This window comes from Anabas testudineus, chromosome 6 (assembly GCF_900324465.2).
Source record: "Anabas testudineus chromosome 6, fAnaTes1.2, whole genome shotgun sequence".
In the NCBI taxonomy this organism is placed as follows: domain Eukaryota; kingdom Metazoa; phylum Chordata; class Actinopteri; order Anabantiformes; family Anabantidae; genus Anabas; species Anabas testudineus.
Window position 1 is genome coordinate 15,583,100 of NC_046615.1, and position 64,943 is coordinate 15,648,042.

Sequence of the window (64,943 nt, forward strand, 5' to 3'; positions counted from 1 at the left end):
ATTCTACCCTCACTACCTACAGCCTGACACACAAAGGTAGACCAATAAGCAATTGTCTTCTTCTACGGTTAGCTGTATGCAAGATAAAAGATAACTTTAATAATTAACCATATCATTAACACCACACCTAATAATAAATAAAACAGGGAATACACAAATTAAAGCAAAACAAGTTAAAAGTAGTAGGTACATTTTTATAGAAATCAAAGAGGTACACATTAATATAAATCAGCATATTATTAAAATAAACTTGCAAGAAATAGATTCTGTGTAAAACAGTTAATAGATTTAGGAAAAGCATAGCCACAGTCCAGTCTGGTCAACATTTATTTACTGAGACAAGCTTTCAAAAAGATCAGAGACATTCAAGCATCAACATCAGCAAGAGGATATGATCACAACAGTGGACAGATACTAACAAAGGTCTCAGACTGAAAGCCTCAGCAGATCCAGATGCTTCTCTTATGTTGTTTTTTAACATACGACTAATTTCTCCATCATATACAACATTATTCATTCTGACACCATTTATTTGTTGATCTCAAACAGTAAAATAACATTAAAACAGGTTGCTATAAACCTGGCTTGTTCCATCCTTGTTATGTAATTAGTCAAATGAAATTAAACAAATGATAGAAATTTGCAAAAAGAAAGAAAAACACACAAAACCCACACAATCTATGTACAGCACATAAAATGGTGTTTACACACTGACAAATGCAGAATTGATTTATAAGACAAATCTTTAATGGGACCTGTTGCTGATCACAAAAGCATTGAGGCAAAGATGTTGATGCGTAAAGTCTCAGTAAATGAATATTGTACACATTTGCGGATGTGTTTCTTATATAATTTATAAGAGTCTCTGGTCCAGCACTTCCAACAAGTCTTACGGTGTAAATCTTTATTACAAACAGTGATCTATAAATGAGAGAGAGATTACAGAAACAAATGGTCCAAAGTGATACAGCACAGGTATTTTTCAAAAACACTAAAATTCCCACATTTTCCAAATAATAATACAATGTTTGTTTCATAAATTTTAAGCCTTTCCATGTGTTAAATCAGAGTTGTAGGCGAATCAATTTATTCTCTGGATAAGATCTCAGCAAAGATGACAAAAAAAAAAAAAAACAAGCCAAAGATCTCACGTCACAGTAGACAGACAGTAAACAGGGGTCTATTTTATTTTGAACAAGTCTTTTAATTAATGCATTTCAAGTACTCCAAAAATTACATCTCTTTGCACAATACAATTTGAAATTTTTTTTTAGTAAAAATGTTCAAAGTGAACAAAAATTTCCGATACTGTATAAAACACAGTGAACATTAAAATCAGACAGTAGTATTACTTTTTAATCTTGTGTTCTTTCGGCCTACGTCACCTACAACATTTCAACTCAATTTGGACATTTTCAGTGCACATTTATCTAAAAACTTTACCAAGACTATGAAATTAAAAAGAAATTAAATTTACAGGCATTATTCTTCGGCTCATCTACCCAAACCATGCCACAGCAAAACGATGACAAAAATGAAAATGTAACATTAACTCCATCACACTGAATTGTTTTTACCATTGATGATGATGGAGAGAAATACCAAGCAAAGCAAACTCCAGTTCAACTAGCACATATAAGAACATAAATAACTTAGAAGAGAGGAAACTTTGTCACATATGAACATCTTTGAACAACTTACTCTCAGATTAGGATACAAAAAAGTGAAACGGATGTATCAAAATGTAATTTTCATTTTCAAATGAAATGTAAATTTTCGAAGTACTGTACAAGTTTACATGTAAATTCTTCAGGCCTAACAGGCGCGATCGGGCCTAGAAGATGAAATTTAAAAACAGCTCCATTTTGTACAGACATGAGTTACAGAAACCATTGACCTCCCTTATTCATCTGCCACGAGAAACAAACCGTTACCTGTGACACACATTACATTTATGTCCCCTCAAGAGCACACATGTGATTATGACAACCAGGACAGTGTTGTAATATTAGCTGTGATCATGCATTCAAACTACTATAATGCCAGGATTAAGGAATGTCTTAAAAACAAACAAACAAACAAAAAAAAAAAACGCACTGCACCGAATATGTAAACGCAAAATCCTGAGAGTTTTTAGTCTGTACCAAAGTTTGCACCCACAAACCAAATAATTTTGTTGAGAGAAATATTTGCACAGTACATACATCAGGGGATTTTGCCTATTGTGGTGACATCATCGAATCCTCTCACTTAGTGTTACCATTCTCCAAAAGAAGGAATAAAACGCCTGAGGTCAAACTCACATCTCCTTCATTTCTCCCATTTAAAGTGGCTCCAGAAACCTCACAGGTGCTTACTGTGGTTTATGAAACCTGTGCACATAGATCAGCTTTATAAAGTTATATGGCACGCTGATGTAAACTCACACTGTGGCCTGCACTCATGAGCTCTTAAGGGGATTCGGTCTATGATGAGAGCTGATCAGGAGAAAACCGCAGGTGAATAAAAAAAAAAAAAAAAATTAAATAAAGAATCTGAAACGGCTTGTTTTCCTGTGAAATCAGTGAAACACACTGACAAATGTGTTAGTGAATAGTGTGACAATACTGCTGCCTTACAGGGCTCCTTCCCGCTGTTTTAAGACATTAATAACTGTCAACGTAAATAGTGTTGAGTGACACACAAATATTACAGACCTTTGTCAATTAATAGTCACATTGAATAAATGTGTCTGCATGCCCACATTGAAAAGTTCTTAGATTTTCTATCTTGAAGAATAATAGAATGATTAAATCTTACATTTTATTTGTACATCCGCTCTGGAATTTCTTTTTTAAAATTTATTCCCACGCTCATGTAAACTAACTCTGTAACATGACACACTCACACTTCTAAACTAAGCCACAGCAGCCTTCACTTTCGCTTGTCTTCATATCTGAACAGGTAGAATCATCGTCATCATCATCATCAGCTTGAGTTAGTGGTTATTCATTCTTCATTATCAAAAACAAATAGGTAGAGACAATAAAAGAGGTACCAAACTAGGTGACCTACTCCTTCTGTACCCACAACTAGTTTGTTACACAACATGAACAAAACATGACGTTAGTAAGACAATAAAAAAAAACAAAGATGAAAAATAAAGTACCTTGAACAAAGAAGGCCTAAAACGTTGGATATCATGAACTTCAAATTTGAAACCTAGCGATCTAACGAAAGTGAAAGAGATCCACCTGACTGGACGACTGCGACGAGAACTCGATGGCCTCGAATCCTCAACTGCAACGTCCAAGGATCACAACCATCATTCCTTCATTTATGTGTTAAGAGTCCTGAGAGCACTAACCGAAAAATAAAAGAAAAAAGTGAAGAATTACACATTTACAGTAGAAGAAAGAGTTCTTTTTTCACTTATGATACACTAAATATGTACAGTCACATGCAGAAGACTTGTCTGCACGAGAGACCGGAGCCTGTGTCTTTTGCCATTTGACATGTGTAAATCACAAAAGTGCCGCAAATCCCCACTGAGTGTCTCTCATTCCTGGCTGGAATGGCGAAAGAAAAGCACGCAACGATTCACCAGTAGCCACGGACATGTCAGTCAAAAGAAAAAGAAAAAGAAAAAAGAAAAAGAAAAGAAAGAAAGAATAAAAACACAAGGAAAGAAAAAAACACATCACAGACCGTACTAAAGCTACAGATGATTCCTTAACTCCTTGGCACTCCTTCAAAAAAATAAAATAAAATAAAAAAAAAAATAGGTGGAATAGGATGCTAGATCGCACTGCATTGGAAATGGCTGATGGTCAAGTCCACTCCACAAAGAGCCAGTCAAGTCGCTAGATCGTGTTTTCTCTTTTTCAAGTGTCTGTTTTGTCTGCAGATGGAGGATATGATGATGACTAACAACCATGTCAGGCTTTTCTTTGGATGGAGTGACGCTTTTGTTTCCCACTGTAGGCACAAGGAGGAGCCAAGGCATTGGGGGAAGGAGGGGCGGACTGTAGGGTCTCAGCGTCTCATTTGGCCCATCTGATAGTTCTCTCTGGGCTGACGGTGGTGCCTCTGGGGCTGCGCTTGCCGCTGAGGCTGCCTCTGGGGCTGCCGCTGGCCGCCGTGCCCACCGTGTCCTCCATGGCCACCGTGGCCGTGCTGGTGGGAGTGCGGATGCTGAGACTGTTGCACCTGAGAGCTAGCATGCTGCTGCGCTCGTCGCCTCTTCAGAGTACCTGTCAAGAGAGGGGACGTTACCTCAGCTTGTGAAAAGACAGACTAAAATATCAATTTACTAAGCACTAAATGTGTTTTATTTATACTGTCTTATAAATAGATAGAATTTCTGCTGAGAGAGACCGCAAATCACAAGACACCGAAAAAAGGCACCTAATTTTGGTTGCAGGAAAAAATCATCTTCCATTCCATTTAAGAAATGAGAAACTATTCACTGCATCAGTTAGGGTTAAATAACTTGTTGTCAGCTGAAACATCACTATCAATGCAGTAATTATCCAGTGGGAGGTTCTTACCTATTTGTTTAGTTAAATCGGGGTGTTGACTTTTTTTGAATAGGCACCAAATCAACACATTGCAAACAAAAACCACTCAAACATAATGAACATAATTTACAATACAAAGTTCATTACTGTCAGTAGGTGGTGTTGCTGTGCACGTATGTGTTCAGCTTAATCTAATAAACTCCAGAGGAAAAACTCTGGTCTGACAAAACCCTCTGTGTAAACCTCTGAACTCACCTGGAAGCGGTTTGGGAGGGGGAAGTTTGGGGTTACTGCTCGGTGTATGCACACTACAGATCTTAATAAAGCCAGCCATGAGCATGATGAGAGCGATACCCATCAATAGCACTGCCCACCAATGACCCTAGAGAAAAGAATGACGCACAAATCAAACACAACAATTCAAAAACAGCTCATGATCAATCAATCATCCAATCAGAATCAAGAAGTTAGCACATACCACAATCCACTCTGCAATGTTTTCATAGAGCTCTGGGTTGAAAATGGCCTTCTTTAGCCTGGCAAGCGGTCCGTCTGCATCCACCAGGCGGCATTTCATGAACACGTCACAGTAGCCCTTAAAGTCGTTGCAAGGTGAGCCGGCTGGCAGTGTGGTGACTTTCTTATTAAAAAACCGAGCCAGGCGCTCTGATCCGGTGCTGCTGCATGTGTTGGGATTCACTGTGGAGATGAACCACAGTCAACACAATTCAAATGAAAAAAGTCTTTAAGCGCACTTTATTAAAAGAACAATTCAATTATCCAGGGAGGAACGGTAAATGACTCACTCTTCTCCATGCAGCACACGTGGCAAAGCTCAGTCTCGTCTTTACCATCTTGGCTGGCACAGGTGCATGCCTCAAGACCGTACTTCTCACAGATGGAGCCGGAGCAGCCCTGCGGGGGAGGAGCATGAGGAGAGGCGAGATCAGACGCTGCTTGGTACTAATTTGAAGTTGCTATAACGACCAGTTTTTCCAGGTCTAAAGTCTTCAGCCACTCACCCCGTTGAGGCAGACTTGGGTTTCTCCATGGCAAGCAGTGAAGTTGGCCTTAGGCTCCGAGGTAGGACACTGGGCGCTGACTCCGTTACACATGCCCTGGTGAGCACACTCCGACTCCTCTCTGCACTTCTCATTGCGACCCTTGTAAGTGCACTCGAAAGTACAACAAGGACCCTGGCTTGGACTAGTAGTAAAGAGACAAGTGCTATAATTATCAGCACTGGGATGACAGATCTTATGCTGATCAGGTAAAAAGTATAGTGAAAAATGACATCCATATCTACCTGCACACTTTATTGGGCTTTAATTTGCACTTTTTATTGTCAGCCTGGTTGGCGTCATAGCAGCACTGGTCCCTGCACTGATCGCTGTAACCACAGTCACACTCCTCTCCTGGCTCCACCAGGCCGTTACCACAGATGGGCTGGCCAGACTCTGTATGAGGGAAGGAAAAATAAACATTCAATCAGGTAGCCAAAAGCTAGAACATTTTCTTTCATACTTTAACTTCTTGTACAGAGTGCTAAAAGTGTAAGTGAGGAAAACAGACATTTACGAAGAAAACTGTCAAATAGAAGCAGTGTTCAAGTGTTCTGTTCAAATGCTTGAGTTTCTATGTGTAAACCAGACAAAGTTCTTGATGTGTCAATCTTGTCGACAACTGGAAAACTTTTATTTTAACTTGGCGTTAACCGAGTGTTAGAAAAGTTTTATTATGTTGCTGATCTGACAAGACAAGACAAAAATAGATCATAAATAGTATGATTCCACCATCTGCCAATATTGTAAAAATAATACTGGACTAATGCCAGTACTGATTTTCCAATCCAATACCAGCCAGAGTTGTGGTGTATTTTTAGTTACCCTGCTGCCTCTCCAACCACAATACTCAGGTTAAAAAGCTCCCTCACTTGTCAACGGTTAAGAATCTGAATAGTATTGTGATTTCTATTAACAGGGCCAAAACAAAGCCATGCATGGACTGTAAAAGTCTAAGGTCCAACAAAGTGGCCAAAAAACAAAAACAAAAAAAAAACGTACCAACAAAGCAGTTGCTCCTCTTCTTTTCCAGCACTTGGCTGATGTTGCGAATGCTACAGATGGAGAACTTATTGTTGTTGAGCTTGTCTCCTGATGTGGCTCTTGCATACATGATATAATTGCCCTTCTCCTTCTTGTCCTGGCTCTTGGATTCTCCGGGAGTGCATTCAGATCCAGAGTCATGCTGAGAGCGAGAAAGAAATAAAAAATAATCACAGGTTAAAAGAGGAGGGACAAAGCGTATGCACCTCCCTAATACATTCCTTTTCACTGTGCAGAAATGGATTACGTCTAAGTAACTCACCGGGGAGCCAAAGTTGTGTCCTACTTCATGTGCAAAAGTGATATGGGAGACTTTTGGAGGTACGTGGGAGGCATAGTTCTGTACGGTGATTATACCAGTATTGAGAGACTTCTTTTTTCCATCTGAGTACAGCTTGCTTTTTTCACAGATGCCTCCAGAGCTCCCTGAAGAAGAAAAAAAACCAAATTAAACAAATTAAACAAGTAGGAACAAATGTTCTTCCAACACACAGCAAAACATGAAGGATTTTGCTCATTAAGGAAGGAAGGAAATGTAATGAACATGCTGACAATTATTCAATTAACACTGATGACAAGTGTGATTTATCAGTTTATGGTTCATGTAAAATTAAAAATTTTCATTGCCATCATAAGGAGAAGATAAATAACCTTTGCACTATAAATGATGTGTCATAACTTCCAATAAACTATGCAGCGCACAAAATACTGGTTACTATTTCACTGTAACACATTAGCAACAGAGTGAAACAAATGAATGGGAGTAGAACCGTAGTGAAGACCTCTGCAAATTGTCTGAGATTATATTTGAAGTTGCAGCTGGTTTTCAGAACGCAGAATTTCAAGGGGAAATTTCCATTTTTCTCGTACATGCAAGTATGTCACAATTAATTTATACATTAAATCATAGATACTTTCCTAGAATAATCTCCTATTCAAACAATGTTGGGTGTCTCTCATGTCCCTGAACAATGTGCCAAGTACAGTGTTGTATAATGGTTTAAAAATTGTCCGCATTCTTCTGCTATGTTTATTCATATCTTGCTTTAAAAATAGTGCCAACTGTTAGCAGTTGATGATTGTTGATGATACATATTCACTATGTTTAAGTACCTGATGGGGCTCCCACCCATGCCAGACCCAACACCCCATCATCAAAATCTCTATCGGTGAAAACATAAGCCAAGCAGTAGTCATCGTGGTTCTGCTCCGAGTTCAGCTCCAGGAACTTCTCCACACCAATGTTGGCAAAGCGGAATGGGTTGGACCTATCCCTCTCATCGCTGGTAGTGTTTATCTGCAGAGGAGCATTGTGATTAGAGGAAGAGGAGGATTCAGAAGGAAAACTGAGCAAATCCAAAATATAATCCTAAAATGAACACAGCACTCACTCTGATCCTTTTCACCATGAAGCTGATGTTGCGAATACCCATGAAGTCTGTACCCTGATAAATGGCATCAATGGCCTTCACGTGACTGGAAATCTGAAAGAGAAAGACGTTATGATAAAGTGTCTCACAGCACGAGTCAATTCATAATGTGCACATGATGTAGACAATACTGTAATATACATAAATAATACATTTTCTAACTTAGTAGACCCCTTGTATAACTGTAACCTCGCATAATAGTACACCCTGCACATTACACTAACAGTCTAAAAGAAATATCTCCCTTTCACTGTTGATGTAAGTCTAACTAATGTTAGACTAATACTCGTTAGTACTACTACTAATACTCCCACCCGGAATTAGACATGGTCATTTGTTTCATGTTGAGTTTGAGGAGATATTTTTGTCTAAATTTAAAAGTGCCATTCAGTATTTTGATAAATATGCTTATTGGTTTTCTTGCTGAGAGAAGATCGATAATGTTCTTGTGTCTGTACTATAAATAAGAAGTTACTGCAAGCAGCTAGAGGAAACAGCTAGCCCTGTTCTGTTCAAAGGTAACAAAATCCGCCTACTGGCATTTACAAAGCTCCTGATTTAGGTTATATTTATGCGCCATGTATGTCACATCTCATCTGACAGAGGGGTCTCCTTAGTTTCACATAACCCTCAACAAGAAAGTGAATGTGTGCATTTCCAAAAATGTTGAACTCCTACTTAAACATGCCAGATTTCCATAGGAATTATGCTTTCATGGAAGTATCATGGCCAATATTTGTTGTGCGTTACCAGGAAACTAGGCATTTGTGTGTTTTATTTCCATATATCGAATGATAAATCCTTTCTTTTAAGTGTGATTCATCCCTTGCACTGAATAAGAAGTGTTATTACTGTAATACTAATTAGCCTTTAAACCGTTACTGCTGCTTAAAAATTCGCTTCGGCACCAACAGACACAAATCCTCCACACTGATTGTATGAATCACATTTAGACAGCACCACAGTAGCAGGTGTCAAGTAAGTGGCAGCGCCCGTGCATTACCTGAGCAATGACAGCCTCTCTGGTCTTGTAGTACTTGTAGAAGAGGTGGTCAGTCTGAATAAAAAGCTGGCAGGTGTTTTTCTCAGCTTGGGCCATCCTCCTCTTCCTCAGCAACACAGGGCCATTGAAGTCTGCCTCAGTGTGAAGCTCCTTGTGTGAACAGCATGAGAGACAGGTAATAGGAAAAAGTTAAATAAAGCACACAGTACATATACTATTGCATTTTCAGCCGAACAGTGGTTAAATAAATAATGCTAGTGTTTTTAGGCTGTGGTTTTTCAGCTGCAGTATATTCTCTACTCTTCTACTCTGAGACACGCACTGAGTACAGTATGTCACAAGAAGACTGAGGAAAGGAGGAAGGAATAATAAGAAGAGAATAATAAACGATTAAACATCAAATGCCCTTATGCACTACAATTTCATCTGAGTCACAGAACAAAGCGTCTCACTAAAAACTGTAGCAATATTTAACAAACCCAAACCAATTCTCGAACACACATAAAACCTAAACAGTTCGGAGGACATTTCCCAGAATATTTCTGTAATAGAAATACTTTACCTGCTTTGTGTTTATGTCGTACAAACAGAGCAAGGAAATATGTCATTTCTGGTTAATGTTCTTGTTTGGATTAAAAAAATAAGGACAGAATAAGAAACGAGTGAAAATATTAATGGTTGGAGGATACTTTTCTCTGTTACTTGAATGTCATTATAATACACAGGAGGGATAAACTGTGACTAGCTTTGGGTTGAACTTGGCTGTGAGATTAACAAAGCTTTAGTCAATTAATGAAGGACTATGAGATGAGTGACAGCTTGTCTAAAATGAAAATAAATATAATATGAAACTTTTGTCAAGATATCTGGCTGGTCTAACTAAAGTGGATACAATAATAGATATATTATATCCACAGTTTGTAATCTCCTAATTAAAAAAAGACATATTATATATTACATCAAACCACTGATCCATTGTCATTAACATATACTAGTATGTATACAGTACATGTAATAATGATATTTGTTGAGAATAGAAGCTAACAAGTGACTGATTATTACAGTTACTGCTTTACATGCATTTAAACAAAGAGGTTAGATCTTGAGAGAAGTTAACTCTCAATTCTCATGTAAACAGATTTCTTAACCGTCATGTATAGGAAAAATCGGGTTACGGGGTAGGAGATTAGAGAAAGTAACATTTCCCCAGGTAGATTTCTACTGGAGAATGACATTTTCTCTGTTCTGCATTCACATAACCAGGGTTCTGAAGTTTGCATATACACAACAATGAACGGCGACAGAGAATATGTGAGTGGGTGGATGAAAGGAGAGATCATTACATGGAGCTATGCCTTCGCGTATTTGTCTTTGTATAAGTCTTTCCAAAGTCCAACTAAAACTGAAACTAACACAAAGCGGCCTGCAAGTCTAAATCTAAGTCAGTTTCCCACTGTCAATTTATGAAATTCAAAGAGCTTGTGTTGCGAAAGGGGCTCTGTTTTGTCTGTTTCTTCTTTCGTTTCTCTTTTTCTCTTGCTCTAGTGCCAGTCAGCTCAAAAAAAAAAAGTCAGGAAGCAGAATCGTCTGTCACTATAAAGTTTAAGTCTATGAGCTGTGATTCCAAATGTCTGAGACATAGGAAATATATTAATCTGCTGCACGTATGTCTGAATGTAGAGTTACTGCAGTGCACTTAAATGCATGTATTCATATTGTTTTAGTCAATTGGTTAACTAATGTTTGATAAGTTAATCATACAGTATCTAAGCTTAACTGGACAAGTTGTTGTTTACTTGTTTTATATTGTGTGTTGATTTTTTTTTATTTACACTAATTAGACTTCTACTAATAAGACGGTAGACATTCATTAAATGAGCAGAGACGGGCTACGACTTCAAACTGCACACAGAGATTGAAATGGGCACCTGGGTATCTCTGAAGCTGACTAAGTAGAATAAATTTTCTCGGAAACCAAACTCTCTCTTTATTAAAGACTGTGAGGCTTTATTGTGGTGTGTGGTGTAGTTCACCTTGGGTTGCTCCTCTACGGCAGAGCCTTGGTACTTCTTCATCCTTTCAAACACTGAGCTATCAGCGCAACCTCCCTCTGGGCCGTACTTGTGCGGGTAGTCTGAGTGAGAGAGACAGACACAACACTGTTAGGATTATGGGAGACAATGTTAGCTACTTAACCCCCTGAGTCACTCTATTTCTGGTGCTATTCATGATCAGCTAATGGATGTACTTACACGCCACTTGAGCCTAGCTTGGCTGTGTGAGCTGTTACTTTCCTGTCGCCCTCATTAGCAATTCCTCTCACATTCCTGTTTAATTTGCCCCTCAGCTACATACTATATGTACACAGATGATTTGCAATTACAGGGTGCCAGTGTAGTGAAGTGTACTTGGTGTTCACTATCAGTACCAACATTGTAAAGACTGCTTAAATGAGCCTGTAGCCCCAGAGAAGGATCATGTTACTCAGCTAATGAGCACCCCGGGTATCTCTGTTCCCTGGGGGATGATCACACTAGTCTGCCTCCATCAGCTTGGCTGCCCCAACCTTGCACTTTCTTAATCACACATTTACATACAGTATGTGTGTGCATTCAATTACACAAACTAAATGATGACAAGGAAATACGCTATCATTTGTGTTTCAGAAGTTTCTGAGAACTCACGTATGTCGTCTTCGTGGTAGATGACAGAGTGGAAGGGGACGTCTTTCCCCTTAAGGTATCTCTCAGCAGGCTCCACGTAGTAGGTACCATGATAGCTCTGAATGAAGCCCTCAAACTTACCATCCACAATGGAGCCATGAGTCAAAGTACCTTTCTCACCTGAAAATCAGAATTGCAAAAGTATGGGTGTCAGACAATTCACACAAATAAAAAACAAACAAACAAGGTAATAAACAAAATACACAGGGCTGCATTATTGCTTTCATAATTGAGACATGCACTGAAACAAATTAATTGAAATTAGAAGGGCAGTCTCACCATAGATTTCCCCTGTGTAGATATGAGAGGTATCAAATGGAATCTCTTCTCCTGAAACGTCCACCTTCAGATCTTCGGCAAACAAGGTGGTATCCCTTTTCATTCGTAAATTAAAATGCCTGAAATCACAGAAATAAATCTTAGGGTAACACATTAATTAAACACATTAGTGTGATTATAACTGTGTTATCTATATTGCTAGATGTTTTTTTCTTTTATCCCTTAACATTCTTGAGGCCACAGAGCATGTGCCTATGGATTTGGGTGTGTATTGGACTTTGGTCTCACTTTGAGAGGTAAGCAATATTCACCCAAGCTTTCAGAATAAGGAAAATGCAAATCAAAGGGGGGTAAATGGGGAAAAGCAAAGCTAGAGCTTGGCAGAAAGAAGACATTTAAGCTGTGTTGTGCTGAAAAAGGGGGAAATTCCAGTCTTAATCTTAATCTTGTAATAGTGAGAACATAAAATTAAATGTGTTTTTTGCTGATGGACTACTGGAAAACATGGAATTTACAGAAATGAAATTTGCCTGTATTGTTCAACAACAACAACAACAATCAGGGGATTTTTATTAAATTTATATCTGACATGTATGGTAAAATCTAACATGATGACACACAAATCTTGTCCTGCATGTGTATGTATCTATTCAATCATAGCTGTTTTCTGCTATAACTTTGTCTGAGGGGGAAAACATAAGGTCTACATTGGCTATTTCAGACATATTCAGACATTTCACAACAGGCAAGGGGAAGGTGCACAGTGTGTTGCAAAAAAAGAATCTGTGTCTACAGCTTTGTCGTGAATTCAAAAAAGAAAAGAAGCTGACACAGCTTTTCAAGTGAACAGACATCTTCCTTCTGTGTTGTTACAGCTCTTATAGTTCTCTTCCTTATTAAGCAGCATCAGAGCTTGGAAACAGGAGGCCCTGCTACAGGCAGGACGATGAACAGTCTTTGCCAAGCTTCTAGCCAGATGGTCTTGACTTTGTCACCGAGTCTGTTGACATTTTCTACCAAACAAAACCACCTCTTCAAAATACTGGATGAATAACTATCACAAGGACTAACTGTAGCTATACATGCATCTAGAATCACCTTAGAAATACCCAAATGCATCACAGGACTAACCAACATTTCAGCAATTCCAATTCACCTGGTCTCAATGTATTTTAACTGTGGCAAGAAAACCTGATCAAAACCACAATAGTGCTGCAACTAATAATTATTTTCTTTACTGACTAATCTAATACATTTTTCATAAAATGGAAAATTATTAATTACACTTCTATAAAGGCCAAGCTCATGTCTTTAAATAGCTTGTTTTGTTGGGCCTAAAGTATCAAGCCCAAAAATAAGTATATGTGGCCCTAATGACCATTTACATTTCTTATGTAAGATAAACAAAAAGCAAAAAATCCTCATAATTGAGAAGCTGGATCTAGAGAACCTGGTATTATATCCATTGTCAAAATAATAGCCAATCAATTGTTTTAGTTTTAACAGATGCCACAGAAACTGCCTAGCAACAAAATACAAGTCTGAGATTAAAAATCTGTTCTTACCAACGGAGCTAATATGATCCACACAACCAGGAGATTTCATAAAACAGGATTCAATGTAAAGAACTGTCAATCACAGTGCAAATTCCTGCTTTATCCACCTTTAATCATAAACGATGTGTAGATGTAGGATAAGCTTTGCAAATAAACACAAAGGTAAATAAAGAGATGGATGATGGATGAAACAGATACTAACAAAATTTCTCTTGAGCTTAATATCTGGTAAAAATTGACAAACCTTCCATGGGCATGAAACTCTAAATGCAGAAACTTGTCTTCATGGGACAACGCCCTCTTGGCCCTCTGATGTTTGCTGTGCACAAGCTCCGTGTCATAGGAGAGGCCTTCATAGTGATGGATGTACTTGTCCAGACGATTTCTGTAGTGTCCTGTACAGAACAGAGGAACCATGTTGTGTTGTTATCAACAGAAACAAAGAAAATAATGAAATGTCAAATAAATTTATATCATTATGGAATCTAAGAGAATGAATGGATACAATCACTCATTCAAGTACAGTCACAAAAAAAAAAAAAAAAAAAAAAAAAAAAAGTAATAGCACTGTTTTCAATTTCCTGGTTTTCTGCACAACTTGGTGAAGAAATGTGATCTGTTCTTCACCAGAATCACAAACATCAACAAACATAATATTTCTAAGCTGATAAAACACAGTCTTGGTCTTTTGCGTCTTTACATGAATACAGAGTGACGGTGGAAAAAGTAATTGAAATGTTTTAAATAACGGGTTAAACCTTTGGTAGCTATAACCTCCACAGCTACAGGAAGTGTTGATATTTATTGTCATTGTTCTGCTGCAGCACCAAACTTATTTTGACCTTCAGCTTGCAGACATTAACCCTGACATTATCCTGTAGGATACCTAAAACTCATTTCCCCTCCACACCAGCAAGCTGTCCAGGTACACAGGCATCAAGGCAGCCCCAAATCATGATGCTCCCTCCACCATGCATCACTCTTGGGATGATGTTTGCAGAGTATGTGGTGCAAACTATTCTACTTTTGTTTCCTTTTCACAGTATTGTAGCGGAACGTTATGGTGGCTTTTGGCAAACATTCAAATTCATTAACAAAGATGCTAAATAGCTCCAATGAATGACAGTGTTTTTTCTGGACACTAGGGGTGGGCAATACTGCCTTAAAACAAAACCATGATATTTTACAATATATTTGTGATAATGATTTAATTGTTGATACGACAACATTAACTTCAGTAATATTTCTTTAGCACACCACCCTTCATTTCATCCCAGTTGACGTTTTATGAGCTTAACAGAGATGCTGTAGAAGGACCTCATGAGACCCGTTCACACCAGACGTCCTAAAAATATTCCTTCCGGACATTGTTCACAGCTACAGGAAATTCTTACTTTGGGTTATTGCTGTAACACCAAAGAAAAATAATGAATGCATACACACGTATGAACACATTACACAGAAATTAAAGAACATAAAAGGGTGAGATAAAATATGTATATTAGAAGAACGTGTACAGAATAAACATCCAAGTTCACAAGTTTCTAACATCCTTGGCACCACAGTGTATATATAACATTGACTATTCTTAGCAGATGGCTGACTTGTTGTGTGTGGTATGTGTTAGGATAAATTAGATTCCCAAAAATGCATGATCAGGCAACATTTGACAGGCAGGATTAAAATGATGGAAACTGACAGCAAACCAGTGTGGTCTGTGTTTTCAAATTCAGCTAAATCTATTTAAGTCAAATGGATGCCAGTTTTGGAGCTGTGCTCAACAACAGCCCCCAGCGTCACAGCATAATTATTTCGCCACCAGAAGAGTGGGTGGTGGGCTTGAAGGAAAGAGATTCTCAAGCACCTCCAACCATTTCACCAACTGTTTCACACTGAAAAGCAGTCTGACAAACTACATTTCAAGACAAAGCACTCGTTCTGTTCAGGCCATTTAAACCCTTCTGAAAGCTACTTCTATTCAAATCTCTGCCCCATCACCTATAAACCAAAATAATGTATTTTCTGTGGAAACAGAATATGTAATTAGTATTCTCTGACAGGTAATTACGCCTGACTAGCGAGCCATAAATTACAGGATTCAGAGTAACTATACAACAAAGATGGGTAAGTAGACCAAGCTTCAGCTAGTTCTCCGTTCACATGTATTATAAAATATTTAGGTGTTAACATTAAATTTTTCATTGAGGTGACTATGAGAAGTGAAGGCCAAGGTATTCTGAAATACCTTAATTTGTCCAGGCCTACAACACACAGACAAACTCAGAACCAGCACAGGAATTCCTACTTTTATGTAATCACAGAAAAACCTTCACAAACCACATAGGATTGATAAAATTATGAGTCACAGTCAAATCCATCTTTAGCTATTAATTTACCAAACGAAATAACAGGGTTATGTGAGATAGCTGCAATTGGTCCTAACAGTTTGATCCAGTTTCAGATTAAACATAATGAAATTCAAATGATAAAGAGGGACAATGAAAATGACAGAGGTTTATTTTTAAAACAGCTAATCCAAAGTTGTAGCGGCTAATGCTATATTAACTTTAAATACTGAGAACATTTAAAGACCAGTGACAACACAGAAAAAATATTATGGCAGCAAATCTAACCACTTGTGTCATGTAACAAGCTATATAGTAAACGCTGGCCTGATCCAGATAACATAATATCAGCGTCTAAACACCGTATTTCTGACTAAATCTGTAACGTTAGCGGCTAAACCGTTAGCTAGCACAAAGCTAACGGTCCGTTGTCGGAATCACCATCTTCTCATAACAATGGCTGTCGCCGCTATTCGCACCATAACAACAAAACCGACCCGAACCTGTCAACAGAACAAGCGACAACACACGGAGATAACTCAGCCACGTCGCTTTATTTTAATCCACTGCGCGAATCCGAGTTGGCTCCGACGCTATGTAGCATTTGTTAGCTGGAAGTAAAACGGTACAAAAGGGTGCAGTCCTCTTCATAACAAGCAGGCCCTGCTGATCCCTCCTGTTAGCTCCCTGGCTATCTGCCTTTCTGCTGCTCTCAGCCGCTGCTCCGTGGATTCAACACAACTTGCAAGGTTTTCCCTGAAAATGCCTCACTCACCTTGGGTGTGCTTTAGCAAATACGCGAAGAGGAAAAGTGTAAGAAGCATATCGGACAAATCCATTGTTAGAGCATTGATACCGTTTTCACTTTATTGTCCTACTTAGAGAGGCGCAGACGCCCTGTGTGTTTATTGCAGCTTCCTCTCATCGCCTCCTCTCTCCAGCGCCCTGACGTCAGACGCACGACAGCTTGGCACCCCTTCCCCCAAGCGCGTCCATGATCCCGGTCGTGCACACATTACTGCGCCTGGGTGCAATTTATCTCCACCATTACAGACACTTGAATATTTCAGGAACCATACGATTAGTGTAGTAATAGTGGTCGAGAGTGCAGGTATTCAGATAATGCACTTAATGCATGAGGGGATTTTCCATATTTCTGTTATTGTCAACAAATCCCATAAAAAGAATAAAAACCATCTATAAATTGCTTGTGTGGTTGATTCATCTGAACCTCGTTATACTATGAGAACTGCACTGTTGACATCAGTGAGTCACACTGGGTGAAATGTCTCCTCACAAAACAATGACTATAAATCACAGCATTTTTTTTGTTTGTTTCAAACAAAAACCCCCAAAGGCAAAGAATGACCATCACTTTTTTTAGTCTCTGAAACTGACTTCTGCAAGAAAGACTTAAGTGGTGCTGTGGCAGTGCGGCTCACTGAGGTGTTCATAATAGATTTAAGCAATAAATCAGCAGATTAAGATTAAGAAGATAAAATAAGGTTCTGCAGTGAGTAATGGTTGGTTTTAGTCTTTCTGTTGAAGTTCTTGACATGCAATAAATATTGAAATAAAACATGTAACAACATGTGACTTCACCAGAAAAGCAAAGCAGAACTGATCGCCTTTGCCTTACACATTTTGGTTTTGGTACCCATAAGTACGACCTGGACTTTGTTAAAGCAATGATTGGCAAATCTCAGAAACCCACATTTCATTAACAATTTAGGAAATATATATCACATTTAAACCAAACAATTTAGCATTTAAAGAAATTTCAAAACGCCTTCTTAAAAAGGTTCATTTTCTCAGTTCATGTTTTATTGTCCTATTGTGAATAAAATATGGGTTTATGAAATTTGCAAATCACTGCGTTCTGTTTTTAGACGAATTTTACACAGCATTCCAACATTTTAAAATTGAGGCTGTACTTAAATGTCAAATTTAATCATTTTTTTTATTCATCACTATAGATAAGAGGGAAATACAGTAGCTTTTACTACAAATTTATTAAAAAGTTAATTTGATTTGATAAATTATTAACCTGTAAAATAATTCTCTTGTGAAATAAAGGCCCTGCAGACCCAAACAGGGGCTTTCAGTTGTGTGGTCAATCAACCTGCTCAGATTGTCAAGGCCTAGTTATGATTTACTGTCCATGCACTAATACCAGTGATGAAACTGTCAAAAAAATTTATAAGAGAAGCATCCTCAAAATTCAATTTTATTTTGTTATAAGATTATAACTTTATTATAAATTAAGAAAAATTATTTACAAGACACTGAAGGCTCCATAGGTTGACATTATGATATGGATGATTCTGCATGAGTACTTTGCTGGCAATACCTTGCTGGCAATACTGTATATGTATGTAATACTTTTGCTTATTCGAATTTCGAAGGCAGAACTCTGGGAAATTGTGACTGAGCATTTGTAGAGCAACCAGTAATCAACTAACATAAAAACAAAATAGTTTAATCAACAATAAAAACAACCATTAAGCCCCATTTATTTCTTGGTCACAACTGAGGTAGTGACTACTGACAGTAGTGTCAACATTTATATTTATAGGTATATAACCACAGTAATTACTTGCATGACAAACTCGTAGAGCTGTCATACAATTCATAAGCAGCCAAATAAATGTGAGTTGTTGTTGCTTGGCAACTGAAGATCATGAGAACACAGTGTTGCCAAAGAAAAGGAAACACCAGCTTTGTGAGGTTGTTGGATCCATTTCCTGTTACGCCTTAGCTCTGTTCTGCTATTCCTGAATCCTGGCGGTTCTCACGGATGATCATCACATGATGTACCTCTTCCTGACAAATGCAGACGTTTCCTTGATGATAATACCACATGTCATGTGGCATGCTTTATGTTACAATGTTTAAGCTGTTTTTAGAAATAAACACTGTCTCATCTAATGACCAGAATCAGATAAGGCACACAGAGATTTTTTGTAAAACCAGCTGCTGATGTTTCCACCACACTGATTACTGATTAATTAGCAGCTAAGTGTCTTCAGTCAGTTCTATTGTGTATGTTTATTCTAGACGTGCTCCTCTGGCTCCAGTAGCTGCCACGTGACACACCTCCACATCAGCTCCCAGACTCTGTAGCTCATCCAGCCAGATCTGTTGCTTCTGGGACAGACGGTCATTGGGCCCCTTCACCTCCACTAGCTACAATGAGACAATATCAGTGCACATGCAGTACAAGAGTTTCTGAATCCATACACAAATGAAAATATCTAACACATACTGCCAGAGTGTGGTGCGATCTCACCTTGTAGGTGTTGTTTGAGGTGTTCCACACCACAAGATCAGGCAAACCTCCACGGCAGTGTCTGTAGTCTTTTGACATTCGTGCTATTACTCCTCCTAAAAAGGCTCCGCCCATGCATGAGACAAGAGACTGCAAATATCCACATTTTAATTGGTTATATTAGAACCACATTAGCAAAATAATAATGACATGTATAAAAATATCTAAATTTTGTTATTTATTTTTGTCTATCAAAACTGCATGATGCCTACAGAACATGATTTATGAAAATAATAGTAAATCTTCAACATTTATAAAATGTGTAATAGGATATACTGTATATATTTCACAGAAGTGACAGTAAATACCTGTGCCTGTTGAAGAGAGGAGAAACGTTCCCAATTTACCAGTGAGCACACGTTACCCTTCTGGGAGGTCCAGACATCCTCCAACATACTATGTAGTGTTTCCACTGACGCCTCACTAAGTAAGTGAACATGAGAATCTATTGCCTCTTTTCTATTCTCATAGAAACAGTCACTGTAAAGATCCAGTGGACATGTCTGTGGGGGGAAACAAACACAAATGAAAGTTGTCTAGATGGAAGCATATACCTACATACCTTATATAGAACTTACTTTACCTGGTATGGGTTTCGGAAAACATCGGGGATACCCTCCATAAAAATGACGTCCCACAGTAGAAGAGCAAACAGTGTAGAGAATGTTGAGCCCTCTCCATGGATCCCTGTTATATTAAGAATTACAGTATACTCTCGTTGTGATCAGAGGATATCTACAGATTTTTATTTTTTAATAAAAAAAGTTGATTACCTTGGTCAAAACCTTGTTGGCGGTAATGTGCTAAAGACAGTTCTTCCACAGAGCATATTACAGTGGCTTCTGCACTCTCTTCCCCATTTCCTTTGGCTGGTAGAAGGAACATAGATTTCCCCATGCCTCCCTCATGAGGAAACAGCTGTCCTCGGATCGTCACCTGCAGTACAAAAAAAGGACATCAAACATGAGAGTAATAAATCTTTTAATTTCATACACCCAACAACTATAACAAATATGTTTTGGTATGATAATGTGCAAGAAACCCACGTGTTTTACATCTTGGATGTGAATACTGGGCAAGTCTTTCAGTTGAAGGCGGTACTTCTTAAAACTGGCAGACTCTTTCATCCTAACAGCTCTCTGATACAGGGAGAGTTTATGCCCAGTTCGAACCAGAGTATCTGACAGCCCATCTCTGATTGCACAAATAGCCTAGAAGCAATAGGAGAAGACAACAGTCTAACAAATGAAAACACAACATCTATTACTGAGAATGTTTCTGAGAAGATTAATTGAACCACAGGTAATATTGCTCACTTGTTCAGGTTTTTTGAGGTGCTGATGAAGGTTTAGTGCCAGTCGATCCCACCATCGCCCTCGGCTGTCAGGACAGTAAACAGACTGTGACAGTAAGGACCGCAGCTCCTCTACTGCTTCCTATAACGCAAAAGTAGACCAGTGGCAATTATTACTTTTTATTTCCTAAATACTGATCTAATCTGTGTGAGACTGTGAGTGGATAGGGTAAGAAAACCTCATATTGACGTAGCCTCTGCAAGATTTCCACTCCTCTGGATAAGATACGAGTGTAAGCCCATCCTGTGGTGAAGCTCCGCAGGAATACAGGCAGTGCTTCCTGGTGACTATACAATTTAATGTAAACATTAGCCACAGACTCTGTATTTTAGACAGATGTAAATGAACAGACTGATGTACTAATCACCTGAGGTCATTGTTTTTCCTCAGCTCCTGCCAGGCACTTTTGGCAGCAGTGTAAAGCTCCAGAGCCTCCTCCCACTGACCTGCCTGCATAGCTGAGATTACCTCTTGCAGGGCTCGCATGGATGCTTCATATCTGGTGTGATGGATGGAGTAAGGAGTATTTAATCTTGCCTATTCTTCTCACAGAAAACAATTCAATACTCTCAATTTTATTCTTTTGGGAAGCCATCACCTGATAAGGTCCTCTCTGTCCTGGAACACTTTGGCTAAACGATTCACTGTGTAGTTTGGGAAGGCCAGACGCCCCGAGTTGACCAACAGGATGGTATAAAGTTGGCTCTGTCCACCAGCAGCCATTTCCTCCTCATCCATGGTGTCCGTAAGAGAAAAGAGTAAGAGGATGCGAGAGAAGACAGCTCGAGGGCCACGACACAGACGTACACAAGAGCCTGCAAGCTGCTTTGCCCTTTAATGTTTAAAGAGAGTACAGGGGTGAGATCTTAGCTGCAATACTAGCACAGTGAAAGAACACAAAGTATTCGATGATGTCACCTTTTGAGGATGACAACCCTAATGTTGTTTTGAGCAGAGGCCAGAGAGAAGAGGGACCTTTGCCTGCTCAGGCGAAGGAGCCCGTCCACTAGTTGCTGTTTCTGTGACCCAGAATTGCCCAGGTGGAACGTCTTAGCTAGAGCTTTGAGTTCAGGGGCAGGCAAGAGATCCAGAGCCTCTTCTAGATCTTCAAGATCATTCTCTTTGAGATGGAAAATAAAAATAGATGGATATTAAGAGAAAACTAAACAATATACACATTTAGAGGGATGTAATAAGATGAATACTAAGTAGACCAAGTGATGCCAGTTGTGCACAAAATCCAACCATTATCTAAGCAGCCATAAAAAGAAATAAGACAATATTTGTACATGTCACTGATTTAAGAGATTTCAGTTAATTCAAGTATTGATAGGTTAAAGATTACTGACCTGTCTGTAGAAAACCACTTTGAACCAGCTCTAGAGCAACAGGTCCCAGATCACTGCAGATCTCTCCATAATCCAGTTTATTTACTTGAAGCCACTTTAGCTTCCTTTGAAAGAGCCTCACATACAGCTTCTGCCCCATAACTTTCAGAAAAAACACATACACTGCATGAGAAATTAGGCCTTATTTCATTAGCAATTTTGGAGTTACAAAAACGTGGTTGACTTCCGGGCGTACCTGATAGCTTCTCAAATGCATGTACGAGTGACATATCATCCTGGTTGAACAGCGCTCTATCAGCCTCATTCTCAAGCACAGCCTGCAGTACAGTCCTGAAGTTTTGGAGGTAATAGGGAAGCCATTGGGGATGAGAGCTCTTGACAACCTGGTCACTGGTGGTTTGCTCAGCACAAGACTCTGTCAGCGAATCACTTTTTACAACTCCAGCACTTTTCTCACATATTTCCTCCGAACTCAGAGAGGTATCACAGGAGATAGAAGAAGGCGCCTCAGTTTTATGCTCATCTGTATCAGTTGTCTCTGCTGCTTTTGCTGTTGAGAGCATCCTCTCTGGCTCTTTGCTCATCCCCTCATACTTTGCCTTTTTTCTGAAACCAGACACTTTTGCAGTGGTAGTTGTTTCCTTTTTCCTCTTAGATAGTTTGGAGAAAGAAGAGTGTTTTGAGGTAGCTGCTCTTTGGATAGTCTCTGTTCTCAATGTGCTGTGTTCACGATTACTTCCTTTGTCGGAACATGATAAATCTGTTATTGGGATCTCTCCACTGGCTTCTGTCGAATCAATGACTGTCACACAATCTTTGTTGTCTTGTAAACTCTGAACCAGAACATTTTCTTTCTGTGAGCTGCTCAGCGTGCCATGAGACTCTGCCTCCGTGTCAGGATGTGCTGGTGCATGTTTGTCATCTGTCTGTGTCCTCTCTGGACACGTGTCTGGTTCCTTATGACATCTTCTTGATAACTTAGAGGAGAGACTACCCAGGTCAATCTTCCTGACCACGGTTTTACTAGTTATCTCCCGCGTAGCATTCTGAAAGTTATTCTTTTTGAAATAAGGGCTGCTTTCTTTAACCTCTTTTTCCTTTTGTGGAGCCGCCTCTTTGGATTTTGGAGGATTGCTAAGTGACAACTGCATGCTTGGCACAACACTATTACTTGCTGAGGCGGCATTGCTGTCTCCTCTTTCAAAGTTCTGACATTGCAGATCAATGTGCTCATTGATCCTGAATCTTGGTACCAACTGGCCACACAGAGGGCAGGCCAGCTTAGATGGAGGCTGGCTGCTGAAGAACGAGGTGATTGGAGTTGTGCTGGCAGAACTAGCAGCAATCCCAGCTTTGGCATTGCTTTTCTTTTTGCTCTTCGACAATGACAAACTTCGCCTAAGTTGGTCTTTGTTGTCTCTCTCAGCCATGATGCAGTAGGTGGCGGCTGTCGCTCGGTGAAAACGTTTTTGGGAGATCTTCTTTGCATGTGGGAATTATCAATGTGCACAGGGTTGACAATGCTATGGCTCCTGTTTAGCTAACTTAGCTCAGAATGAAACGCTTTGATTTAAAGTATGCCATAACTTTTGCTTTTGGTGTTCGATATAATCAATCAACCTATCTATCATCCATATAAAAGCGGTAGTTCAAAACATAAACCAACATACCGGTACCTGCCTCATTTGGTGACAGAAAGCTGCCGGATAATAACAATCCCGCTTCTCAGGCTGAACCAGCAGAGCGCAGAGCAATTTCAAGGTCGAACAATCGAGCGCAGCTACATCGATGTATTCTCAATAAAACAGACGCAGAAGGTGAAATTTTAAAAAGATTATTGATTATTGTTGATATAGACAGTGAATTTGTATATATACTGTTTTAATAAAACTTAATTCTAATTTAAAAAATATTCTACGTATATGATCATGTTCTTACATCCCAATTAACACCTCAATACTGTTAAGGCAAATAAATAATATACTATCTCTACCATTGAACTGCCTTGAACTAAAACAACATGGGTAAGTGTTTTAATCATATGTTTGACTATGCACTAATTCTTTCTCTCCTGTTTTTGTGTTGGGGAGCAGAGCAGTGAGCACATAATGGGGGGTGTATTGTCTACACAGGTTCCTGGGCTGCTGTGCGGCTTTTATTCAAAAATCACCATTCTGGAGAGCAACCTGATGTGATCAGCACACGGGCTTTTTATAAAGAGACCCAGCCGACAAGACTCATGCTGGTAAGTGCAACTATATAGGTGTGCGTGGAAGATATTTAATAGTGATGCATATAGGCCTATTCTGCTTGTAATAGCCCAAGACAAAGCTGGATGTGCTCCTGTGCCACAACATCAGCCCATGAGCTGGTTGTCAGCATGGTGCAGTCTCGATGCTTCAAATCAAGGTCGATGTAAATTGCAGCGGCAGCAGCATTAGCAGGATAATATGATGCTTTCAGATGGTGAGACCAATGGAGTGTATGTGGAGGGAGTCAGCTCAATCGCTGCGTGCTAAATGCACAGAGAAAAGCCATATATCCGATTATCTTTATCGATATTTGGGCTGACGGGAATGCGGCGTCCACTTGTGGAGAAACCCGAGCATCCACAAAAACCACCCCTGCAGCTGCGGCAAAAGTTCAGCGTAAGAGCTTCATAAAATACCTCCACAAACATGTCGAGGGCAGGGAAATCATAAGTAGCCATCAATAGTGGCCCTTATTGTTCCTAATGATCAGTTCAGCACCATGGAGAGGTCATGACTGTGTGATGGTTTCATATGTTGTTGTTCTGATAAAACCATAATCCTGCATTATCATCTCATCAGCACCACGAAGGCTCGGGGTTTATTGTGTTTAGTGTGATGAATCATATCCAAAGGTTTGATCCCACAACGCACTGTTTTTCCAGTGCAGCCATAAGCTTCGTGTACATGCTTCATGTTTAGATGAGAGTGCTGATGATGACACGTTTAGACTGGGCGGACACCTTTGTGCTCTGCTCTGTGTGATAGCTTTAATACATTCAGTGCTTATCAGGAGATTATTGCCAGACTAAAAACATCATTATTTTTAAAAATCCAAAGACTAAACTGGACAGGTTGTGCATGGATGACATTGTGGCATAAAAAAAATGCAATTAATTTTAATATTTCCTAATCAGCTAATAATTTATATTATGTTAATCCCAGTAAATACATGAATTGACAATTTCTTTCTCAGCTCCATAGTACTCTATTTGTGTATTTCATAAATGTTTTGGTGTAACTGTATTGTGATTAGATAAAACCTTCACCAGGCAGAGACAAGTGCAAAGAGTGCTGTGTGCATTCTTATTGAACTGTGGCACTATGTGTATGGCGTATTGCCAATACATAGGATGTTGTGTTGTGCACTAGTTGAGGTCAAATGTTACAGAGATCCTGTTCAGGTGTCAGAAGAATGATGTAGTATACTATTAACTGTTTCATCGGGAGAAAATGTACTTTAAATAAGCAGAGTGGAAATGTTTTAACATATAGGGACATCACATGCTACTGACTCGAATCTCTTAAAGTAGTTTTACAGCAGGTTTACTGTTCTGCACAACATCCAGACAAAATTAGAGTAGACACAACAAAGCAAGATGGCAGATGACAAACAACAGCAGCAGCTGCCGACAAAAGGACTGAGAAGTGTGTGTGGGTGATAGATGGGGATAAAAGTAATGGATAAATACACAGTACATTATTATTACTTTAATTAGTGACTGTAGCTTGTTCTTAAAGCAGGAATAGTTTCTGTGTGTGTAATATTTAGCAAAGCCTTAAACACTGTAAAGTGCCTTGAGACGACATCTGTTTTGACTTGGTGCTATACAAATAAAATAAAATTTAATTGTTTAAGGTGCGAAAAAACAATATTTACTTATTATGTTTGTGTGTAAGTGTGATAAAGAATGTTTGACCATATGTCATTTAAATCTGGTGCAGTGGGAAGTGCTTGAGAGATGCTCAGGGAGTGTGGTGTGATGGTTTATTGTAATAGCCCACAAGTGAACAGAGACTTTTCTGTGGCTGAAACAGAATCTTAATGGCTCTCTATCCCTGTCTCCATGAATAATACAAACATATTTATGGAAGAAAAGCATCACCCGTGATCTACATTACGTTAGCTCCAGCTATGAAAATTGACATGATTCATCTGTGGTTGGTTATAAAAAACACTGTTTGCTCAGGGAAATCTCTCGTAGTATGATGAGAGTGAAAATATGCAATGGTGAAAAGGTTGAAAATATCAGGTTTGGAAACAGCATAATGAAATGTGTTTTAAAAGTGTCTCAAAACTTTAATTCCCTTGTCTGTTTATGTTTACAGGGTTCAGTGTAGTGGGCTTTGAGGGCCAGTTATGGCTCATGGCAAAAGACCAGGAACTATATCCAAAATATTGGCTTCTGGTCCTTTACCGTGCCCCAGTTCAGGAAGCAGTGAAGAGCAGCAAGTTTTGGTGAAGGAGGCATCTGAGCGACCACCCTGTAGCTTGAAGGATGACAACAATGATCAGCTGACTCCTCCCGTTCCTGCAAACCACTATTACATGAGTTGTGACCCTAGTCCTGAGGACATGGAGGATACCTGTTCTGAGTATGACAACGTGGGCTCGGATGTTGAGCAGGATTATGATGAGGTGCTGCATTTAAACAGAGAGGGTGTGGTGGACATGAGGTACTACAAACAGTACTGTCCTGAGGACGGTGGATATATAAACCATATAGTAGGTGATAATATTAATGAGAACAGCAGTGCTGTTGACCAGTTCACTTCTAGACCCCATCATACCACAGAAATATGTAAGGGATCACAATCTGACACTAAGCCTCACAAGACGGGGCCTCGCTTTAGGTCACATTGTGCCCCGTTTCCTGGGGATGAAGCAGAGAGGAAAGTGGAAAAGGCCCTACAGAATCAGTTCTTCTTCAGTGATGGAGATGAGATTGAAGAGGTTCTGGATGGGGCAAAATTTATAGAGGATTTAGAGGAGGAAGAGAACAGTGTTCAAAGACCAACTAGCCTTTATCAGGGAAATGAGAATGAAAGAATTAGAAAGGGAGGTGATGAAAGAGAAGATGACACTCAAGTCACAAGAAACCATACTATTCAAGGAGCCAGTAAGAAGTGTGAGTCGTCTCATGTGAGTTCAAAGGAGAAGGAGAAGCTAGGTAAAGGACGAGGGAGGAGGGGAACAGGATTGGACACTGAGCATGTTGTTTCTGGGATCAAAGGATGCTCGACCAACAGTACTGAACAGCGTCCAAAGACGTCATCAAAAGACAGCAAAAGGGCAGCAGTTCGGACCAAAGCTAGATCTGGTTCCAGTAAGCATCCTCCACCACCGCCTCGCCTTTCCTATTCTCAGTCACCTGCTGACACCCAGAGGTCCCAGCCTTGTAGAGAGAGCCCTCCTGTTCCCAAACCCAGTCCCTCCTCTGCTAACAGCCAGGACAACGAATCCAGCGTTATCAAACCATCCCTGGCTGCTCATCATACAGCAGAACACCAGAGGGAGCCTCCTGAGGAGAGGCAGAGACGACCAGAGAAACCCAAGCAGGTAACCACTGAAAACAGAGCAAGTCTTTGTCAGATCTCTTCCCCTGTGGCTTGTGTTTCTTAATGCTTGTGTCTAATCTACCATCACTGTGTCCCAGAATGAATTAAGTAAGTTTTTAATTACATCCCCCACCACAAATAGCCATGTCGCCTTTTCTCATGGGATTATCATCTATGCAGGACAACAACAAACATTTAATACAAGACTTAAAGTTAAAGCTGCTGTTTGTGTGCAGCAGAGCGAGAAGCCAAGCACAGCTGTCATTCCTGAGGACGTGCCAGAAGAGCTGAGGAGGCCTCAGTGTCCAGAGCCCATCCCTGTAGAGACCGACACACCCAAGGTGAAGATTTATTACATCAGGTTTTAGACAAGATATATAAAGTATAAAATATATTTTTCTCTCTTTTTCATAATGTATAATTACATTTTTAATACTGAAGGTTTAGAGAAACACAAACAATTATTAATATAATAATAATTATTATTATTATTATGGAAATTATTATTAATAATTATTGTTGTGGCAGATATTTATGCTTGAGTATTACTACCATCATGTTTGCTTTTTAAGTCAAACTAATAACATATTCTTATTTTCAAGAAAACACAGGAAGCTGCTTCTTTTCCCAGCTTTGAGGATGGTAATTATTTTATATTAATAAAAAAATAGTTTTTAAAATGTAACCATGAAGCACTAGAAGCATTGAAGTGCATTACAACAGGAGATTTTGTGCATAGTCCCAGGTCCGTGTGAGCCGGAGGACCTCATTGATGGGATCATCTTTGCTGCAAACTATCTTGGCTGCACTCAGGTCTTGTCTGACAAAAATCCATCCAAGATTGTTCGCATGTCCCAGGCCCATGAAGCCGTCAGCCATATCAAGGTAATGCACCAGCATCAGCAGATGACCTATTTGTGAAGGGTTATCTGTGCAGTAGATCTATTCTTACCATATGGTGGAGCTGTTTCATGCCTTTTGTGCACCTCTCTGTGACTATATTTTCATAATGACACGGTACAGTAGTTTGCAATGCGAGATTAAAGCACAGAAATCTGAAATGTCTGATCAGAACAATATGTTATTTATTCCAAGAGCCAAGACGAAGACTCTCAAATGATGACAGAAGTGGACCTGTTTATCTCCACAAAAGCCGTCAAAGTGCTAAATGCTGACACACAGGTTAGTAACTAGACTTTGTATGATGAATCTATTTTCAGACATAGTGAGCAATGACTGTTTTTGTTTCTGCTCCACATAGGAAACAATGATGGACAGCGCCTTGCGTACTATCTCCTATATTGCTGACATTGGCAGTATTGTGGTTCTCATGGCACGAAGGCGCATGTCTCAGACCTCATCAGAGGATTTCACAGAATCTCCAGACTCAACCAGTGATGGAAAGAGTCAGTACAGGATGATCTGCTATGTCTTTGAGTCAGAGGATGTAAGTGTCTGCTGCAAGAATATGTTTTTAGGTTGGGGTTCATGCTTAAGTTTTATTTTAGATATAATTTCAGTGGCCACTTAAATCATTGTGATCTTTCTCACCTCCTTGCTGTTGTCAACTTGGGTAGTCTTTCTGCTGAGTAGTTTTCCCCAAACACTCCCCTTCCCATAGGCACAGCTCATCGCACAGTCTATAGGTCAGGCTTTCAGCGTGGCCTACAGAGAGTTCCTGCGAGCCAACGGCATCAACCCGACTGACTTGAGCCAGAAACAATACAGTGACATCATCAACTCCCAGGAAATGTACCACGATGACCTCGTCCATTTCTCAAACTCAGACAACTGTAAAGAGGTGCGACACTTTTCATTTGGCTGCAGGTGAAATGTAGACAATGACTGATGGATTCATCTTCACAAAAATGGCTGTAGTGAAATCTCATAAATATAATAATCATTGGCATGTGAAATTCTGAATGTGCTTTAAAGGATGAGGAAATGCCTTCTTTCTGTTTCAGCTGTATGTGGAGAAACAGAAAGGGGAGAGCCTCGGTGTGGTGATTGTGGAGTCTGGTTGGGGCTCCATTCTGCCCACTGTCATTCTGGCCAGTATGCTGAACAGCGGCCCTGCAGCTCGTTCTGGAAAACTCAGTGTTGGGGACCAGATTATGTCCATTAATGACACCAGCCTCGTGGGGCTGCCACTGGCCACCTGTCAGGGCATCATCAAGGTTTGGTTTTAGTCTTTTGGGATTTGCTGTCAATAAAAACATTCTAAATATTTGACTGTAACATCAATGTGATGCATTTTGGACACGTCCCAGGGTTTGAAGAATCAGGTGAAAGTAAAGCTGAGTATTGTAAGCTGCCCTCCTGTCACCACTGTTCTCATCAAGAGACCTGATCTCAAGTTCCAGCTCGGCTTCAGCGTTCAGAATGGCATTGTAAGTAAACCCTTGGTGGCAAGGAGCATGACACTAAACTTTAGTCTGAGGCTTGAAATTAGTGGTTGGCATCTCTTAAAGAGCTGTTTTCAAAGAGTGTGATTTATGCTACATACTAAGCTGTTACATGTAAAGTGTCTTTTTCCACAACCTCAGATCTGCAGTCTGATGCGAGGTGGCATCGCAGAGCGAGGTGGCGTTCGTGTTGGACATAGAATAATTGAAATAAATGGTCAGAGTGTTGTTGCTATGGCACATGAGAAGATCGTCCAAACCCTGTCTGTCTCTGTGGGTGAGGTAAGAGCTCATCATGCCACAAGATGGTAATTTACTGCACCACACAGTCACTGAGCCATACAGGTCTTTTAAAGCTATATACAGATTACATCAGTCTGAGAAGGTCCAGATTATTGCATACATACGTACGTCTTCATACATTTACTCAATAAATAGAATCAGCACGAGTTCTTTTTTTTTCCCAGCTACGTATATACGTGTGTGTGTGTGTGTGTGTGTGTGTGTGTTTTTCCCCATTTCTCCCACTGTAAAATGGGTTTTTAAGTTGACAGTGTAATCATCCCCACTTCTCTCATCTCTGCTTCCCTGCCAGATCAACATGAAGACGATGCCTGCTGTGATGTTTAGGCTGCTGACAGGGCAGGAGACGCCTATATACATATAGAGACCCGGCTTGGATCGGCCCACTGTAGTTCTGTATGTCTGGATGTGTGGAGATGATGGACAGATGATGGACAGAAGGCTCAGTGGGACGAGAAGAATTTATTTTTCTATCATTTTATTTTTTTTCTGCCTCTTGTTGCAACGCTATAAAGAACATCCAGTTCTCATTTTCAGGTTTTATCTTGAATTACATTGTCATAATGGCCTTACAATGTGAATACTTTGTCTGTAGTACTGTATGTGAGTTTCTGGTGTTGAAGAGAAGTAGCTTTAAGGTCATGATTATTTTCTTATGAAGAGATAAATGAGTACATTTATTTTTTATTTAGTCATTTTTATAATGTGTATGGAGTTTAATCTACTTCTATTGTAAATACTTGGGCTTACTCAAGGACTTGGTTGGAAAGGCCATATTACTCCTACAGTATATGCATGTTATTATGAAGAATTACTGACCAGGGATTCATTCTCAATCTGACACGATAATCTATTACAGTTAGGTATAAAAAGAAGATAATAATATGCTGTACAAAAGCACTAAACTATGTGTATTATGGTGACGCTGAAGGCCAAAGACACCTACGTTTCAAGGACACACAGTATGGGTGATCATTACCTTTATCAGAGCGTACAAGAATGTATTAAAATATACATTACTGAATGAATGTAATGTAAAAACACACTGATAATACAACTTCACTACTGAACACAAGAGTGCTTTGTTTTCATTTTATTGAAGTGTTACTGCAAAAACAATGAATTAAATGAAAAAAGAACAAACAGATTACATTAAAGAGTAATCAGCTGGACTTTCAGAGGCAGTTTCTCTTTTTGTTTTCACATTTATTTGGATCTCAGAAGCTGTGAAAGTGTAAATCAACCAATGATATGTGCACACACTGTAAGAAATCTATCAATATAAAAGTTATCAAAATCAAACAGACATGTTGAACAATGACAAACCTACTGTAAGATACATAAAGATGAGTGTATATACATATTGTATGGATCCCATACAACTTTATATATTGCATTTACAACTACTGTAACAACAATGTGCAGATACAACTATTTACAGTAAAATCGCTTATTTCACACAGGCTCACATCATCAGAAAATTAAAACAGGTGTAAAATTCCACACTCCTGCTGTAACATCCAACAAAAATTAGTTCAAGTACTGGCTGGACAAACCCCCTGAGGGAAAACTGAATGGCTTCATATATCTACCTGAAATACGGAAACAAAATGGACACAGTTAGTGAGTGGCAAAGCCAAGGAAAATGTCATTAAATACTATATGAACTCTCATATGGTCAGTAACTTACTGAAACTCTTTTTGTTGTCAATGGTGAAATTGTCACTCCCTCCAGGAAAATTGTATTCAGGTAGCCCTCTCCACAAGAAACATCATCATCCTCACAACTGTCGACACCAACGCTGAAAGCCTCTTTCACCTTCTCTGGTATCATGACGTCAAACATCACCACCAGAATCCCAATGATGGTGCACAGCACACCTGGAAATGTTTCCATTAGTAGGAATCACAAACCCCAGCAGTATTTGCATGCAAGATGAAAATACAGAACATCTAAAAAAAGTAATGTGCAGCTTCTCATCCTTACCTGTGGCCAGAGCCAGCCAGAATGAGTGGCTGTATTCTGCTTCAAAGGAGTCAGTGCCTATAGAGAAAATACACTGCGGCACATTCATGATCGTGGAGAAGGAGGCCATGGAGAAGAAGATGAAAGCAGCAGTTGCCAACATCATGTACCCAGCATACAGAATGACTGGCATGGAGAACAGGATGTTGGTGAGCATCCAGCAACAAAATGCAGTCCTGTGAAAGTTTGCAGCCATTTTAATTTCTGCTATTTCATAGCAATTAGCAGCCGAATTCAACAGCATATTAATATAAAAGGGTTGTAGTTACCAGAGAGTTGCAGAGGCATATCGTCCAGAGTATCTGTATTGAAAGATGAGACCGCAGGGGCTGCTCAGGGTGAACTTCTCAGCAATATACAGGATGGGGTTGGGTAGACCTTTCTCAAGAGCTTCCTCGTACTCTTCTTCCATAGTATCATGCCAGCTGAACATTTCATTATAGTCAATGGTCTCATTGAATTGTACAAGAGGATTCCCTAAGAGAGAAAGCAAATTTATGTATGTGCAAAATGAGACATGCTCTGAAAATTCATATACAAGACACAAATGACTAAGATCTAACACTTTAGATCTCACAAAATTCAGGAATACTTTATCAGACTACCTAAAGAACTAAGTTAATGGAAACTTTAAAACTGCTATTAGACAGCGTGACTGTATATACACATACCAGAAGCAATCATGACTCACCTTTGAGTGTAACGTTAATGCCGTACAGGCCAACATGCAAGCCGATATCAGCATTAACTATTGCACTGCTGAAAGACTTGTAGGTGGCATTAGTGGTCACTCTGGCCTCAGCCCAGTCACTAGTAAAGTTGAGAGCTGCAGACACGAACATAAGAGAAGTTTATTATAATAGAAAGTAAAGAAAAATCTGTACTTTATTAAACAACAAAAGGAAAACAAAACTCACCCACTATCACTGAACCGATGAACAAGCTGACAATTATCCTAAACATCCAGAACAGCCTCTGACAGAAAGAGTAAACGCCATAAAGATTATTTCAGGTGCACAGAATAAAAAGGGTGAAGACAATTAAAGTAAAGCACTTCAATGTAATTGTGTACTGTCAAAAACAGTCCTGATGAGCACAACAGAAGACGCCGCTTCTGAGGTTTTGTGATATGTCTGCAGTGAGTAATGGTTTATCTGACGGGTCACACTCACCGACTTTCCCCGTATCCCTGGAAGGATGACAAGAAGACTGACTGCTAGCACAAGGAAGACCAGAATAACGGTGAGCAAGCTGCCACTGAAGATGAAGGAGGTCCTTTGTAGAGGGTAGAATGGGTAAATGTCATTGTAGAAAGTCATCTTAGCTCCTGATCTTACGGACGCAGCGGAGACTAGACAGCGTAACAGAGAAGACAGTGTTAGTGGTGAGGTTCTCAGTTTCCTTCAGATGCAGAGATAACCGCTCTTTTCCTTAGTAGATAAGAGAAAGGACATTATTTCCACTATATAACATTGCACATGATTAAGTACAAACATGCCTGATTTATGCAGCAGCATCTAATATTGCCTGGCTGTCTTCACTCCAAAGAAATAAATGTACATAATAAACAAAGGGTGCAATTCTATACATCTATGTGACCACTTCAGTCTGTAATGTAAATTGGAACTCCTGACTTTGTTTTTAATGCATTAATTACCCATGAAAGTTTCAATGTGTGTAAAAAAACTAATACAAATAGAAACTAACCAAAAGAAAAATCTCATAGGAAGTTTCTTACCTGAAAGTGGAAAGATGAGGACTGAAGAACACTGCGAAGTGTGAATGTTGAGGGACCATACACTTCTTTTATAGCACAGAACCCCTTTGTGTCACAGAGGAGGAGGATGGATTGACTGGAATGCTGCGGAAAAGAGGTGTGATCCAGAAACGATGACCATTCCCATCTGGGCAACAACAGGTCACATGTAGTTTGTGATAAGCTGTGGAACACGTGTTGGCTTCAGTGTTGCACCATCCCTCACCTTCACCTGGCTCCTGCACTGCTGCACCACACTTCAACCTCTACAACAGGTAAGACTCAACCTTTTCACCTGCTCTCATAAAATATTAGGTGATAAAGGAAACGTCGTTTTTTGGTGTCTATCATTTTTTTTTTATATTAGGTTAAAAGTTTTATTCATGTTCGTTTCATCGACAAAAGGCGTCGGCTGTGCTCTTAGACTTCCTGGTTTTCTTTCTAATCTCTGCTTACTCTGTGTAATAACTCTGAATCAGAAAGACATACATTAGGAAAAGATAAATACCTTCACACTGTCTTCATTTTACAGAAGTCCTTCACTCCTGTTGGCTGTGGACTGATCTGAGGAGCATCTCTCGCATCAATGGATTTGCGTAAATGGGTTTGGAGTATCTGCGCTGTGGTTGGTTTGCTGCTCATCGTCACTGAAGGTGAGCAGACACACTCATATTGGCTTCACTCACCTCAGTTAAAGTAGAAATGACGGTTTGAAGAAACGCTGCTTAAACTCCACATGAATTCAACAGATTCACGCTGTGAAGTAAGCTGGGAGGTCCCTCGTTTTGACGGCTGGTACAACAGTTTGGGATATCCCAGGCGCGGGGCTGTAGGTAAGTCCGAGTGTGCCGAAGTGTGCAGCAGCAGCTGCAGCAGCAGAATCAGCACCTGCAACTCACCTGGTGACGCACCGTGTTTGTGGTCGAGCAGGTTCGCATCTTATGCGTCTCCTGCCCGCGCGTTACTGGGACGGAGTGTACCAACCTGTCCGGGAGCCACTGCTGCCAAACCCCCGCAGACTGAGCAGCGCCATGGCCAAGGGGCCCTCCGGCCTGCCCTCCACCCGCAACCAGACCGTGTTGTCTCTGTTCTTTGGTAAATAAAGTGCATTGATGTGCACGATGATATGATTGATGTATGAGTGTCACAATGACAGGAGTTTTATGTTTGCACCAACATGGCGCCCTGGTATAATACAAAGTGCAAGTGCAGCTCAGGTGTAATGTATTAGGGTTGAATATGCATAGAAAAGCATCCCTGGCTTACTCGTGCACATCCAACAGTTGAATTAATTGGCAAACTCAAAGAAAAATTGCGAAAATTGCAAATTACAAAATCACACACATGTCACTGATAAAAGATTATAGTGATTCATGCACCCTTTGCCTATAAAGTAGATATTTGCTGATAACAGTAACGTGCCAGCATATCAGCTCTTTTGTTTTGTGCTATGTCTTTGATTGCATGTACTCAGAAGTTGCATTCCTACTTTATCTGGTGTCTTATCATAACTAATATATCAGGCAAAGACATTTTGAAGTAATTTATTTTTCATTTCAGGTTATCATGTTGCCTTTGAAATTTTTGACTCAAGAACTCCTGGGTGTCCACCCGAGTTCATGAACATCCTGGTCCCAAAAGGTGACCCCGTCTTTGACCCAACGTCCACTGGAAATGTCTTGCTGCCCTTTCAGAGAGGGCCATGGGACAAAGAGTCTGGACAGAGTCCGAGCAACCCTCGCACACAGGTGCTGATCATTGACTTGTTTCAATATTAAATAACACTGTTTTCTTAGCTTTATCATCAAACTGCTGCAATGTACAGAACTGTAACACCTCAGTTCTGAAGACATTTCCTTTTGAAATGCAGTCATTTAAGAAAAACACATTCAACACATGCAGGTCAACTTGGTGACAGCATGGATCGATGGCAGCTCAATCTACGGCCCCTCCACGTCCTGGTCTGACTCTCTGAGAAGCTTCTCTGGAGGGCTCTTGACTAGAGGCTCTAAGTGGGACATGCCAAAACAGGGAGGAGGAAGAAATCTTATGTGGAGTGCTGCTGATCCCTCTACTGGAGAACATGGAGACGAAGACCTATATGGTGAGATGTGATATTTTATAAATGTTTAACCTGCGTGAAGCAGTCACATTTGATTTAAGGTCTTCAAATGCCCCAAACTCCAAATCAGCACTGCCTCTTCACATGTGGATTAACACACTGGTTTATAATGCTCCAAAGCTCTGACTGTGACTATTTTCCTTTTCTTAAAACCGCAATTGTCAAAGAACTAGGTTATTATGTGCAGAAACAAATGCTGTTTTTGATTTTTTTTTTTTCTGATCTAATGAGCATTGCAAACTGGTCGTGATTGCATATGACAATATCTGGATGCACAGATTTCATTCACACAAAGCTGAAGGTGTTTTAGTCTGTCTTTGAGACTGAGAAATAATCTGGCATCTGAACAGTTTATTTTTAATGCATGACATCCAATCAATACTGCAAGCTGCTGAAAACAAACTTTTTCGCAAATGGTATTTCACAAAGGGTTTGCTTTGATCAGAGTTGCATCCTCGCACTGAGTCAAGCGAGAGGCCCAGCCTGACGTGTGTTATGACTCTTTAATTATTGTGTAAATGGCTTGTCACGCTAACCACAGTAAATCCCTCTCTCTATAGCAAAGAGGACGCTATGCACGCATCATGAAACTAATGTTTTGTTGCATAAGACGTTAAAAGGCTACAGTTATTATCTGGGGTGTAGGTGCAGGATCGTCTTCTATTGTCCCTGCTCTGTTGTCACATCTTTGAAAACAAACAGCCACATTATCATTCCATCAGTGGTCAGTCATCCTTATCAATCAGTGCAATGACATGTGGCACTAGGGTGGCACTAATGAAGTGCAGGTAATTAAGATGCTGACAAGTTACACAACATTTGTGAATTTCGATATCATTACAGATTCTATTTTGTATTTACAGTGTTGTAGCCATAGTGATGTTATTTCATGTGATGGAGAGATGAATTCCCTATAATTTCCCTATAATCTTCTGTGTCCAGAGTTGGGAAATGCCTGGGCCAATGAGAACATGTTCACGGCGGCAGAAGGGATTATCTGGTTTCGCTACCACAATTATGTAGCCTCCAAACTGCACGAGGAACACCCAGACTGGTCAGACGAAAAGCTGTTTCAAAACGCCAGGAAGACTGTTGTGGCCACATTTCAGGTAGAAGGAAAAGTCTGCGTGTAATCCTCTCGCTACACGTGCTGATTTAATTTGCACTCTGGAAAGAGGGAGGTTGCATCAGCGCCAGGTGGTCTTGAGTTTAGGGATGAAATTGAAGGTTTTAGTTTAAGGGTGAATGCATCATCTCTCAGTGGAGCATTTAACCAGTGGAGCATTACACACATGCTAATTACTTTCTGGGCTTACTTTTTGTCAATAGTCACCAGACTATTTATAATCAAGCAACATTTTAATTCACATTAGATCAAAATAAAAAGCTACACTGGTAAAATAACAACATTTTCTATTTGAAGAAATATAAAAGAATTGCAGTGTATATTATATAAGTGTATTCAAATGAGCATCATAGCAAGTACTGAGCTTTTATTCCTGCTGTTTTTCCAGAGTATTGCTCTCTACGAATGGCTACCTGGATACCTCGGCGGCAAGAAACTTCCTCCTTATCCAGGTAAGAATCAGGCAGAGTACATGTACGAGCAAGTGGAGGGGAACAGGTAATGCACTGCTGACCACAAGCTGCGGTGAGGTGAACTATTGTTGGTGATGGATAGCAGGAAAATATGTGCTCCATCAGCAAAGCATCATCCTGCGTCTCCCTCTTCTGCTGATTAAGCACCCACAGCTGAAGAAAGTTAATGGGTCAATGGTCAGATGACCCCATCTCCCTTTTGTATTTATACTGCTTTTGTTGCCTCACTTTCATCATTTGGATGATGATATATTGTAAGAGGTTTTCATGCACAAGGACTGTTTCCAACCCACCTTGTACTTTACCAAGTCTGATGTGTCTCTCCTTCTGTTGTTTTGTGTATGTAGGATACCAGAAGTTTGTTGACCCCGGGATCTCTCCTGAGTTTCAGGTTGCTGCCATAAGATTTGGTATCACTATGGCTCCACCTGGTGTTTACATGAGGTAGTGAATCCTTTTTGCTCATCACACTATGTGATTAATGACACCTTGCAGGGCTTTTATTCAGTGTAATATTGCCAGTTTTCTAATCTGGAACATACGTTTTGTATGTATTTTCTTTAAGACATATAATCTATTGCATTGATCTTCCTTCGCCCTACAGAAACAGAACGTGTCATTTTCGGAAGATCATCAATATAGATGGCAGCTTATCACCAGCAATGCGACTTTGTAACAGCTTTTGGAAACGTCAGGTATAATCATGATGATACTGTTTATGAATGAACTGTTTTACTGCCAATTTAAATGTTCAATGAACATTTCACCATAGATTCATCCTGCTTTCATTTTAAAATTCTTGTGATTGCTGTTTTTGTGTGATTGTACGCTGCAGTTTCACACGTACAATTGTTTATTCATGAAAAAAAGAAAGGAGATTTGTTATGGTGGTTGATTATGTATTTATGCATTTGTCCTTTTGTTTCTAGAAACCTAATGTGAAAACTGGCCTGGATATAGATGACCTCCTCATGGGCATGGCTTCTCAGATTGCAGAGAGAGAAGACAATATTGTTGTGGAAGACTTAAGAGGTTTTAAAATCCTTCGTATTCCCTGGCTCTATCCCTGAGTGTTATATCTCATTAGTATTTAACCTATAAATGTATATTTGCTGCTTTAATCTGATTTATACTCTGACAGATTACATGTATGGACCTCTAAGGTTCACACGGTCGGATTTGGTTGCTATGACCATCCAGAGAGGAAGAGACTTTGGTCTGCAAGGTTACGATGAGGTCAGAAAAGCTCTGGATCTACCTCCTGTAAAGACATTCGAGGACATAAATCCTGAGCTCACCCGCACCAACCCACAGGTAAAAGCTGCAGTCTCAAAAACAGAAAACCTGAAATAAAGATTGATGAAACATGAAATGCATAAAAAACAGTAATCATGTGAACCAAACTGTCTTGGACACAGTTACTCCACGACGTTGCAGAGCTGTATGACAGGGACATCTCAAAACTGGAACTCTTCCCTGGAGGACTGCTGGAGTCTCTTGATGGTCCAGGACCGGTTTTCTCAGCCATAATCTTCGACCAGTTTGAACGCATCAGAAATGGAGACCGCTTCTGGTTTGAGAACAAACAGAATGGGTGAGCTCAGCCAGCCTGAAATGGATTTTTATCATACATTAGAAATAACTGAAATGGTAACTTATGTAACATCGTGTCAACAAATACAACTTATCACACTGTTTTTTTCCAGCTTGTTTACAGATGAGGAGATGCAAGCGATCCGCAACATGACATATTATGACGTTCTTCTTGCAGTCACCAGTGCAGAGGCCACTGACATACAAAATAATGTGTTTTTCTGGAAGGATGGTAAAATAAAAAAACATTTCTAATAACATTTGCTTCATATATATAAAATCAGCATAAAGAAATATATAATATTTGAGACATGGATAAAAATGCTGCTTTATTGCTCTTAGGTGACCCTTGTCCTCAGCCTACACAGCTGGATGCATCAATGCTCTCACCCTGCACTAATGCTACCAAACTTAATTACTTTGATGGGAGCAAAGCTGGCTTTGGGATATTTATCATCGTTCTGTTCCTCTTTCCTGTCGGTGAGTATCATTCTCACAAATCCATCTTCTTTTGCGCTGTAATAAGAGTATAATTAAACTGCTCATCGGAGGTTTGACCGGTTGTGATTATTTAACCTTCACAGTGAGCTTTCTAGTGGCCTGTATGGTGGCATATCTTCGCAAGTACAGGTACAATAAGTTCCAAAGAAGAAGAAAAGCGGGTGACAAAACAGAGGAATCAGCTGTGGGAATCACTGGTATGAAATCAGCAGCATAAATCTTTCAAGAATTTTTGTTTTAGTGCATAGAGTATTTTACAACTGACTCTGTGTCAGTTACTATGAAACATCAGCAATATCCACAATGAAGGTCATGTATCACTGAGGTGATTATATAAATTTAAGTACTAACATTAGACAGATGGATACTAGAGTACTGTCAGATACAAAATTCAGCTCAACTCATTATAAACTTATTCTGCTTTTGCTCTCCAGCCTATGAATGGCAAGGCCACAATAGACCTCTGCATCCTGTCAGCTTGGAGGTGGATGAGAAGAAGAGGCTGCAGGTTTTTGACAGATCAGGACCTGCTCTGCGCTGCCTCAGTTTAGGCAGCCAGAACTACCTAGATGTTTTCCTGTCCAGTGACCGTCAGCGTAAAGCTCTGCTGCTCAAAGTACCAAAAGAGTATGACCTGGTGAGTAGTTTTAAATAGACGGGACGGTTGGTGCCTTCAGACTGGTGTAATGATGTAAAGTCAAATTCTGTGTTCACATTGTTTGCAATTTAAGCGTACTGAGCCTTCTCACTTACTTCCTTTGTTTGCACACCCAGGTGCTGTTTTTTGATGACGAAAGCAAACGTGCAGCATTTGTCAAGTACCTCCATCCAGGAGTAACAAACATCGGGCAGGAGATTAGCATGAAGGAGATGAGAGAGAAGGAACTGCTGCAGGAGGCTTTAACGAGAGAGCAGAGGGCTCAGATTGTGGAAACCTTCATTCGACATGCTTTCTCTAAGGTACCATCAGCCTCTGGATGTTTACCTCACCCTCTGCTCTGTTACAGCAGCAGCGGCTTTAAGCTCAGCCACAAAATGCCGTCAAAGCTTGTTTGAGGTCAAACTAGGCCTGACCTCAAGCCAAAAGAACTAATTGTTGGTCTCATTGGTGACCTCATCCGTGATGACGACCTCCGCTGACGTCGGTGATATTACTAATGACACTTTGGTGATATAATGTGTAATGACGCTGTCTTTCTGTTGCATAGGTCTTGGAAATAGAGAAGTGTGACGCCGGAGACATGAGTGGTGTTTCCCGCGAAAAAGCCAAAGAGGTGCTCCGGTGCGAGCTGACAGCATCAGAGTTCGCTGACGCACTGGGCCTCAAGCCCGACTCCTTATTTGTGGACTCCATGTTCACACTAGCTGATAAAGATGGAAATGGCTACCTCTCCTTCCAAGAGTTTCTGGATGTGATGGTTATCTTTATGAAAGGTAAAACTAGTCATTCCAAAATATTCTGTGGGTCTCCAGGTGTGCTGTCATATAACTAAACTAAATTTCTCCACATGAAGTATTTATAGATACATCAAGTAAATCTATTTTAATTGCAGCTTTAGATGACATTGTACATTATGCATTTGTCCAGGGTCACCTGAGGAAAAGTCCAAACTGATGTTCTCCATGAACGACATAGGTGGAACTGGTTTCTTGGCAAAAGAAGAATTTGCCAGGATGCTCAGGTTTGATCAGTTGTTGTTTTTTTGCTAATGCTTGATCTAAGTCTCTTTATTGCATTCGATGGTTTATCTTCATCTTTTTGATGCGCTGCAGGTCTTTCATTGAGATTTCTAACGGGGCTCTGTCAAAGAGCCAGTCAGAAGACGCCATCAGGACCATGATGAAGGCTGCAGGCTTCGATGACAAAGAGAAAATCTCATGGGAGGACTTCCATTTCCTCCTGCGGGACCACGAGAAGGATCTGCAGTTTGCTCAACTCAATGTCAAAGGTTGGAGAATGAAAAGAAGAAGCCCAAGAAGATGTTTTCTTTAAATCCTCATCTCTCTGACCTTGTCTGTTGAATTACTGTGTGTCTGCTGTGGGTGCAGGGATGGAGAAACAGGGGAGGAAGCGGCTGAGTCGTGACCAGAGAGTCTCATTCATCAGTCCAGCAAACAGGTAAGAGAACAGGACACGCTGGGTGTAATTTGTCATCCAGAAAACAAATGCAACAACCGCTGCTTATTACTATAGACAAAAATAAAGATTTCCTGTAACTCTGTGTCAGGTGTCTTGTTTTCAAGCTTGCAAAATAAATTTTGTTCTGTTTTTGGTTGCAGCCACAAGGGAGATGGACAGGACATACGAAGACGGAAAAAGTATGTTTCTTGTTAGGTTTCTCTACTCTTTTAAATGACTTTGTAAGTGAAGAATAAAGATAAGATGTCTGACAGCTTATAATGAACATATTGTATGCTGCTTATTGTAGCAGCATGTTCTTTTGTAGGCTATTTCTAATACCACAGAACATAGACTGACAAAAGTGTAATGTCTGAATATTTTCAGGTTAAGCATCAAAACTCCAAATGTCTATGTGAATCCCAAGCGAGAGCAGTACATAAGAAACCCAATCCAGCAGAAAATCCAGCAGTTCAAACGCTTCGTTGAGAATTATCGCCGTCACATCGTCTGCGTCATCATCGTGTACGGCATCACGGCTGGTGTAGCGCTTGAAAGATGTTATTGTGAGTAGACAGTTCTTCTACTTGCTCTATTTGCTCACTAAAAGTTCTTGATGTATTATAGTCTGTTCTACTTTGTAGTCTGAGCTGATTAGAAATACTGTGTTCAGACTATGGTCTGCAGGATGATTCTTCAGGGATCCCTGAGACTTCAGTGGTGGGAATCATCGTGTCCCGTGGTTCAGCGGCCGCCATCTCCTTTCTGTTTCCCTACATGCTCCTCACCGTCTGTCGCAACCTCATCACATTGTGCCGAGAAACCTTCCTCAACCGATACATCCCTTTTGACGCAGCCATTGACTTTCATCGTTTCATGGCCATGACCGCCATCATCCTAGCAGGTTGGTTTCAGTGAATATCTCTGACACTGACTGAAGTTGACTAATAGTTGTATTTCATTTTTGTGAGCTCACTGCTGTGTCTGTTCTTACTTTAGTTGTTCATAGTTTGGGCCACGTGGTCAACCTCTACATCTTCTCCATCAGTGACCTCAACATCCTGTCGTGTCTGTTCCCAAAAGTCTTACCCAACAATGGGTAAAGTGTGACATATCTGTCTGATGTTAGTAGATATTTGTGCACTTGTACACTGTATTTACACTATTTAATTCATTTTAGGTCTGAACTTCCTCTCAAGTGGTCGTGGTGGTTCTTTCAAACTGTGCCAGGTAAATTAAGAAGTCTTTACTCCCTCCGTAGTACAGTACACAAACTACTTGTTATGCTGTGTGGTAATATGTGTTTTGCTCTTCTTTCTTCTTCTTTGTCTTCTTTGTCATCTTTTTAGGGATGACTGGCGTCTTGCTTCTTTTTGTTTTTTCATTCATGTATGTCTTTGCCTCACACTATTTCCGTCGCATCAGTTTTCGTGGATTTTGGATCACACATTACCTCTATGTTATTGTGTACACACTAGTAAGTACTTTTCTGACTATGAAACCCCAAATGCACAGTACTCTGCGGTCAGCTCTCATTATGTAAAGGTGCACTTGGTGGTGGTGGTGTGATGCTGGTTTTGTTTTCACTTCACAGACAGTTATTCACGGCAGCTTTGCCCTCCTCCAAGAGCCCCGTTTTTACATCTACCTAATCCCTCCTGCACTGCTCTTCCTGCTGGACAAACTGATCAGCTTGAGCAGGAAGAAGGTGGAGATACCAGTGGTCAGAGCTGAGCTGCTGCCTTCAGGTAACATTTAAACTCTTCAGTTTTCTAATTGAAATAGCATTTTTCGATTGTCTGCATTTGACTTCACACTTCCCTTGGCTTTCCTACGCGTAGGTGTGACACATCTGGAGTTCAAGCGACCGCAGGGCTTTGTTTACCGTTCAGGCCAGTGGGTTCGCATCGCGTGCCTGATGTTGGGCACGGATGAGTACCACCCATTCACACTGACGTCAGCGCCCCACGAAGAGACCCTGAGCCTGCACATCAGAGCTGTGGGGCCTTGGACCAGTCAACTCCGTGAACTCTACACTGAAGAAAGCCTGCTTGAGCTTGGAGCCTATCCAAAGGCATGGCACAGCAATAATGTCTGTGTGTGAATGATTTCCCCATTCTTGATCTTTTTATGACATTGATATTCATGTTTTATTTCACCCTAAGCTGTACTTGGATGGCCCATTTGGTGAAGGTCATCAGGAATGGATTGACTTTGAAGTGTCTGTTCTTGTGGGAGGGGGAATTGGAGTCACCCCATTTACTTCCATCCTCAAAGACCTGGTGTTCAAGTCATCCATCAAGTCTAAGATTCAGTGCAAAAAGGTGCCGCCCTAAGGTTTATTTATTCAGGCATTTATTTAAACAAGAAGCTGTTTCGGCAAACAAACTCATACTAACAGTCACTGATTGTTTGAAGGTGTACTTCATCTGGGTGACACGAACACAGCGTCAGTTTGAGTGGGTGTCAGACATCATCAGGGAGGTGGAGGAGATGGACACCCAGGAGCTGGTCTCAGTGCACACCTACATCACTCAGGTGGCCGAGAAGTTCGACCTCCGCACCACCATGCTGGTGAGAGCTCCAAGTGTCACACAAAATCGAAAGATGAACTTAAAAAGCACACATTTATATAATGTTGATGAATAACAGCAGGGGAAATGACTGGCCTGGCGCTGCCAAAGGTTTTAGGGATTATGAATCCTGTCAGACAAATTAACAAGGTAAACCATGTTAATTTGTGAGCTTCAGAGGTGGAGACAGGTGGAGAGACACGTTAGTTGTTTATCCTGTTTCTGGTCTTTTTGCTAAGCTAATAATCTCTCCACGTCTTGGCTCTACCTACAGGTTTTACTACCGACATTTGTATCAACCTTTTAATTCAACTCTCTGCAGGAAAGCAAACAACAATTATTAAAAAATGTTTATGAATAAAATTGTCTTTGAACTGTGCCAACAGTATGTGTGTGAGCGCCACTTTCAGAAAGTGTGGAACCGCAGTCTCTTCACTGGCCTGCGATCTGTCACCCACTTTGGACGTCCACCCTTTGTGTCCTTTTTCAGTTCACTGCAGGAAGTTCACCCTGAGGTCAGCCCAGTCTTCATGTACCTTATGTCTGTCTGAAACGTTGTGTGAAAAGTTAAAAAAGTGAATGTTAATTAATGTGTTATTACCTGTAGGTGGGTAAAATTGGTGTGTTCAGCTGTGGACCACCTGGACTGACCAAGAATGTGGAGAAAGCCTGCCAGCAGATGAACAAGAGGGATCAGGCTCATTTCATGCATCATTATGAGAACTTCTAACTTACCCACAGTACTGGACCAGCGCATATGGTTACAGAAGCATCTATGAGACTCAAGTTATTAGAGCAGTTAATAAGTAATATTATTCAGCGATCAGAGACAATGTAGGATGTTTAGATTTTATGCTATGTTGAATTTTATAGTGAAAGATACTTGTTGCTAACAGATTAAATTGTCGTTATATGTTTTATTTCTGGTCATAAATATCATTGTTACCTTCATTTATATCAGTCACAAATAGAAGATGGGAAAATACTTTCTGTCATAATTTATGTTAAATACTTTTCAATCATCATGTGATTATTTCATTTGCTGTTTGACTCAGATGTAACTGGAGTTTATTGTTCTTGGTTTTGAGATCGTGATGTATTGTTGATTTTGTCTTATTGATTTTTTTTTTGTGCTTCTGTGTGAAATATCTATAACAAATAAAACAAACATTTTTACAACTGACTGGATTTGTGTCTCTGTCATAAATCTCCAAACCCCTCATAGAGTTATATCTGTGAGCATAAGTATTGGAACAGTGAGGATAATTCATTAGTTTTTTCCTGTCCACTGAATACATTTGGAACAAATTATGAATATGAAAGATAAGTTCAGAAAGTCATCAGGTATTTACATCTGGAGATATTAAACTACAAAATACAAAAACAAAACACATTTTTATCAGATCTCTGAAATTTTAAGTGAGCAGATTGTGAAAGGTGAAATATGAATGTGTTAATTGTTAGTTAAAGCTCTCAGACATCTCACTGCAACAAACCACATCTTGCACTTTCCTGTCTTTGATAGTCTTACAATACAGTGAGTGGTACTTGAACACATCCTACAGAATGCTGTGCAGGCCTAATACAAAGAGCTGCACACTTTTGTTTGCTTATTAAATACACTTAAGATAACATGAGAACTTTGTGTGCAGAGATTTCATGAACAGTGAAACTTCCTGACAAGAATAAAGGAAACGAGTGCACGAGTGCACATGTGCACATGTGCACATGTGCACATTTTATCTGATCACATGGACCGAGCACTTTGATTACATGGAGTGTGTGTGTGTGTGTGTGTGTGTGTGTGTGTGTGTGTGTGTGTGTGTCAGTTACGGACAGCAGCCTGCAAGCGGATGTAAATAACGCAGTTTTTCTTTACCTCTATTTACTCAGGGAAGTTTCACAGCGAGTAACGCTCTCTCTATCAGGAACGCCCTGCTCCTTTTCCAGTCACATCTGGCAGCTGTCCAGTCCCACCACACTCTGATCTGTTGGCTACTGAGTGGTTCTGCTGGAGCAGCTGGGTGCTGAGGCCTTGATCAAGAGTAGTTTCCTAACCTACTGTGCCAGTTTAGAGGCTGAACTGGAAACTTTGTTGTCACGAGATAGATGACATACAGTACATATGACACTGAAATTAAAAGAATTATCACTTAAAAGACAACTCCTGAACAATATTAAAATACTATAGATTCAGAAGAACCAGAGACATTCTCATTGTTGTTCCATTTTATTTTTCTTTAGAGGTGACATCCAACTTATGCAGGAATTATCTGCCTGGTTGCAACAAAATAGTAGTGTAAGCAAAAAACATGCACTTTGAAATTAAATATGAACTTATTGTGATTTATTGACTGCTGAGTTTGGTCTTATATTCAGTTAAGTTCAGTAAAGAGTATTTATGTTAATGCTGGTTCCTTTAGATCTCAGGAATCTGTCTGTTTGAAAAGATCTCCTGTGATCATCTCTGGATCTACTTGAACAATATGAGGCGAATGTAAATTTCACTTCCTGTTGTTTTGCCTTTAATATAATTCTTGTTAGTTCTAAATTTGATTTTCTTTATGAATAACTGTAGGATGAATGCAGTCAGGCCATTCGATTTTTGAATCTGGTCCAGGATTATAAAGGACAGACAGGAGAGTTTATCATGAAACAGTCAGGGGACAAAGAAAAAATTACTTTATATTTTTTTCTCAGCTTCGATGTTGATCTTCCTGGACTAATGTGTATGCAGTAATATGAGAAGCCTGAAGTGTACATTTACTTCATTTTACCACACACATATTTACTGTAAATCTAATGCAGATATCTAGCAGCTGTAAAATTTGCCATTACTCAGTCTCATTAATAATCCGTCAACAAATGAGATTTTTTGTTTCCTGTGTTGTCTTCACTATGTTCTCTGTCACCTGTTTCGTGCAATGGCTTAACTTTCCAACTGTCATAATCTAATTTAATCCAATTTAATCTAATCAAAATATTTTGTTTTCCATTTTGGTTTCTAGAAAACATTGTTGTTGCAGTAACAAATAAATACAACCAAGTCAGGTTGGTGGTTTTGATGGCTCATAGCTAAAGGGCTAAATCTGGATCCTACTTTCTCACATGCAATATGATTTCTTTGTTTGTCTTTCTTACTGTTTTTTAATTTTTTTTTTTTTATTTTTTTTTGCTATGAGCAAAAATTGCGTAAAAACAACAAACACACACTTTTTGTGATCTTTCTGCTTCATCCACTGATTTCTTGTTTACCGATCCTTGTACAACAAAATAATTATACAAATGTTACAACATGTCAAACAAAAATTGAGTCACAGAATCAGCTGGCATTACTGAATGACTCAACTCACCTTCCAAGAAATAAAATCAAATTGAAATTACAGCACAAGTCCATGTGCCAGTACTGAGAAAAGTGATAACAACTGCGGAGTCGAAATAAATGAAGAATTTCTTTGTCAGCTACACAATATGAGAGCAAATAGGAGAGCCTTATTTAAACAATAAAACCAAGCCTGATTATGAACTCATAGCTATTAATATAAGAACACACAACCAGTAATATGTTCTAATATTATTAGTCTTGATAAGCCTTTTGTTTGTTTTATCACTGAAGGAATATTTTTGGTAAAACTTTAATTTGGAAATCTAGACAACAAACAGATTATATTATTTACACTGTCTGCCAGTTAAGGTATTGTACATTAGGCAATTTATTTTTAGGAAGTATGACCATGTTTGGCCACGTCCAACACTGCCGTGAAGTGTTAACAACTGAGTGGCACAGAGTTCAAACATTTAAAAGATGCTAATTATTAGATACTGCACTCTTGAGGTGCTCCTGGATCTTATTCTTTATTTACATGTATTAGTTAAAAAGCATGACAGAGCAAATGTTAAAGTTCTTTCTTTGGTGATGCACTTGGTAACTTTGATTTGATTCCCCTGCTGTAACTGTGATTTGATTAAATTAATATTGACACTGACAACTTCTCTAACCAACAGACGCCATGTTTGTAGGTGATAAAGTCTAACAACAACATCATTTAATGCAGGAGTAAAAGGCGTACAGAGTTTTAAACTGGCACAGTATGGATTCATTTTGTAAGTTAGGTTTGGTTGGACTTAAACCTGTTTGTGCCCAAACACGGTTTCTGCCCTGGTAACCAAACAGACACCATTCAGCGCTTAAATCTCTCAGGTGAAAATGAACCAGTTTCTCTGGAATATTGCTTCACAGTGTCAGGTCTGAGAGGGACCTGGTGTACTGGCATTTTCCTCAGAAGCTTCTGTACAAAAGCAGTTTCAGACAGTCTGTCTCTGGGGAGAGGTTGATGAAGTTGTTGATAATTTATTGCTAAGACAAACTCACACAAACAGTGTCTTATCAAAAGTAGGAAACAACTACCAAATGTAGTTACCAGATATGCTTGTGCTGTAAACATTGGAGAGAAATATTGCTGTAATGTTTTTGTGTCTGTACAGTAGTCTCTGTGTGCACACATACATTTAAGTACTAGTACAAAGTGGTAAGTCCTTTATTGGTGCCCTATTCTTACAACATATTTATTCTAGAAACTGTAGGTTGCATTAAATGCATGTTTCTGAACTTATCAGTGCTCACACCCAGAAACGTCCTGTTTTATAACGATAGATGGGTTGAGTGTTTCACTTATTGGAAAAAAATGATCCATTAGTGATACATTCATTACATTCATTTGTTTAACTGCCATGCTGATACAGTATGTCTTTCCATGGCCTCAGTTAGGGAGGGTGTTGAGCAGGAAGAGGCAGAAGGAAACAGTTTGTTGTTTCTGAGCAGGAATTAGGTGTTGGTTGGGAGAAATGTGCATGTGCCTTTTCTGTCTTATCACCAACCTCAGGCCTGGTAATCTCAGCATCTTTAGCAGTGAGATAAACAGCTGGGTAAAACGTGAGTTCTGCATGAAAATGCTAATATCTCCCCTCAGGTTTTAAATCAGGTGTTCCATAACCCAGCAGATCAAAGGTCAGTGGTAGGTCCTAAATTTCTATTCCATAACTAAATGTGAGAGGACAAATGATAAATATTTTATTCTGTGGAAAAGTGGAGAGGTTGTTCTTACAAGCTCACACTCATGTCATGTTGTCCTGTTTGTGGAGGAAAATTCTTCACAGGTGAGTAATATTTAATTAAGTAATATTTACTCACATCAAGCATGAGGTTATTGGGTGCAGTTGGTCTTGTGAGTAAATTGCAAGGGAGGATGATGCTTTGAATGTGTCTGATGACAGAATTAAAACACCACATTGAGCAATGTGGTGTTTTTGAGATCTAATGTGTTTATTTTGACTGACAGTTTTGCAGAGAAACAGGTTCTGCCTTTTGTCTTAGTTTCAATGGTTGATAAACCAGCATCTTTTCTGGTGGCTCCAGCTCGTAGCATTCTGTCCTGTCTTGTGTGGGCCTATAGGTGTCTGTGTGTACGCTTCTTTTTTAGGTGTTCAAGCTTGAATATGAAGCCAGGTCAGATTTGAAGCACTCAGGCCCAGTGCTCCATAGTATACAAAAGGCCCAGTCTTCAAAGTAGCTCTCTTTATTTACTGCTTGCTTCTGCGACCCTTTGCTTTTGTCTGGCTTCTGTTTACACCGATGGCTAGTCCTCACCTTTAGCCACAACTCTGAACCTCTGTCCATGTTATCTATTTGTGTGTCTGGCAAGACATTGGTGCAGGAAATCTCTTTGTTTTGATTTGTGCAGATGCCATGAGCAACATCAGACCGCATATCCTGGTTTGATGTGTCATAAGAAGAATGTCACAGTCTTTGTTTTTGCTCTTTGAGTCTGTGTTAGTTTCTGTGTTCAAGTCTGGCACGTGTTATTGTGTGGCTGAGACCAGGAAATAACTCTCTGGGATTGAATGTTGCTTAGAAGAGACACTAAGCATCTCCAGAAAGGCACTTTGTCCACCTGGTGGACAAAGTGTTTTATTAATGTACGTGTAACCATACCTTATTAACCCAAAAAATGCTGTTCAGTGGCAACGGCAAGACTGAAGCCTTCTGGATAAAAGGTGAAACTTCTTCATGAAGGTAAAGCAAGTCCAGTTGCCATTGAACTGCATTTTTTGGGCTAAACATAACCTGGATGACTGAGACTCTTCACAGACATGCTATATTAACCACAGCCTGTCTCTAAACTGTAACTGATCACTGTAATGCACACAAAGCCTGAACAAAACTGGCAAAAAATCCCTTTCATGTTGCATTCATGTACATACACGTAGACAGACTGTGCAATGTAGATAGATAGTTTTTTATAGTTCTTATGTCAGGAGGATCATGTACTTCATCATCATCATCATCATAGAATGAATCAGTGACGGGTGACTAAAGTAGGCACTTCGGAAATAGGTTTTATAACACCAAGGTAGAGCAATAGGTCTTCAAGCTTTTATAACACCATAACCTCATTGAACCAGACAGGTGAACACACAGAAACCTGATATCTTGCACTTTTCATGTAGTTTTGTAATCCTGCAGCTCCACAAGGTACACACAATCACACTTTCTTTATGTACTTAGAGATAAGGCGTTTTGGCTAAAACTGACACAGAAGACAAACACTATCTCTCTGTATTTGCTTTGTTTGCATATGAGATAGTAGTGGCACACTCATAGACATGATTTGACCTCAAACGAGAAAACAATTACTTTTAGGCAACTATAAAAATGTGTTTTAGAGCCAAGTACAACTTCTGTGATTCAGCAAATATTAGGAAATTTGACTGATGCCACGGTGGATTATTGATGCTGTAAACTTACACACCCACTATCGTGCAGATTGCTCTGTAATTACACCATTAGCAACATTGTTTTTGGCCACTGTAATAATTCCTGAAGTGATCCCTACAATAGAACAGATGGGGTCCACAGTCCTCGTCTCGTGCACAAAGCAGCACTCAAAGCAAATCTAATGCTTCAGAAAATACAATGAGTCAAACCAAGTGTGTATTTCCCAAGGACTGTTAAAAAATGTACTTTTGATGTATTTTAGTTGAGTCAGTGTGATTGAGTTGCAGAATGAAAGATCTTCAGGAAAGTTAAATGCTACATGAACACGAATTATTCAGTCTCAATGACCATTTAAGATCCATATCTATCTGACTACACTAAATGTTTCTGTTTGGAGAACAGTTTTACTCTGAAGACATAAGTGTAAACGATATGAATATGAAGTCTGAATGTTTCTTCAGTTTCTCTTATCAGCTTCACTTGTACCAGTACATAATACAAAAAAAAGACTTTTAATACAGACTGTGTGTTTTTATTGGAACAACAATTATCAATGGCATTAAATCATAGACGTGAGTGCACATACTGTATGTTGATTTCATATAATACTGTATATTTTATACATTATATGCTCTCAGATCAGTTTTAATGACAATTTTGTGTTTCCTTTTAGCAGCAGGCCAACAAACTGATACTCTTGTTTTGTAAGCATCCTGTTGTGTGACAATGTGACAATGTTTTTTCACATTTAGCTATGTGTCTGTTTTATTCCCTCCACTGTTCACATCAGCCCCTTTATGGTAGGCCTGACTTGAAACATTCATAAAGCTATCACCATATAATTTACTGTAAACGGCACGGCTTACTCGCTGATTAAATGGCACCCTCTTCTGGTAAAGATGAAGTCATCCTCCATCCTTTTACACAACAGCTGGATGAAATGTGAATCAAGGTCAAGTTAGTGGGTACTACCTCACTTTTTCAGCACAGTGCATTAATCTCCCCTTTAAATGTCCTTGTTCCCATTTTATTCTATGTTAATGCTTCTCCTCAGCGCAGGCTTGACTTTTCAATATAACAGGCCAATGCCTTTGACACAGTGTGTTAATCTTATTTTAATCAGGTGTCACATTCAGAGAAATGACCAGGGACATGAGCTATTGGAGAAGTGATCCACTGACTGCTGAGGAGCAGCTGGAACAGCCTTGTTCAGAGGTAGCTTAAGAAAAGCATTTCATTTGCAAAACACTGACTTTTTTAAGTATTATAACCTTACAACCTTGAGTTGTAATTCCCTGATGAGTTCAAACAACTCTGTAAAGACATAAATGATCTTAAAGTAACTAACGGGAAAGAAAGGAACCAGACAGACACATTTTGAATTAAAAGAGCAAATGATGATAAAATGACCAGTTGAGAGGTTCTTCGATGTTCAAAGAAAGAGGACAAGCAAATTAATGAAAAATATGTTGATGATGTCTGTGCAATGGTGAGCAGTTTGTATTGGTGTGCTTAGGAGTCTGGTAATCTTCTTAGCGTCTGTAAGTACCCAGCTAGAAATCAGCTACTGTCCAGATTGTCTCTTCCTGCCCCAGATAAACGGCTCAGACAACAACAAAGTGCGGCTCGAGGAAATATGTGGCATGGTCACTTCTCTAGCATAAAATATGCACCTTCCTTCCTTTGGGAACTGCGTTGACAGAGCCGTGGAAGAAGTTTTGGTGGGTTTCCTCAACTTAAAGATGTTTGGCAGTGGCACAAAGAAGTGGTTTGTGAAGAAGCCGAAGAGGCAGCAGCAGAAGTCTGGCAAGAGGCCATGCACCAGAAAGAAGACAAGATGGGCAGCGAAGATCCTCAAACAGCACAGACAAAAGATCCTGAGTGACTTGGATGTGAACGCTGTACTTCCCTACCTGGTGTACGATAAGGTTTTCTCTCTGGGAGAGTACAAGGAAATACTAGGACAGGAGTCCAACAAGAAACGGACGGAGATATTCCTGGACCATCTGTCCTCAAAAGGGCCTGCTGCATTCTGCTCATTCTGCTCTGTTTTGGAAGAAGTGTGCCCCCACCTGCTCACCTGTTTTCTGTTGGATGGAGAAGGTAAAGTCATTAATTAGCCTGTAATGACATCAATGAGTAGCACACCAGAGAGCTGTGTGTTCCTGAATTCAGTTTGCATTACATCGAACAAACGAGAGTTAGAGCTCATCGATATCTCGTAGTTTTCCACTTATTTGTTCTTTTTTGTTCATTTATTTTGTGTTGCATTTCATTTTCTGTGAGAAATTGAAAACCAAATGAAATATAAAGAGAAGGAAACTACTTTGCAGTGAGCCACAGACTAAGAGCCATCAAAAATAGCTTCTTAAATCTGGATGGCTGAGGGGATTAAAGAGCTGATAGTGTTCCTAACTAGCCTTTGGCAACATATGGTCCCAACGTGTGCGTAGTCTGCAAGGCCTTGACTCTGCTGCATTATTCTAAATCGATATTCTTTACTTCCATTTACATAAAGCTGAACCGGCTCAGGAAAATAACTCTAATTTGCACAAAGTGAGTATTTGCTCTATCTGTGGCTAATATCCTACAGTAGTGTTTACTCACACACTCTTGGGGAAGAAGTGTAAATTAGCAGCGCTGTAAAAGGTGGGTGATATATTAATCTGTTCCAACAGATGGTGCCCCAGGACGGGTCAGGAAAGGGGGTCTCACTGTGCCCCCAAAGAGTCCAGGAGAGCCACCTCTGTGTTCCCCTCCTATGTACACCGACCCTGTGTTTGACTCCAGGTGAGAGCCACTTTACACATCGCTGACATCCTGTGAAAGACTTTTAACAAGAGGCTTTTTGTGAAGCATGATTTTATTTAAATATCAGAACACCTTTTTAGCGTAGTGTAGCGTGTCTCTTATTCTCAGACACTTCAATGTCACCCATCTGTAATTTAACTACTGTACAAAAGCAAACACTATTGCAGCACATGAACTAACGTCTGCATCATGTTTGTATGTAAGAGCACGAGTGACTGGAGCTGTTATGTACGATGCTGCAGACGCTGCAAGGCTGCTTTGTCACCATGTGTCAGGCAGTGTGAATGCATCATGAGTGAGTGATGGCGTCTTTCTGAGTGTGTGTGGACCCCTGGAGAGTACCCTTGGCCCAGCTAACACAACGGGGTGAAGGGAGAGACAAGGGACAGTTGACAGTGTGTGTGTACGAGTGGTTGTGGGATGGAGTTTGTTTGAATGTGATGCTTAAAATGACGGGACAGATAAGCTGATATGCCCCCTAGACCGTTAAGGAGGCCGCTTTAATGTGTGACAGCTAAGTCAGCATGGAGACAGCCATCCCAATGGTATTGCCCTGGGCACTGACACACACACACAGACAGACTGACAGAAACAGACCAACACACACAACACAGTACCATAGCGGCACATACAGCCAGAATGATCACACAGCCTTCACAGGAGATGCAGTACGCTAACAAGGCAATGTAAGTCCTTCAAATGTTGTTTTGGAGTCATCTGTTTTATTTGTACATGCACCAAAGGCTGCAGCTGTATGTGATGATGCTTCATCTCACATACAGCTGCTGGTGTTAGGATAGGTGTTACAGAGGATGATTTATGCGCTTGACGTGTTTTTAATGCATCCCTGAATTCCTGCATGTATGTTACCTGTCATTACAGGCTGCTTCAAGATGCAATGAGCAAATCAAGTGTCACACAGGGTTGACGGCATATATTTCTAGATAAAAACAGCATAATCTTTTGTTTATTCACTCTCAGGAGAAGTAGGACAGAAACTGCCTCAAGTAATGGACGCTTGGCTTCAGATTTTGTGTTCCAGCATGTGTCCCTGTGTGTCTACAGTGGCGCTTGTTAAAAACGGTCTGTAGAAACAACCTGGGAATGTAGTCCTGTGGTGAACAGCGTCTTTGCATAAAGTTGTGTGTTTTTTGCACCCTTCTGCTGTGCACACTTTATCTGATGCACAGCGGTGGGTCAGATTGATTGTCAGCTGTGCGGGTTCAAAGAGACACCGTGTTTATTAGTTTGGCTTTTTGTGTCTGCCTCTGGTCAGGATCCTGCTGATTGAAAGTGAACGTGCAGCAGCACTTAATCACATCTCTGGCTGTGACTGATGTGACTGTGAGAGCAACGCATGAACTGATATGAATCTGACCATATTGTTTTCACTGCACTATGTAGTATATAAAACCTCTACTAGGGCAACAATTAACCCTAAACTTGTGAATTAAAATACTGATTTAAGTGCATTAATCGCATGATTATGTCTCAATATTGAATAAATAACTGGCTTTTTAAAACTGCAGGATATCTAATTTTCTCAGATGATGTGTTTGTAATTCACCAGGATGTGTTGGCCATGTGTTTATATCTGAGGCCTTGTGTGTATTCAGTATGAGGGTGCAGCGATGATGTAACTCACCATACCTTCATCCATAAGTGGAGAAAATGAGATGCTGGCAGCTTGAGGAGGAGGTGGAGGAGGAGAGGAGCAGAGATTAGCTGGAGCTGTGAGGTTATGCTTCTCTGTGCTGATGACTCACCTCACAGCACATAGAGAGAAAGCACTGCGACAGCACTGAGGTGTGACTGTGTGTGTGTGTGTTTCATTACTCTTGTTCTTCTTGGTGCAGTACATTCATGTGAAGAGGACTTTCTCTGTGAACTTCTCCTCTTTGTTCGGCGCAAAAGTAATAAATCACAGTGTTACAGCGGTAGTGCTTCTTAGGGCTTCCGTCCAGTTTTGTCTCCTCGGGGAGCAGCCTCTGAGTCCTACAAACCAGCTTTGATTTAGCTGTACAGAATAAAATGGACAAGAGATTCTAAGGACACAAGAAAGAAGGGCAGCCCCGGCTGTCCTATTTACTAGCAGAAAAAATAAGTGCTTTAGTGCGTTAACAGTGCACACGTGTGTCTGTGTGTTCCTTGCGTCGTGCAATAAAAAATGTCAGCAGTGGCTTCTCATGTGAGAAGGGTAATGATGGGGCAGGTTGCTCCAAGCCATTACTGTGGAGATGCAGAGGGGGGAGGCCAGTGTGAAATCAAAAGTGCTGCAGTGGAGTGGAGTGTGCATGGGTTTGCAGTGGGCTTCAGACTGCAGCACAACCACTGACCCAATGCTGTCTCAGTGCTTCCCCACTGACACACTACTACTGGTTCCCATATACTGCTCCCCATAATCTGTGTCTATTAAAGAGAGAGAGAGTCCCGGTTAATGTGTGTGTGTGTGTGTGTGTGTGTGTGTGTGTGTGTGTGTGTGTGTGTGTGTGTGTGTGTGTGTGTGTGTGTGTGTCCGATTGCCTTTCCCCAGATGACTGCAGTGTCTTGCGTGCCCGATAATGATGATCCATAGTCTCAGTAATTAGTAGAGTTATCTGAATGGGGTCCTAGTCACTGAGCTGTAGGCATTCTTGGCTGGTTTGTTGGATCTCTGATCTGCTCTCGTGATTTTGTTAGAGGTGTATTGGTTGGCTGGATTCAAGAGGCTGCTAACAGGAAGCAGTGGCATCACTGCCAGTGTGCAGCCAAGACTCTATGTGGACATTTTCTGTATGTGAAAACTAGAGCACCTAAGCCTAATTTCAGTAACAATTACAGTACGTAAACTAAGGGGGGCTGGTGGCATTGGGATGATATACAGAAGGCTGCGGGTTTGTATCCCATCCCTCCAATTGTGGCCCCACTCAGCTGCCAAGGGCGACCCGCGTCCTGAGTCCAGATAAAAAATAGGATTGAGATGGTATTATACGAGTTAGTACAAATACTCTAAACTGAAATCAGACATTTATTTTAGATCAGTTTGTAATTGTTATCTGATGAAGTCAGGTACTGAGGCTTTGAGCTAAAGTCTTCTCACACCTGAATAGAATTCCTGTTTTTATTCCTGTTTTCCTATAAATATTACAAACTTAGTGCTTTCCATGTAATTATATTATAAGGAAGTAAAAAAATAATCAGCTTTTTGTCCCGTAAAACTGTAAAACATATCCTAGTATAAATACAATTCTGGTTTGCTAATATACATTTAGTTTAGTGTACATTTCTGGTAACACTAGAAGCCTTCTCTCCAGCAGGTAGTGTGAGGAGGAATTTTGGAAACACGTTAGAGCACGAGATGGTTTTCTGTTCCTTTAATGGCCTGAAGAGTCGTCTGCTGCCACTCACCCAGAAGTAACTAACCTCAAAAAGGGCTGTTTTACATTTCCAAACAGGCCTGGTGTTCATGTTCTGTGTATTATATTTGGCTATGTGGTGAATGCCATCCTTTCTAAAACAAATAAACCTAGTTTAATTTATAAAAGTGTATATCTCTCCCAAATGTATTTAATCTGATTTAATTTCATGTCAGTGTGTATTTAAACATGCAGTTCTATATGTGTACCCTGCCTGCCAGAGACAGTTTTACACTGTCAGCACTGCACATTAACATAACACACTCCATGTGGAGGATACTTTCATCCATAGAGCGCTTCAGTGTCATGGGTGTGAACATTTTTAGCAACGTTGGCCACAGAGGGATTTACTCCCCTGACACCGGCACAGTCAGTGTCATGCTCTGTCTCTTTAGCTGTATGGTGGAAATTTTCTGTAGGACACACAATTGCTCAAAGGTCATTTTCAGCATGTGCCTCAGCCCAATTTTTCCTAATTAACAAACCAGATAATCCCTTTATCGCATAATACTTATATCAGCTACTTTTTCTATTATGCTTTTGTATTGCTCTCAACAGATAAGACATAAGATCTGCACATTTATCTGGCCTCCACAGAGCTTTTGTGTTGGCTGATTATTGTTTAAGTCTGTCTAGTGTCTAGTGAGAGTGAGCCGTGCACTTCTCTACACAGGTGAGAAGGCGTCTCTCTCCTTTAAGACTTTGAAGTCTAGACTAATCGACTTACTGTGAAGCTTAGAAAGGCAGCAGTGTGTCAGTCTATTGACTGAAAAACAACCCACACCAGCCTGTGTTTGCTGTTAATGACAGGTAGGCACAGACCTCTGAGACAGCTGCTGTGCATTATACCTCAGTGAACGCCAAGACAGCAGAGCTGAGGAATATATTTTATTGTGTCGAGCATTAATGTAAATCTGCTAAAACAAGTTGAACAAAAGGGCCGCAACATTTGCTCACATAAGAAACTTGATTATTGTTATTTACCTGCTATGTCTGACTGCGTACATGACAATGCAGCTTGCAGGTCTAAAGACTTAAGAGATGCCACCGTCTGTCATGTGTTTGTGATGTGTGATGTGATGTGTTTTTGGAGATGCTGCCTTTCACTGTGCCGTTTGCCTGCTCTCTGCGCTTAGTTTCCTCCCACAGTCTAAAAACAGTACTGCAACTCGAAATGACCTGCTTGTCATCCAGTGGAACTTAGGTTTGATAGGTTCCAGTCCCCTGTGACCTTGCACGGGATAAGCGAGTATGGATAATGGATGAAGAGATGGATGGATGAGATTAGGCAACATCATACATCATTCACCAGAATTTCATCCATCCACTCAGTAACACTGGAAGGACAGTGTGCATAATATATCTAAACCCCTCGTTTCCTGATATTATTCATTAATGTGTCTTCAACATAAGACAAAATAATTCAAAATATGTTTAGTGAACTGAAGGAGGGTAAGTGTCGAGTATCTGTAGTGCACTCAGCATTTGTTGTGCATTACATTTAAGTCTAATTGATGAGAGAAATGCCAGCTAGGTTTAGTAGCTCTGAATGAAGGTGTTCTCACTACTGTGACCTTCTATCGGTCAGGAATGCTGTAACATCAGCAGTAAAAACATTTCACTGACATTTTGTTGACCTGTTTATTTAAAGGAGAGATAACTAGGTTAAGCGAGATCATGCAGGCCCTCGCTTAGTGGTCACATCCACATTACACTGCGTCAGATAAGATATGAGGGTCGAGCTTTCAGATTCATTCACTTTGAAAATAGCAAATTGACCAAGAATTTACTGACCTGCTCCACTTGCTCCAAGATCTCTCATGACTGAAAGCTATTATTGCATTCATGAGCAAATGGCGTTAAGTCCAAAGACACATAAAATATATGCAATTGATATTACAAGTTTAAATTAGTCAGTGATGAAGCCCACAAACAATGACTGAAAGCCCCTGAAAATTGTGAACCATGTATTACAGTCTTCTGTAAAATAATTTACAGCCTATTTTTGTGTTAGTGCAACTGCTTTAATGTCATTTTCATTCATGACCTTTCAACATGTCATAAAAAGAAAGAATAAACACATGTATCCTTAACAACATTCAGTCAGGTTTTTAAATCTAAACTTAGCACAACCACGTGTTCAGCTATAATGGTTCATTGAGAGAAACAGTTGCGCAAATTCTCCAGTTTGGCGCCATTAAATCCTTACAGTATAGAAGAGGGTGCAATGAGAGGATGTAATTAAGACATCATTTAATGAATTTCAAAAGTAAAAACCATGTCGCTATTTCTGTTTGTGTTTATCTCCTCATTGCTCCAACTACATCTGGTATTTATTTATTTTTTTTTTTGTCTGCAGCTGCACTTCACCTCACTAATGACGAGAAATTGAAGTCTCATGCAACACACATGCAGTGGTTTAGTTCACAGGTCTGTTTCCACTGCAGTTAGTCACATTTGTTGTTTTTATCAGAGCAAAAACCTCTTCAGTCAAGGGTTAAACAGTCAGGGAGGTTTTAAATCCACTTAAAATAAGGTGAATAAAAAAGTGCATGATAATAATGATAATGATAATATAATTAATAAGTTTATTTTTAACTGTGCTTTTCATATCATGACTTGTCAAAATGTTTTGTCTAAAAAGGTCTATTTTATGCAGGTAATGGCCTAAAACCACCCCCTCCTCTAAAGAAGGAATATGGGGCCAGAGTAGTATGCTCTGAGGCATTCAAGGGGCCTCAGAATTTCTAGTTACACCCCTGAAAGTCACTACAGCTTCCAACAAAGTATCGTGTAGTATAATAATACTTGACTTTCCGATAAAAGCAACTTTTAACACAGAGGCTCCAGCTGAGCATATAAAAACGGATCCTTTGGACGCCACCTCACCCGACCTCCCTCCTCATCTCCTCATCTCTCCCTCCTCCCCTCCCTCCCCTCCCGGTCGCTCCTCTTTGACTACACTGTACACACACACACACACACACACACACACACTCTCTCCCCTACCTCACACACACGGACGCCTGGACGCTGCAGCGTTTTTTAAGAGAGTGTTTCCAGCCCTGGATAAGGAGGGAGGAGGCAGGAGGAAAGGAGATAATGTCCAAATCCTGACCGTGTTAGAATAAACACTGAGACAAATAGCCATCGGATGGATCGGGGGGGTGTTGACGAGCGCTAAAACACGGACAGAGTGTCATTGCAGACATGGGTCGCAGCGGTACGGCACCTTTCGCTCAGCTCCTTGGGGAGTGTTTTCACTGTCAGTCCTTCAGCGCTGGAAATGGCGTTGTGATGCTGAGCATGGAAGACGCAGCGGAGGCGGATGCCAGGGAATAAAGAAATATATGATCACCTGTGCTTTTCTTTGGGTTGGATTTTTAGTAGCGGTGGACAGTACCATGGTGAATTACCAGAAATACATAACTGTTATGCAGCTGGCTCTGGGGGTGACCGCCTCCAACAAAGAACATTGTCTTCCACCCAGGAAGCGTATGTGGTGAGTATGAATCTTGGTGCGGATGTTTATGATGATGATGATGATGGTGATGGTGATGATGTGATGCAGGTTGGGAGGAAAAAAAAAAGGGGGCCAAGCCGTCGCCTCCCACATCTCGTCAAACGATGAGCGGGTCACGGAGCCACGGTGCGCCCGCTCGCTCTCCCAAAACGACATAATATTCACTTCAGCCACTGCAGCCAGTCTGCACCATGTTGCAATCATCACAAACCTACTGTGGCCGATGCACACAGTAGGGGAAGGCAACTACTCGGCACCCTGGGAGTCCGTGTGCGTGCGTGTGCGTGTGTGTGAAATCCAGTGGCTCTTCATGTCCTTCCTCTCCATCACTTTGTAAAGTTGAATGCGTAGGATGATGTCATAGCCTCATCACTGTTCCTTTGCCTTAAACTTCATGTACTCTAATGTACTATGTGGCCTCCACTGCACCGCTGCTGTCACTGGAAATGTCACCATCCAGCTAACATTTGTCAAACCATCACCCTCCATCCTCAACCCCACTCTCATCCCCACTGCTGTGTTGTAACTAATTAATAAAATGTAAAGCATGAAACTTGACCCTGTCCTGTTTTTATTTCCTGTGCTGTAGCAGGCCTCTCTACACCTCTCATTGCCATGTCTGTTCAACATTTTCCACCCATACTCTGGTCTCAGCATGTGTGTTCGTGTCTTGTCTGTCCACCTATTCAGTGTCCTCATTACTCTGTGTGCCTTTATACTACAGTACATTGCAGTGACCACCTCTCACTCCCGCTTACTCCTGCGGCCTTGCTCATTTGTTTACTTTAAGACAGTCTTCCTTTCATTCCTTTTCCTTGCTGTAAGCAGATTGCTGCCCAGGCTGCAACGTGTGTGACATAGTATCCCTAATTACAGCCGGATTACCATCTTGTCTGAAAGCAAAGATGGTTAATTAGGAGTCAAAAGGCTCAATGGCACTCTGATAGCGAAAGTGTTTCCCACAAACTCTAAATGTATCGCATGTGTGGATCATTTACCCACATAATGCAGTTACGCCGCCACGGCTCCAGTGTGTGACAGACTTAACCATTATCATCACCTCTTTAAAGCCAACCTAAAGATCATCACGATGAAAGGAGATTTACAGCCTCAGCTAGAATCTCAGAAGAGGTGACATTAACTCATGCGTGTAGTGTGAATAAAGCAGGATGTTTTTCCAGTTCTTAATGTGCTATAACAAAGTGTAATAAGATCTTCTTAAACCTCATCATTTCATTTTAATTAAGACAATTACAAGGAGATAAAACGCGACCGCCATCTCTTTATAAACAGTGAAGCCACTGAAGTCAAAGTGCTGCTGTAACCTCAGCAGGGGTCACACGCTTATTGGTCTCTTTGGTATGATATTTCCTAGGCATCCTCTCATTTATTAATACAGAAGACTCCTTTAATGATTCTTTATCTTCCTATACCTCAAACAGCAAGCTCAGACTCTATGAGGGATTTTGCATATTTAACTCTAGGTAATACACACAATTTTCATTACTAGCTAAATATATTACAAAGCACATTCCTGTAATTTGGATATATTAATACGTTGGCTTTGTTTTCCATTAATTCTACACAATGCGCAGCATGTCTGTCTTTATTTGTATCACAGTGATATTAGTCCAATGAGGAAACGCAGTGCAGATTTTCCAAACCAATCTGCATTTAAAGTTTTAATTGTTACAGCAATAATCATTCATCTTTTAACAGAGAAATGCAGACTTGATAGTCACAGTATGTTGTAGCTATTTGTATGAATGCTCATGAGTCTTCTGTAATATCATGTAGTAACCAGAGTGAATTGAAAATGCAGGTTGACAGGGAAGTGGGAAATACTTGCAGCATTTAATTAGCAAAATATGTAGCTGTAAAGTATAAATGCATACTGAAACTCTGCATCATATGTGGTATTATAGGTATAAATAATTTATAGACGGGGAGATCAAACACTGATTCAGTCCGTTAAGCTTCGTTACTGAAACATCTTTTTTCTAAAGGTGGTGCACTTAAATACACAACCCAAGAACTAATACAGAAAGATAACAATGAGACAACAACAGGCACAGTTTGTCTAATGTCTGATTATCTTCATATGATGTAAATAATATAATTTAAAAAAATAATTGGAATACAGTATCTGTGCATTTATATTCATGATAAATATTAATCTTCATATGTATGACTATTATTAATACTCTCAGTAAAAGTAGTACTAGAATAAACAATTTTAGAAATATATTTATAATGTGGAAATACTATAACAGTACTAGTATTCGTACTGCAAAATTGTATTCTCTGTTGCTCCAGTTGCCATAAACTAATTACAGCATGCGTGTGAATTTGACTCATACTGGAGTTATTCCACTCCTTTCAGAGCACAAACATGTGACAAAACACGCATTACATATGTAAATCAATAGAGATCCTTCTGTGAATCTGTGTGTCCTTATTTGACAGGTTTGTGTTTTGGAACATTTCTGTGCAGATAAGTCTCTCCACTGGATTGAAATGCAGCCTAGTGACAGTGTCAATTAAATAGCTTAACCTTTCCACCAAAGTAGGTGAGTTTTAGGTCAAGTACAGCAACATGTTTTAACATCTCATGAATCATAAACCCTCATTGAATCCTTTTCTCAAATCCAATAAGCGCACATAAAGCTTCTTAATAGGTATCCAACGTGAAGCACAAGGAATATTATTATCATAGTAAATGCACGGTGTATCTGTAAGCCTTTGGTTGTATAATTCTCCATATTTTAGCTGATATTCATATTCTTATATAACACCTCACATTATTATGTGAGGACGTGTCTCTCATCTTCTCTCTGTTAGGATTTTGGAGAAAGGTGCTACATTGGTTTAACCTTTTTCCAAAAAATGAAATTGACAACTTGATTAAAGAGACCTTTGAGATCAACACTGCTCAATACTAGTTAAACGCTTACACACCAGTGGAGCTGAAACTAAGGTACTATTTGAATAACTGATTTGTCCACTAAGATTAAATTAATGTATTGCAGTAATTACATTTGATTAATCCACATGTTAGAAAAGACAAAATAATTATAATCTAAAAAATCTATGTGTTATATAATAAAAACTAATAATTAGTTACCTCTGTAAATACAATTATTATCTTGCTGTGAGCACTCTACACTCATCGCATTAAGGATTTGGAAAGGCCCTAAAGAGTATTTAGTGTAACAAATGTATGACAGGATGTGACATCACATTTGCATTTGTATGAAGAAACGGCTCAGTGTATAATTCATGTTTTTAAGGTTGCTTTTTACATAATTGCAGCATTAATTCTTTCCCATTTTGGTCAAATGGTCAGAGCCGCTTCCTGCTCTGCTGATCTCACAGCGTGTGACTGTGAGATTACAGAACACTTACACCATCCTCTGAGTGAGCCCTGCGCATCACATTTTCCTAAAATTATAGGAGGCAAAGCTCCGCTTGCCTTTGATAAAGACTGAATAGCAGCAGCAGCAGCAGCAGCAGCAGCTCTCTAAATTGGGATTAGTCTTTGCAAACAGATGTTCCTATTGCCTGCAGTCTTAAAAACCCATTTCCCTCCACACAGCCAAAAATTAGCATTAACCTGACTTAATGAACTTTACACTCTGTTGCAAGCCTTCGGGGATAATACAACAAGTCTAAAGTGTTTATGTAATGTTTCCTCTTATTTTTAACTTGCACCTTTTCTCAAAAACAAACGCAGAGAGATAGTAGCTACAGCGTAGAGAGAAGTAATTTCACATTGGACTGCTGTTAAAATCAAGTATAATTGTGTTTCTTACTGTGCCTGTGCTTCAGTGTGTCTGTGCCAGACACAGGTCAGGATTGCACTCTTTGTTAAGTTTTATATTA

At 40.0% G+C, this 64,943-nt stretch overlaps 5 protein-coding genes across 6 annotated transcripts; 2 read left to right on the forward strand and 3 right to left on the reverse strand.

Annotated features, from left to right (window-relative positions):
* Positions 1–1,168: 1,168 nt before the first annotated feature.
* LOC113166039 (disintegrin and metalloproteinase domain-containing protein 10-like) lies at positions 1,169–16,860 on the reverse strand. Its single transcript, XM_026365956.1, has 16 exons — positions 16,716–16,860; positions 13,840–13,990; positions 12,040–12,158; positions 11,722–11,880; positions 11,071–11,171; positions 9,038–9,187; positions 7,996–8,088; positions 7,718–7,901; positions 6,867–7,030; positions 6,563–6,746; positions 5,806–5,956; positions 5,522–5,705; positions 5,306–5,414; positions 4,978–5,198; positions 4,755–4,881; positions 1,169–4,232 (listed from the first exon to the last, which is right to left on the reverse strand). The coding sequence occupies exons 1-16, from the start codon at positions 16,777–16,779 to the stop codon at positions 4,015–4,017; spliced, it is 2,379 nt and encodes a 792-aa protein (XP_026221741.1). The 5' UTR covers positions 16,780–16,860; the 3' UTR covers positions 1,169–4,014.
* A 1,375-nt stretch (positions 16,861–18,235) lies between these two features.
* On the reverse strand, positions 18,236–23,687 carry fan1 (FANCD2 and FANCI associated nuclease 1). Of its 2 annotated transcripts, none has more exons than XM_026364639.1 (13): positions 22,208–23,687; positions 21,973–22,113; positions 21,599–21,743; positions 21,222–21,455; positions 20,991–21,122; positions 20,802–20,910; positions 20,585–20,704; positions 20,315–20,479; positions 20,042–20,204; positions 19,852–19,955; positions 19,577–19,771; positions 19,230–19,358; positions 18,236–19,126 (listed from the first exon to the last, which is right to left on the reverse strand). In XM_026364639.1, the coding sequence occupies exons 1-13, from the start codon at positions 23,400–23,402 to the stop codon at positions 18,989–18,991; spliced, it is 2,970 nt and encodes a 989-aa protein (XP_026220424.1). In that variant the 5' UTR covers positions 23,403–23,687; the 3' UTR covers positions 18,236–18,988. The 2 variants fall into 2 exon arrangements, with proteins under 2 accessions (XP_026220424.1, XP_026220423.1); XM_026364638.1 differs by having other exon boundaries at positions 21,542–21,743.
* A 461-nt stretch (positions 23,688–24,148) lies between these two features.
* On the forward strand, positions 24,149–30,691 carry apba2a (amyloid beta (A4) precursor protein-binding, family A, member 2a). Its single transcript, XM_026365986.1, has 12 exons — positions 24,149–24,217; positions 26,331–27,561; positions 27,797–27,901; positions 28,163–28,202; positions 28,300–28,445; positions 28,656–28,742; positions 28,822–29,007; positions 29,182–29,361; positions 29,525–29,737; positions 29,831–29,950; positions 30,107–30,247; positions 30,561–30,691. The coding sequence occupies exons 2-12, from the start codon at positions 26,362–26,364 to the stop codon at positions 30,630–30,632; spliced, it is 2,490 nt and encodes an 829-aa protein (XP_026221771.1). The 5' UTR covers positions 24,149–24,217; positions 26,331–26,361; the 3' UTR covers positions 30,633–30,691.
* A 1,003-nt stretch (positions 30,692–31,694) lies between these two features.
* Positions 31,695–34,619, reverse strand: duox2 (dual oxidase 2). The gene is made up of 9 exons (XM_026364743.1): positions 34,559–34,619; positions 34,033–34,155; positions 33,467–33,645; positions 33,212–33,269; positions 32,986–33,120; positions 32,564–32,771; positions 32,256–32,470; positions 31,959–32,149; positions 31,695–31,860 (listed from the first exon to the last, which is right to left on the reverse strand). The coding sequence occupies exons 3-9, from the start codon at positions 33,611–33,613 to the stop codon at positions 31,849–31,851; spliced, it is 966 nt and encodes a 321-aa protein (XP_026220528.1). The 5' UTR covers positions 33,614–33,645; positions 34,033–34,155; positions 34,559–34,619; the 3' UTR covers positions 31,695–31,848.
* On the forward strand, positions 34,616–45,618 carry duox (dual oxidase). The gene is made up of 33 exons (XM_026364744.1): positions 34,616–34,703; positions 34,800–34,883; positions 34,981–35,145; positions 35,611–35,798; positions 35,953–36,154; positions 37,115–37,281; positions 37,687–37,750; positions 38,119–38,215; positions 38,376–38,466; positions 38,701–38,803; positions 38,913–39,085; positions 39,190–39,365; positions 39,478–39,596; positions 39,707–39,844; positions 39,949–40,062; positions 40,300–40,502; positions 40,640–40,825; positions 41,074–41,299; positions 41,454–41,547; positions 41,639–41,814; positions 41,915–41,984; positions 42,146–42,184; positions 42,372–42,550; positions 42,658–42,888; positions 42,984–43,083; positions 43,165–43,214; positions 43,334–43,461; positions 43,579–43,732; positions 43,826–44,058; positions 44,150–44,308; positions 44,403–44,558; positions 44,944–45,072; positions 45,165–45,618. The coding sequence occupies exons 1-33, from the start codon at positions 34,637–34,639 to the stop codon at positions 45,285–45,287; spliced, it is 4,584 nt and encodes a 1,527-aa protein (XP_026220529.1). The 5' UTR covers positions 34,616–34,636; the 3' UTR covers positions 45,288–45,618.
* Positions 45,619–64,943: the final 19,325 nt, after the last annotated feature.

Bases quoted from the DNA above. Each gene is read 5' to 3' on its own strand.
- LOC113166039 (XM_026365956.1), bottom strand. From the start codon at position 16,779: ATGGATTTGTCCGATATGCTTCTTACACTTTTCCTCTTCGCGTATTTG. The intron at 13,991-16,715 runs GTGAGTGAGGCA...TGTTCTGTACAG, and splicing joins TTTGCTAAAGCACACCCAAG to GACACTACAGAAATCGTCTG. The intron at 11,172-11,721 runs GTGAGTTCTCAG...TCTCTCACTCAG, and splicing joins CTACCACGAAGACGACATAC to ACTACCCGCACAAGTACGGC.
- duox (XM_026364744.1), top strand. From the start codon at position 34,637: ATGGATTTGCGTAAATGGGTTTGGAGTATCTGCGCTGTGGTTGGTTTG. The intron at 41,815-41,914 runs GTTGGAGAATGA...CTGTGGGTGCAG, and splicing joins TGCTCAACTCAATGTCAAAG to GGATGGAGAAACAGGGGAGG. The intron at 43,462-43,578 runs GTAAGTACTTTT...TTCACTTCACAG, and splicing joins ATGTTATTGTGTACACACTA to ACAGTTATTCACGGCAGCTT.
- fan1 (XM_026364638.1), bottom strand. From the start codon at position 23,402: ATGGCTGAGAGAGACAACAAAGACCAACTTAGGCGAAGTTTGTCATTG. The intron at 22,114-22,207 runs GTACGCCCGGAA...TTTTTCTGAAAG, and splicing joins TGCATTTGAGAAGCTATCAG to TTATGGGGCAGAAGCTGTAT. The intron at 19,772-19,851 runs GTAAAGTAAGTT...TTCCCCCCACAG, and splicing joins TTTTCCGAAACCCATACCAG to ACATGTCCACTGGATCTTTA.
- apba2a (XM_026365986.1), top strand. From the start codon at position 26,362: ATGGCTCATGGCAAAAGACCAGGAACTATATCCAAAATATTGGCTTCT. The intron at 27,902-28,162 runs GTGAAGATTTAT...CTTATTTTCAAG, and splicing joins TAGAGACCGACACACCCAAG to AAAACACAGGAAGCTGCTTC. The intron at 28,743-28,821 runs GTTAGTAACTAG...TGCTCCACATAG, and splicing joins TGCTAAATGCTGACACACAG to GAAACAATGATGGACAGCGC.
- duox2 (XM_026364743.1), bottom strand. From the start codon at position 33,613: ATGACTTTCTACAATGACATTTACCCATTCTACCCTCTACAAAGGACC. The intron at 33,270-33,466 runs GTGAGTGTGACC...TCTTTCTGTCAG, and splicing joins CAGGGATACGGGGAAAGTCG to AGGCTGTTCTGGATGTTTAG. The intron at 32,150-32,255 runs GTAAGGATGAGA...AAACATTTCCAG, and splicing joins CTGGCTGGCTCTGGCCACAG to GTGTGCTGTGCACCATCATT.